This window comes from Saimiri boliviensis, chromosome 17 (genome assembly GCF_048565385.1).
Source record: "Saimiri boliviensis isolate mSaiBol1 chromosome 17, mSaiBol1.pri, whole genome shotgun sequence".
In the NCBI taxonomy this organism is placed as follows: domain Eukaryota; kingdom Metazoa; phylum Chordata; class Mammalia; order Primates; family Cebidae; genus Saimiri; species Saimiri boliviensis.
The window spans coordinates 23737404-23790530 of record NC_133465.1 but is presented as its reverse complement, the minus strand read 5'-3'; the positions used below and the strand labels follow the sequence as shown (position 1 = coordinate 23790530).

Here is a 53127-nt window from a genome sequence, read left to right as displayed (position 1 = left end):
TTAGTATATTCACAGAGTTATGCAACCATCACCACTGATTCCTGAATGTTTTCTTCCCCCCAAAAGGAAAGCTCCTACCCTTTAGCAATCGCCCGCCATTTCCCCTCCCCACAGCCTGCTGTGGCTGTTCTGGGTATTTCATGGGGGCAGGATCCTATGATACATGGTCTTTTGTGTCTGGCTGCTTTCCCTTACTGCAATGTTGTCAAGGTTTATCCATGTTGGTTGTAACTCATATCAGCACTTCATCCATTTTCAAGGCTACATAATATTTCACTGTGTGGCTCTATTTTGATTATCTAGTTGTCAGCTGATGGACAGAGGGGCTGTTTCCACTTCTTGGCTCTTATGAAAATGCCGCAGTGAATATGTGTGTACAAGGTTTTGTGTGGACATGGGTTGTGTTTTGTTTTGTTTTGAGACGGAGTTTTGCTCTTGTTGCCCAGGCTGGAGTGCAGTGGTGTGATCTCGGCTCACTGCAACCTCCACCTTTTGGGTTCAAGTGATTCTCCAGCCTCAGCCTCCCAAGTAGCTGAGATTACAGGCACGTGCCACCATGCCCAGCTAATTTTTTGTATTTTTAGTAGAGACAGGGTTTCCTCACATTAGCCAGGCTGGTCTCAAACTCCTGACCTCCAGTGATCTGCCCGCCTTGGCCTCCCAAAGAGCTGGGACTACAGGCATGTGCCACCTCGCCCAGCCTAGACATATGTTTTAATTTCTCTTAGGTACACACCTAGGCGTGGAATTGCTAGGTCAAATTTAATTTTCGAGGGAGCACAGGGCTGTTTTCGAAACGTTTCAGCTGAGCTCGAGGAACCTGTGAGATGTGTGGGTAAGGGGTAGGAAGCTGTGAGCCCCCCAGCAGTTGGAAATGTGGACATTTATACCGACGGTCCCCCACTCACATGGGTCCATTTAGAACGTATCAGGACGTAACCCCATTGTAAGCTGAGGAGCATCTGGACTTAACAATGGTTTGACTTGGGATTCTTTGACTTTATGGTGGGTTTCCTGGGGGTAGTAAGAGCACTTTTAACTCAGGATGGGTTCGTCCGGCCACAGCTCCATCGTGATTCCAGGGACATCTGCGTAAGTCTCTTGGGTGCAAGATTTGTGTTTATTTTGTTCATTTTTGTGTTTGCTTTGCTTGGCGCATAATAGGGCTGGATAAATACATGTTTGTTTTTGTTTTTTAGTAGAGACGGAGTGTCACTATGTTGCCCAAGCTGGTCTCAAACTCTGGGCCTCAGGTGATCCTCCCGCCTCAGCCTCCCAAAGCGCTGGGATTACAGGCGCGAGCCACCACGCCTGGCTCATGTTTGCTGAATGACTATGTGGAATTGAATCTCAGGGGAGAGTGCAGTCTGGAGATAGAATTCTGTGGACACAGCGTGTCTGAGGCAGCTCACTCAGGGAATGGGGGCAGATTGACATTGAAAGAGGAATCTGTGAAGGAGGCAAAGAGAACAGTGAAAATGGGAGGTCTGTGTTATATGTGTCTACTGAGTGCCAGGCACTGTGCTGATTCCCTTAAAAAGAACTCACAGAGGCTGGGCGCAGTGGCTCACGCTTATAATCCCAGCACTTTGGGAGGCCGAGGTGGGCAGATCACAAGGTCGGGAGGTCGAGACCAGCCTGGCCAACATGGTGAAATACAAAAAATACAAAAATAAGCTGGGCGTGGTGGTGTGTGCCTGTAATCCCAGCTACTAGGGAGGCTGAGGCAGGAGAATTGCTTGAATCCAGGAGGCGGAGGTTTCAGTGAACCAAGATTGCACCATTGCACTCCAGCCTGGGTGGCAGAGTAAGACTCTGTCTCAAAAAAAAAAAAAAAAAAAAAAACAAAAAAAAACTCATGGAAACTTTCCCCCAGACATTTACCTAGATGCCTTCGTCTCCTGAGCCCTGGCTGAGTACATAGTAGGACCTCACTAAATACTTCTTCTTCTTCTTTTTTTTAAAAATAGTAACGGGGTTTCATTATGTTGGTCAGGCTGATCTTGAACTCCTGACCTTGTGATCCGCCCACCTCAGCCTCCCAAAGAGCTGGGATTATAGGCGTGAGCCACCGCGCCCGGCTAAATAGTTCTTGAGTAAAAAGTGCCTTTGAGGTAGGTAGCATCACCTCTGTTTTATTGAGAAAACTCAGAGAGGTATAGTGTCTTGCCTGAAGCCACACAGCTGGGGAGCAGCAGGGCTGGCCCCTGACCTTCAGCCACTCCACCATGTGGCCTCTTCCACGAGGAGGCCTTCGGAGAGCCCCAGGACGAGGGATTGCCGATGACGAGGTAGAAAGCATGGCAGGGTTATTTCTGGAAGAGGAGAGGCTTCTGAAGACGCCGTGTCTGACGTCAGGCCCTCTAGGTTGCCTTCCAGGGTGGTGATAACAAGGCCGGATCCAGGCATGGCTTTGGAGGAGTGGGCTGGCACCATAGTCATTCTATTATTTTGTTTGTTTGTTTGAAATGGAGTCTCACTGTGTCACCCAGGCTGGAGTGCAGTGTGCAATCTCAGCTCACTGTAGCCTCTGCCTGCCGGGTTCAAGCAATTCTCTGCCTCAGCATCCCAAGTGGCTGGGATCACAGGCACACACCACCACACCCAGCTTAATTTTGTATTTTTAGTAGAGATGGGGTTTCACCATGTTGCCAGGCTGATCTCGAACTCCCGGCCTCAAGTGATCTGCCCGCCTCAGCCTCCAAAAGTGCTGGATGACAGGCGTGAGCCACCGCGCCCGGCCCATAGTCATTCTGTTATCATAAGAGCTGAGGTCACGAATGCCAGATTTGACCGACCGTCAAGACTCGAAGCCGCAAGAGCAGACACAGACGCACGCTGAGTGCGTCAGCCCCATCAGGCGTGTAGGCTCCACGTGGTTCTGTTTGCCCACCGTGTTGTGCCTCCTTGGAGCCGTGTGGAAGACAGTGTTGCTTGGTTGGAGGTGGGCTGAATCCTGGGCTGGGTGCCTCAAGCGTGGGGACACTTGGGAGTGCCACTCCTGCAGGCCTCAGTTTCCCTGGCTCTGTTATAAGTTGGTATCAGGTAAATATAGAAAGGTGGCTAAGCTGTTGGGGTTGGGACACCAAGAGGGAGGTCCGTGGCCTGTCTGCAGAGGGGCTCAGAACACGGAGCAGCTCCCTCCCCGCTGCATCAGCTCCTTCTGGCTTGGACACAGAACCAGAGGCCTTCCTGGAGGAAGGGACCCAAGGAGGGCAGGGGGATGGGCGACACCGTCACTGTCCCCGATGGGGCTGCAGGCAGCGTGACAGGCTCAGGACACTGAGAGCCAGGGGCCTTTGTCATGACTCACCTGTTTGCTCTCTGGGACCTGCAGGGGACAGCAGTGACCAAGCTGAGGCTTCCAGAGCGTGCGGCTTGGCCACAGTGCCAGGGTGAGGGGGGGCTTGGAGGAGAGGTGGGTGGACCATGAGGAGGAAGGAGAGGACATTGGTGGGTGGCCTCCTGGGGCCTGCAGCGGTGACAGAGGTGACTCTGGGACTAAGAGGCCTGGAGAGTTCTGTCACCAGCCTTAGCCCTGGGGAAAGGAGAAGGGGCCATTGCTTTGAGCTCCCCTTAGACAGGTGAGCTTGGGGTAGGGTAAGGAGTGGAGAGGAATGACACATCTGCCCACAGGTGCCCTCACAGATTTGCCCTGGAGGTATACAGCCACACACCCCCTATGCCAACACACACACACACACACACACACACACGTTATCCGGAATCTCCAAAAGGAGTCTTTCCCCAAGGAAGAAGCCCATCGCCTGGAGAGCAGTGTGATCCAGGACATTTTCATTTGTAAGCAGCAGATACCAAGCCCAAACTGGCTTCAGTAAAGGAAGAAGTGTATTGGTTTATGTAACTGAAAAGTCCAGGAGTCAATTTTTCAAGTGTGCTTCAGGCATGGCTGAATCCAGGTGCTCAAACAACGTTGTCAGGATTCCGCCCCTCTCCATCTCCTGGGCTGGCTTTCCTCTAGGTGAGCTTCACTGTCGGGATTGCCCTCTCCATCAGGTGGCGAAGGTGACCACCACAGCTTTCGTCTCACAGCTGCCTGCTTAGCTACTCAGTAGACAGGGTGTTTCTTTCCTGGCACCTCCCAGAAAAGTCCTGGTCTCACTGTTGAAACTCCCCAGGTCACGTGCCTCTCCTTAGACCCTTCACTGCTACCAGGGGGATGAAACACTGATTGACAAGCCTTGGTTATCTGTCTGCTCGGGGACTAAGAGGGAGGTTAGCCCCACGGAACCTTCCAGACTGAAAGTGGAGAACCCAGAGGAACAGGACTGCTCAATGCTGGGAAGGCAAGGCCAGAATTTCCTAAGAAAGCTGGAAGCCTTCCAGTCTGAGCCACTCCTACAGCACCTCAACTGAGGAGCGGGACGCTGCAAGCCTTTCAGAGGGCCACCTCCCGTCTCTGTGTTCCTTCCTGTCTCCCAGGGGACCCCGGCATGGCTGGATCATAACAACAGCTCATGTCTCTGCAGCATTGCTTCTGTGCCGCCCCCATTCTGAGTATTTCTACATGTATGAACTCACTCATTTGATCACTCCAGGAAGTAATGCTATAATACCTGTTTTATAGATGAGGAAACTGAGGCACACGGGGATTGAATAGCTTACCCCAAATCCCAGTGAGTAAGTGGTGGAGCTGGGATTTGGACCCAGGCTGTTAGGCACCAAAGACCATATTCTCAGCCTTTGTGCTCTGCTGGAGCCTCTGGAATGAGGAGCATCCTGGGAAGGGCTAGGGTCCGAATGGCTTGGCCTCCAGGCCCCAGCAAACTCTGTTCTTGGAAAGGGATTGGAGGGAGTATCTGAATTAGCATTAATTTCTCACTTCCCTTCCCTTCCCCCACCTTTCCCTCCTCTCCCCTCCCCCCTCCTTCCCCCTCCCCCTCACCCTCTCTTCCCCTCCTCTTCCCTTCTTCCTTTCTTCTTTCCTTCCCCCTCCCCCCTCCTCTCCTCCTCCCCCCTTCCCCCTTCCCCTCCCCTTCCTTCTTTCCTTCCTTCCTTCCTTCCCTCCCTCCCTTCCTCTCTTTCTCTTGCTTTTCTTTTTCTTTTTTTTTTTTTTTTTTTTTTGAGACAGAGTTTCGCTCTTGTTACCCAGGCTGGAGTGCAATGGCGCGATCTCGGCTCACCGCAACCTCCGCCTCCTGGGTTCAGGCAATTCTCCTGCCTCAGCCTCCTGAGTAGCTGGGATTACAGGCACGTGCCACCATGCCCAGCTAATTTTTTGTATTTTTAGTAGAGACGGGGTTTCACTATGTTGACCGGGATGGTCTCGATCTCTCGACCTCGTGATCCACCCGCCTCGGCCTCCCAAAGTGCTGGGATTACAGGCTTGAGCCACCGCGCCCAGCCGCTTTTCTTTTTCTTTTTCTTTTTTCTATATATTTTTTTTTTTTCAAAGATAGGGTTTCACCATGATGGCCAGGCTGGTCTTGAACTCCTGACCTCAGGTGATCCACCCGCCTCGGCCTCCCAAAGTGCTAGGATTACAGGCATGAGCCACCGCGTCCGGCTTTTCTTTTCTTTTCGAGACGGAGTTTCACTCTTATTGCCCAGGCTGGAGTGTGATAGTGCAATCTCAACTTACTGCAACCTCTGCCTCCCGGGTTCAAGCAATTCTTTCTCAGTCTCCCCAGTAGCTGAGATTACAGGAGCCCGCCACCACACCCAGCTAATTTTTGCATTTTTAGTAGAGATGGGGTTTCACCATGTTGGCCAAGCTGGTCTCAAACTCCTGGCCTCAAGTGATCTGCCCGCCTCGGCCCCCACAAAGTGCTGGGATTACAGGCATGAGCCTCAGCACCCGGCCTGAACTCCCATCTTCATAGTGAGAAGCGCAGTGGAACTTCAGGCGCGGGCCAGCAGGGGGAAGCAGGCGGAGGCAGGGGAGGCTGTCCTGCCTCTAGCCCAAGACGGGAGCTTCAGGGGCAGGCGGTGGCTCAGAGGCACATCTGGGGAGGGCGCAAGGAAGGAGGTGACGGGTCTGGGGGTCTGGCCTGTACCACAACTCCCCCTGTCCCTACCCTCACAGGTGGGTGTTTGTCTACGAGAAGGGCTACCAGACGTCCAGCGGCCTCATCAGCAGTGTGTCTGTGAAACTCAAGGGTCTGGCCGTGACCCAGCTCCCCGGCCTCGGCCCCCAGGTCTGGGATGTGGCTGACTACGTCTTCCCAGCACAGGTGAGGTGGCTTGGGGCTGCGCCTGCCCTCACAGGGCCTGTCTCGGAGCGGGTGGGGCTCTGTCCCACCTCCCCGTGGGAGCAGCCCAGCACCTCTTTCTCTCTGGACCTCGACGGTACCATGCAGAAGCAGCCTGGCGATGTCACCCCACGTTGGTGGCAGGCGGTGTGGTGGCTGCTGGGTGTCCTGTGGGCTCTAGCGGTCTGGGGGACAGTGCTGGGTCCTCGGGCTCTTCTCCCAGCTCCCAGCCCACCCCTCCCTCCCCTGGCCCTCACTTCTAGGGGGACAACTCCTTCGTGGTCATGACCAATTTCATCGTGACCCCAAAGCAGGCTCAAGGCTACTGTGCAGAGGTGAGGACTTCTGCCCACCGGCCCCTTCCCGGACTCACAGGGGAAAATACCTGCAGGGAAGGTCTCTGTGGGCACCGGAGAGGAAGCCAGAGAAGCTTCCGCAGGGGCCACGGGGGTGGAAATCCGGGCATGTACTCACACACAGTCACTGTCAGGCCCTGTGGAGCTGAGCCTTCCCAGCACTCGGTGGACCTGGCAGCGTTCGGAGACTGCCCACCCCCACCCCCAGCTGACACCGGCAGTGGGTGGCTGGGCAGGAGCCTGGGGTGGGAGAAACAGGGAAGGAGGCTGTGGGCGGGCATCACCCCAGAGAGGTCGGAGACTCTGCCCCACACCCCCCTAGGGCCCTGGGGGCGGGAGGGGCCTGAGGCCAGCAGCTCTCCCCTCCCCCAGCACCCAGAAGGCGGCATATGCAAGGAAGACAGTGGCTGCACCCCTGGAAAAGCCAAGAGGAAGGCCCAAGGTAACGTCAGCCTCCTCCTGTCCCTCCACAGCCCCCGGCTGTAGCCCTGGCATCCTGCAGGCTCATCGATGCTGACCAGCGTCTCCCCACACCCCTCCCGCCGAGGCGTCCTCCGAGAGGGGCTCCCTCCTGCCCTGTCCCCTCCTCCCCCCAGGCTCGGGCCACCCTGTCCGAAACCCAGACACATTTCTGCCCTCGGCTCCTTTGCTTGGGTGCCTGTCGCTGGGGGCCCTGGGGAAGGGGCCTGGGTGGCCTCCTCTGCACCCCAGTTTGGGGCGGGCACCCAGGGGCTCCTCTCTGGCCACAGGCATCCGCACGGGCAAGTGTGTGGCCTTCAACGCCACTGTGAAGACGTGTGAGATCTTTGGCTGGTGCCCCGTGGAGGTGGATGATGACATCCCTCGGTAACACTGACCTTCCGGGGAGCCAGCACAGGGTCCCAGGCCAGGCAGAGGGGGACCTGCGTCTAGAAAGGATCTTTACCCCCTTTCTGACCCCATCCCCACCCCATCCACACGACCTGGGCCTAAGATTCCCCCGGGCCTTGGCTGGTTACAGCACACCCACCCCTCCACCCGCCCAGGGCTGAGGAGGGTCCCCCATGCACGCCCCACCCCTGCTATGTCAAGCTCTGCCTGGGACACACAGGGGGCCCCTGGGGAGGAGCGGATGAGTGAGTGTGATGTCCTCCAGCCCTGCCCTGCTCCATGAGGCCGAGAACTTCACTCTCTTCATCAAGAACAGCATCAGCTTCCCACGCTTCAAGGTCAACAGGTGCGTGGGAAATTCGGCCAGAGGTTCAGGCGGCTGTCCGAGGCTGCCCCGGCTGCTCTCAGCTGGCCCTGTCTCCCTCCATTCCTGCTGGCATGGAAGGAATCAAAGAGGCATCGAGGAGCCCATGAGGGGTCCCCAGGCTTTTGGGGGTGGTGGGCACCCTCCTGGATGGCACATGGCTGCTGTCAACACCTTCCACCCGGACAGGCGCAACTTGGTGGAAGAGGTGAATGCCGCCTACATGAAGACCTGCCTCTACCACAAGACCCTGCACCCCCTGTGCCCCGTTTTCCAGCTTGGCTATGTGGTGCAAGAGTCAGGCCAGAACTTCAGCACGCTGGCTGAGAAGGTACGGGGCATGGTGCCAGGCGAGCAGGGAGGGCTGGGCCGAAGGATCCTGATCAAGGCTGCTTAGGCTCAGTGCCTCCTCCTGTCTCTTTGGTGAGGGCTGAGTGTATGTATGGGTCTGTCCCCTGATACTAGGGCCCCTGAGAGTCAGATCTGTGTCTTCAGCAGGTCCTGGCATGGACCTGGCACAAAGGAGGTACCCAGAATGAACAGACGTGGGTGGACCTTGTCACCTGGATGTTTGTTGATATCTTGCTTTAAAAACAAAAAATTAGATAAAAGCAGCTTGGTCAGGTGTGCTGGCTCCCGCCTGTAACCCCAGCACTTTAGGAGGCGGAGGTGAGAGGATCACTTGAGGCCAGGAGTTTGAGACCAGCCTGCCAACACAGTGAAACCTCCTTCTCTACTAAAAATACAAAAATTAGCTGAGTGTGGTGGCATGTGCCTGTAATCCCATCTATTCAGGAGGCTGAGGCAGGAGACTCACTTGAACCAGGGAGGCGGACGTTGCAGTGAGCCAAGATTGTGCCATTGTACTCCAGCCAGGGCAACACAGTGAGACTCCATCTCACACACACACACACACACACACACACACACACACAAAGCCTGGCCAGTGAAACCTCGTCTCTATTAACAATACAAAAATTGGCCCAGCACAGTGGCTCACGCCTGTAATCCCAGTACTTTGGGAGGCCAAGGTAGGCGAATCATCTGAGGTCAGGAGTTCAAGACTAGCCTGACCAATATGGTGAAACCCTGTTTCTACTAAAAATACAAAAAAAATTAGCTGGCTGTTGTGGTGTGTGCTTATAGTCCCAGCTACTTGTGAGGCTGAGACAGAGGAATTGCTTAAACCCAGGAGGTGGAGGTTGCAGTGAACTGAGATGGCACCACTGTACTCCAGCCTGGGTGACAGAGCAAGACTGTAAAAAAAAAAAAAAAAAAGTATATATATATATATATATATATATATATATATATATATACATACACACACACACACACACATTATCTGGGTGTGGTGATGGGTGCCTGTAATCCCAGCTACTTGGGAGGCTGAGGCAGGAGAGTTGCTTGAACCCGGGAGGTAGAGGCTGCAGTGAGCTGAGATCATGCAGTTGCACTCCAACCTGGGCGACAGAGCGACTCCGTCTTAAAAAAAAAAAAAAAAAAGATAAAAGCAGCTCGAATCCTATAGTCTGTGGCCCTGAGAAATCCTGTGCCCCTGAGACCCTTGCAATCACCTGCAACTCCAGAGAAGCAGTCCCTATGAGCACAGAACTAGCTGACCGGGTTCCCAGCCCAACTCTGCCGCAAACAAGCAGTGGGAACTCAGACAAGTCTCTAAACTTCAGTGGGGCTGAGCTTTTGTCCCGTCAAGGGGGACAATCATGGCGCTGGTCTCATGGGGCTGTACCTAGTAGGGTCCAGTGAGTTGACTTGCTGCGCCTGGTGTGCCCCGATGCCAAGCATGTGGCAGGCCTGTCCAGCTGCTACCACGTGCTCCTTATCGGTCCTGCTCCTAGAGTTGCCTATTTAGGGACGAAATCAGTCCCTTTTCTGTGATGTTACTAAAAAACCCCACTCACAGGCCGGGCGCGGTGGCTCACACCTGTAATCTGAGCACTTTGGAAGTCCGAGGCAGGTGGATCACAAGGTCAGAAGTTCGGGACCAGTCTGGCCAAGATGGTGAAACCCCATCTCTACTAAAAAAAAAAAAAAAAAAAAAAAATTAGCTGGGTGTGGTGCCACATGCCCGTAATCCCAGCTACTTGGGAGGCTGAGGCAGGAGAAATGCTTGAACCCAGGGTGGAGGTTGCAGTGAGCCGAGATTGCGCCCCTGCACTCCAGCCTGAGCAACAGGGTGAAAATAAATGAATAAATAAATTGAAAATAAATAAATAAAAATGAAATGGTCAGAAAGCTGCAGTGTGGAGGGTAATAAGAAGGCTGGTGAGGGTGATAAGACATTTACCCCAAAACAGCTTTTCAGCGTTTTTTTTTTTTTTTTTTTTTTTTTGGAGAAGGAGTTTCTCGCTTGTTACCCAGGCTGGAGTGCAATGGCGTGATCTTGGCTCACCACAACCTCTTCCTCCTGGGTTCAAGCAATTCTCCTGCCTCAGCCTCCCAAGTAGCTGGGACTACAGGCGTGCGCCACCATGCCCAACTAATTTTTGTATTTTTAGTAGAAACGGGGTTTCATCTTGTTGACCAGGATGGTCTTGATCAATTGACCTCGTGATCCACCTGACTCAGCCTCCCAAAGTGCTAGGATTACAGGCATGAGCCACCGCGCCCAGCCTCAGTGTCTTTTTTCAAATAAAAAAATGTTCTTTTTTTTTTTGACATGGAGTCTCACTCTGTCACCCAGGCTGGAGTGCAATGGTGTGATCTCACCTCACTGCAACCTCCGCCTTCCAGGTTCCAGTGATTCTCCTGCCTCAACCTCCCGAGTAGCTGGGATTACAGGCACCTGCCACCATGCCCAGCTAATTTTTGTATTTTTAGTAGAGACGGGATTTCACCATGTTGGCCAGGCTGGTCTCAAACTCCTCACCTCAGATGATCCTCCTGCTGAAGCCTCCCAACGTGCTGGGATTACAGGCTTGAACCACTGTGCCCGGCCTCAAAATGTTTTCGAGAGAATACTGGTACCAGCTGTGAGATGGGGTTTTTGTTTGTTACCATATTTGAGATGGAGTCTTGCTCTGTCACCCAGGCTGAAGTGCAGTGGTGCGATCTCGGCTCACTGCAACCTCTGCTCCTGGGTTCAAGTGATTCTCCTACCTCAGCCTCCTGATAACTGGAATTACAGGTGCGCACCACCATGGCGGCTAATTTTTGTATTTTTAGTAGAGATGGGGTTTCACCGTGTTGGCCAGGCTGGTCTTGAACTCCTGACCTCAGGTGATCCACCCGCCTCGGCCTCCCAAAGTGCTAGGATTGCAGGCATGAGCCCCTGTGCCCAGCCAAGATGGGGGTTTTTGATCTTGAAACCCCAGCTCTTAACCACTTGTGTCCCTGGCAGGGCGGCGTGGTTGGCATCACCATCGACTGGCACTGTGACCTCGACTGGCACGTGCGACACTGCAAACCCATCTACGAGTTCCATGGGCTATACGAGGAGAAAAACCTCTCCCCAGGCTTCAACTTCAGGTGTTTGTCAGCCCCCACACCCCAGCCATTCTTCCCGGTGGTCCTGCAGGGTCTCCTACTCCCCCAACCCTTTGTGGCTGAAAAAGCGTCCCCAGAGAGGAGCAGAGGGTCTGTATGGCTCCTACTGTGCCTTCCTCCCATGTAGGAAGCCAGCAGGGAGTGAGATGTTGAAGTCTCCAATCCTCTGTCCCTGGGTCTCAGTCCCTTTGAGGTCCACCCGGCCAGGACTGGCTGGAGAAATTGCTGACATCAGGAGCTGGGGCAATGGTCGGGAGCAGTGGCTCATACCTGTCATTGTTGAACCTCAGGAGGCTGAGGTGGGAGGACAGCTTTGAGGCCAGGAGTCTGAGGCTGCTGTGAGTTGTGATTACACTACTGCACTGCAGGCTGGGTGACAGAATGAGACCCCATCTCTTTAAAACAAACAGCTGGGTGCAGTGGCTCACGCCTGTAATCCCAGCACTTCAGGAGGCTGGGGCAGGTGGACCACAAGGTCAGGAGTTCGAGACCATTCTGGCCAACATGATGAAACCTGTCTCTACTAAAAATACAAAAATTAGCAGGGTATGGTGGCACATGCCTGTAGTCCCAGCTACTCGGGAGGCTGAGGCAGGAGAATCACTTGAACCCGGGAGGCAGGAGGTTGCAGTGAGCCGAGATAGCGCCATTGTACTTCACCCTGGGTGACAGAGTGAGACTCAGTCTCAAAAAACAAACTAAAGCAAGGAGTTGAGGCAAGAACTGAGTACAACTTTCCCAGAATGAGGCCCGGGAGCCTGCCCGGGCTGGGGATGGGGCTGTATTTAGTGACCGCTAAGGCTCCTGCATCCCTGATCCACTGAGAAATCCAGACCCAAGATAGTCCCCTCCCTCCCCCTCCCACCACCTCAAGGTTTGCCAGGCACTTTGTGGAGAACGGGACCAACCACCGTCACCTCTTCAAGGTGTTTGGGATTCGCTTTGACATCCTGGTAGACGGCAAGGTGAGCATCCGGCGTGAGTGTGCTGGCAGCTGAGACACGTTCTTGGTTCCTCTGAGTACCTCTGGGCGTCTACAGTTACAGACATCCGGAAGTTGGATGGGTTCATCTGGCAGTTTTACTTCTAATAGATGGGGCGTGGGGGCTGTCCAGGGCAGAACTTGGCAACCTGTGGCCAGGCCTCCCCCACAGTCCCCTTTGGCCCCGGGAGGCACAGCCAAGGTCAAAACCCGTCTACTGCCCAGCAGCTGTCGGTGAATGTAGAGTCCGAGGCAGGGGCAGTCCACAGCTGAGGGTGGGGAAGTACCCTTTTCCCTTTTCCAGCTGGGCCCCTTCCGACTGGTAGCCCTTCTCTCCCTGGGTCCTGCCACCAGGCTGGGAAGTTTGACATTATCCCCACGATGACCACCATCGGCTCTGGGATTGGCATCTTCGGGGTGGTAAGTGCTGGGGTCACCGGGTCACCGTGCTGGGTCGGCTCTTCCTCTTCCACAAGTCAGTAGTAGCAAGACACCCCTCACCCTAAAACTTGACCCTAACTGCCTATCATTTCTGGGCCAGCAGCTGCCCACCCCACCACACACAGCAGATCTTAGAAAACCAAGGCCCAGAGCTGGGGCACAGTGGCTCGTACCTATAATTGTGGCACCCTGGGAGGCTGAGGCGGGAGGCTGGCTTTGAGGCCAGGAGTCTGAGGCCGCAGTGAGCTATGATTACACTGCTGCGCTCCAGCCTGGCGGCTGAATGAGACCCCCCCTCTCATTCTGTCGGGGTGAAACCATCTTGGTCCCCTGAGAGTCCTGCAGGGCCTTGTCCACCCTCCAGGAAACAGGCCTCCAGTGAGGAGGGATCCGGCCAGGCCACAGCATCAGGGACTGAGCGGGGATGTGTCAGGCTCTGTGCCCGCCCCCGGATTCCCACGCTGTCTCCCTGCCCTTCCCTGACCCCAGGCCACCGTCCTCTGTGACCTGCTGCTGCTTCACATCCTGCCCAAGAGACACTACTACAAGCAGAAGAAATTCAAGTACGCAGAGGACATGCGGCCAGCAGAGGTGAGGGAGCTCCCTGAGCCTGGGCCTCGGAGCCTCCGCACGGGCGTCTGTGTTGTGGGGGGGGAGTGGGCAGCTGCTTCCCCAGCACCAACTCTTGTCCGCCAACCTTGTACCACACACACAGGGTGAGTGTGACCCCGCCGCCACCAGCTCCACCCTGGGCCTGCAGGAGAACATGAGGGTATCCTGATACCAGCCCCGACTCCCAACTGCATGCAGCGTGAGGCTTCAGGCTGCGGGCCTGCTGGGTCCCAGCCGGGGCAGAGGGTCTCGCAGGAAGTGTCTCCTACCCTCTCAGCCAGGCACATACCAGTTTGCCAGAAGCTCAGGGTGCAAACTAGGAGAGACGTGTGCCAATCTGAGATCTGGCTCCAACTCCACACCCCCCCAGGGAGCCTGCCTGGGTCTCAGCCGCTCCTGGGGGGGAAGGGCTGGGGCTGAGCAGGCCCCTCCCACACACCTGTACGCTAACCTCGCACTTCTCTCTCTGGCCCTCACGATCCATCCCCCTGCCTCCATTCCTCCAGCTCTGGGCTCTCCAATGTGGCAGTGGATAACCATAGGCGACTAAATTAAACTAAAATAAAATCAATGAAACACAGCATTCACTTCCTCAGTTGAACTAGCCAGATTTCAGCTGCTCAGTAGACACGTGTGGCTAGTGGCTGCCATATTGGACAGCTCGGGGCATTTTCACCATCGAAGAAAGTTCTATGAGACAGCTCTGCTTGAGCCCTGTTTCCTCCTGGCCTTGGGTTTCCCTGGGAAACGAATTAACCATGCAGGCTCCTGGGTCTAGCCCAGACCTTTGAAACCACAGGCCCCAGGGCTGGCCATATGACCTGCACTGACGGCAAACTCCCCAGGCCGTTCTGGGACCTAAGCAGAAGAACTACTGTCCTTGAACTTTCTTTTTTCTTTTTCTTTTTTTTTTTTGAGACGGAGTCTCACTCTGTTGCCCAGGCTGGAGTGCAGTGGCACAATCTCAGCTCACCACAACCTCCGCCTCCCAGGTTCAAGCGATTCTCCTGGCTCAACCTCCTGAGTAGCTGGGATTACAGGCACCTGCCACCAAGCCCGGCTAACTTTTGTATTTTTAGTAGAAATGGGGTTTCATCATGTTGGCCAGGCTGGTCTTGAACTCGCGACCTTGTGATTTGCCCACCTTGGCCTCCCAAAGTGCTGGAATTACAGACATGAGCCACCGTGCCCCGTCATGAACTTTCTGACCCTAAGCTCCTGAGCAGGAGTCAGACCTGGTCCTGAGCTTGCACCGCCTGGCAGGTGCAGACACGGAGCACAGTCCTGGACACCTCCAGTGTGTGTGTGTCGTATGCTCACGTGCCACACGGTGTGTCATGCACACAACCCGGCATACACACTGCCCACATGCACGCAGCCTCCTTCCACTGTCTGTGAACAGCTGGGGTCCGTCAAACACAACCATCTAAACACACCTCCACCCCCACGCACAGACTCAGGGTCCATGCCACGTCACCTCCACAGGGAAAAGCTTCTCTCCGAGACTGCCAGGCCAGGCCAGCCCTTCTAGCCACAAATCCTTACACAGCTACCTCGGGTTGGGGTGGGAGCTCCAGCCACATCCTGGGCTCCCTGCCTGTGGCTCAGCCCCCGTTCCCAAGGCCTGCCGGGCTCTGTCTGAACAGAAGGTCTGGGGAAGTTGAAGGATGGAGTACAATAAAGGGAGTGAGGACAGACCTCTGCCTTCCATGCTTTCTTTCCAGACGTCTCTGCGACTCAGTGTGCTCGTCTGTGAAACGCGGGGCTGAGCTGGGCAGTCTCTGAGATTCCTCTGGATCTGTTGGGGGGCACCAATAAGGCCCAGTAGGGCCAGTGCTGGGTGGGGACGTCGGCTCACCCCTGTCCACAGGCTGCTATCTTGGCATAGCCCTGACATCAGCACTCTCCCTAACTCTCCCAGCTGTGAGAGGCCTGGCACCGGTACAAGTAGACAACCCCAGGAGTGGCCTCGTGAAACACTGGGGAGGAAGGGGCTGGCTATCCAGGAGGGAGATCTGGGGGATCCCAAAGAGGGGAGGAGGTGTTGACTGAGACAGTGTGGAGGGAGCTGCTCTGGGCATGGCTTCCAGGTCTGGACTTACAGCCAGAGAGGCTCTCTGGGCCGCGTCCCTCAGCTCCAGTCACCATGCTCTATCTAAACCAGTGCTGTCTAGTAACACTTTCTGAAATGTGCCAGGCACAGTGTCTCACACCTGTAACCCCAGCACTTTGGGAGGCCAAGGTGGTCAGATCACAAGGTCAAGAGATGGAGACCATCTTGGCCAACATGGTGAAACCCTGTCTCTACTGAAATTACAAAAATTAGCTGGGTGTGGTGGCGGGCACCTGCAATCCCAGCTATTCAGGAGGCTGAGGCAGGAGAATCGCTTGAACCCGGGAGGCGGAGGTTGCAGTGAGCCGAGATCATGCCACTGCACTCCAGCCTAGGAGACAGAGCGAGACTCTGTCTCAAAAAAGAAAAAAAAGAAAAACTTTCTACAATGATGGAAACATTCTCCATATTTGCTGTCCAACTGGGTACCCAATAGCCACAGGTGGCCTTGGTGGACATGTGTTGCCAAGGAAATGAAATTTGTATTTTATTTACTTTTAATAATATTAATAATGATAATTATCTTTGCGACGGAGTCTTGCTCTGTCACCCAGGCTGGAGTGCAGTGGTGCGATCTTGGCTCACTGCATCCTCCACCCCCTGGGTTCAAGCAGTTCTCCTGCCTCAGCCTCCCAAGTAGCTGGGATTACAGGTGCCCGACACCATGCCTGGCTAGTTTTATTGTATTTTTAGTAGAGATGGGGTTTCGCCATGTTGGCCAGGCTGGTCTCCAACTCCGGACCTCAGGTGATCCACCTGCCTCAGCCTCCCAAAGTGCTGGGATTACAGGCGTGAGCCACCGTGACTGGCCAGTTTACTTGTAATTAATTTAAATAGTTACAGGTGATTAGTGGCTGCCAGACTGGATGACACAGGCCAGCCCCTACCGTCTCCCTCAGGCCCTTGGCCTTCTGCCCTCTTCCCCAACCAAGAACCGTCACTTACAAGACTGGAACTCCCTCTTCCGCCCTCCCTTCCTTCTCCAGACCCACCTGCTTTTGCACCCCCTGCCCCCTTCCCTTCCGAGTGAGCAGAAAAGAGCCCCTCCTCTGTATTCGGCCTCGCTACCCAGCCACAGGCTGCACAGCAGAAGCCAGTCCTGTTCTCCCAGCCCTACACCTGCTCCCCTCTTCTGCCTCCTCTGGCCCAGGTTCCCCAGCAGCTCGGCCCACTCTCCCCTCGCTGCAACCCTTCCAGAAAGACCAGTCCACACTTCCCTCTGCAGCTGGCCTCCACCCACCACTTTTCCTCTTGCCAAGGTCACCAGCGGTGTCCTGGTTGCCATATCTAGGCAGACGCTTCGGCCCCATATCCTGCTGGGCCTGACAGCACCTGGCATCGGTGTCCAAGCCCTCCTTGTGAAAACGTTTCCTTCCAGCAGCTCCTAGGACACACTCTTTCCTGATTTTCCAGCCTGTCTGGTGTGCAAGGAAAAGGCAGGTTTCAACTGTCGCTCTGTCACAGTTCACTGTGTGTCCTTGGGGAAGTGGCTTAACTCTCCAAGCCTCCTCTGTGAGTCAAGGATAATAACAGCTTTTTTTTTTTTTTTTTTTTTAATAGAGACAGTTTCACTATGTGGAACAGGCTGGTCTCGAACTCCTGGCCTCAATATACCCACCTCAGCCTCCCAAAGTGCTGGGATTACAGGCAGGAGCTACCGCACCCGGCCAATAGTAGCTTTTAGTAGAGATGAGAAAAGACATGTAAACGGAGCCTGGCATACAGTCGTGCTCTGCCCCTCCATCTATCCACCCTCTCAAAGGTGGAGTCCGCTAGTTGTTCCGGATGTTTATTCTCCCTATAGCAATTCAGTCCTTGGTTCTTGGTTGGGCATGTGGTTACCCAGAATGGAAGCTGCATTTTCCAGCTTCCTCTTGCAGCTGGGTCTGGTCACGTGACTAAGCTCAAGTGGTGTATGTGAAAGTGTCACATGGCAACTTCTGGGAACTTTCCTGAAAAGAGAGCTGGTGCACATCCTCTGCCCTCTTCATCCTTTTCTCCACTCTACTGCCTGGAACGCATATGTGATCGCTGGAGCTGGAGCGGCTATCTTGAACCATGAGGTCAAAAGCTACACCCAGAAGTTGCTGGAATTGTTCATTCAACAATCATCCATTGAGCACCTGTGCCATGTGCCAGGCTGTGTGCTGGATGAATCAGGCACAGTGCTTGCCATCAAGGAGCTCTCAGTCCCGATGACAAACACAGATGCCGGGTACAAGAAGTACCTTGAAGAGGTTGCTAATGCATGCCAGGAAGTGGGGAGGTATGGAGAAGGTTTCTTGGCAGAAGGGGCATTGAAGTGAGCCCTGAAAGATCAAGTAGGAGTTAAACAGGCAGGTGGTTGCCAGCAAGGTTAAACAGGCCTTGACCGGACCTATCTCAGGGTAGCCGTGAGGCACAGAAGATGCCTAAGCAGGAGCTAATTCTGTGGACTTTGTTCCTGAAAACTTGCCAGGTAGAGAAAGGCTAGGAGGACGTGCTCTGAAAGGGGCTGGAGGCCAGTGAGGAGGCTGCTGTGGCCATCAGGGGCAAGGTGGTGATAGCCTGAGCTAAGGGAGGGGGCCTGGGGTGGGGAGGAGTGGGCAGATTCCGGGGATACTTAGTAGGCAGCATGGCAGGGCCTGGAGATGGCTGGATGGAGCCGGAACCAGGCTGCAGGTGACTCCCAGGCTCCTGGCTCCACTTCCAGACCCGGACACAGGAGGTCAGGCTTGGGGAAGGACAAGGGGCAAGGGGTCATGCTGGAGTTTTTACACCCGGAGGCGTTAGGGGACCAGGTGGAGGCAGAGTACCCAGGAACAGCTATGGGGAAGGTTACCATGTTACCATGCCCTGTTGAGTTCCCTCCATTCCCTGGGGCCCCGCTAGGCCATCCTGTCGCCTGCCCGCCCCCCCCACCACCCAAGCCGGCACTTTGCTCTGTGCTGAACCACCTCTCAGCCTCCCTGCCCCCGCCCCGCAGCAGCTACACTCTGGGCCTGCCATTCAAGGCCTTCCTCCCGGCCTCGCCCCTCCCTCGCACGCACCGCGCCTAGCGCGGGAGGGAGGGACGCCCTGGCTCCCGCGGGCCGGGATCGGGGCGCAAAGGGTCTGGCGAGGAAGCCCGGTGCCCTGCAGGCCCAGGTGAAGGGCTCGCGTCGCGGCCTGGAGGGACTTCAGGGGCCCCGGACGCGGGGGGCGTGGCGAGGTCGGCCCAGAGCAGGGGAAGGAGCGCCCCTCCCGCGCCGCCCGCCGCGATCCCCCAGTTCAGGAGGGGGCGGGAGTCCCGGGCTCTCATTGGGCGGCGCTGGCGGGGCCGTTCGGCCCGACCAATGAGCGCAGGCCGGGCGCGGCAGTGGGCGGGGCGGCGAGTGCCGCCTGGAGCCGCGGCGCACGCGGGCTGAGCTCGGCGATCCCGGCCCCGGCTAGGCTGCGGGGCGGGGCGGGCGCGCAGCGGGAGCGAGCCGGGCAGCCCGCCGGGCCGCGGAGACTGTCGCCAGGTGCCCAGGTAGGGATCGGCGGGGAGGGGACGCGGGCCGGGAGCTGGAGGACGAACGCGGTGACACCTGCCCCCAGCCTGCAGGGAGAGGGGCGTCTGCCGGGCGGCGTCTGCTGGGAAGCGAGCGCGCATCCGGCGCGGGCGAGGACCTTCCCCTTCTGTCTGCGGGGCCGGTTGGTGCCCCGCGGAGTCTGCTCGCATCTGCGCCGGCCGCCGGGATCGCATTGCTACGGGCGCCCCGCCGCCTGCGTTCTTCCCTCGCGCCTGTCCGCGGACGCATCCATCCCGGGCGCACCGTCCTCCGCGCCCGGCCCCGGGTGGGTGGAGGCCGCGTCTGTGCGGAGTGGGCCCGGCCCGGGGCACCCACGTGCGGCTCTCCGCGGAGCGCTCCTCCCACGGCCCTCCCGAGCGTCTTCCTGCGGGAGTCGGGGGCGGGGTGGGAGATAAATGGGGCGACGGCGGCGTGCGGCGTGGGCTGCGCGGGGTGCTGCCCCGGCCGGGGCGCGAGGGGGCGGCAGAGGCGGGCGCTGCGGCTCCGGGGCCCGGGAGGCGCAGGGCTGGCGGCTGGGGGGGCGCCCACGTGCGCGGGGATATGCGTGTGCTGTTTGGAGGCGGGCGTGCGTGTGTCACGTGGAAGGGGGAGTGTGCCTGTGTCTGCGTGGGGGTGCAGGACAGGATGGAGTGGTGTGTGAGGGCGGGTCACGCGGACACGGACGTGTGCCTGTCCTGGGAGGGGGTGTGCGCGCGTCTGGAGGGCGGTACAGGGCCGTGCAGAGAAGGCAGTGTCACAGGCCACAGCACCGTGCCTTGGTGGAGTCCACGGGGCGGGCACAGGAGCGTGGGAGGGGCACACAGCTGGTGCCCTGGAGGATCCCAGGGACGCGGCACCAGCCTCCCGAAGCCCTGCGCTCCTTCCTCCAGTACTTAAAAATTGACCCCCAACTTCATCACGGGCACACACGCTCTGGGGACGTTTCGCCTCCTCCTTGATCTCCCACCGTCAGTCCCCATAGCAGCCTCGGCAGTCGTTTTAAACCTCACCTAGCTGAGGCACTCCCCTGCCAACAATCTCCCCCTGCCTTGAGGGGGTTCCTGAGCTCTGTCCACCACGCTGCCCCCACTCCCAAATCAAGCTCCAAGTCCCAGCCAGGAAATGACTCTGCTGTGCACCATGTCAGCTTCCACCCTCTCCTCTTCCTGAAACCCTACTCAGTGCTCAGAAAACAGCTCAGGTGCCACCTCCTCCAGGAAGCCATCCCTGAGGCCAGCACAGTGAATGAGGGGCTTTCTCTCCAGATGTCACTCCTCATGCGATCAGGTGCCTCTGATGTGGGGAAGACTCCACTGCAGCCACATCGGCCTCCCTGCTGTTCCTCAAATGGACCAAGCACTGTCCCCTCACGGCCTTTGCACCCGCTGGGCCCTGCGCCTGAAATGCTCTTCCCCAGATAGCCACGCTGCCTGCTCCCCCTTGCTTCCTTTGGGCGTCTGCTCAAATCCTGCACCGCAAAGGCCTTCCTGAAGCACACTGTGCCAACAGCATCTCCCAGCCCCCTTCTCCTGATCCTTCTGACTCTGCTGTGTTTTTCTCCACTGCCTGTACCACCTCACATATCATATCCAAACCACTGGCTTCCTTGTTTCTTGCTTCTTGCCCCCAGGATCAATTAAACTGTATGAGAGCAGAGACTGTGTTTCTGGTTCGCTGCTGTGTCTCCCCACACCTCGCACAGAGCCTGGCAGGCATCCAGCAGGTGCTCGGAGACTACTTGGATTTGCATCCCAGGCGTCCGTAGCCCTGACGCCTAGCCTGTGACCCCCTGCCCCTGGTCTGAGGCCAGTTCTGCTCCTCTGTCCCTGACATTCCAAGTTCCTGGAAGGCCAGGTCTGGGAGAACTGTCCCCACATTTGCATGTTAGAAATCCTCCCTCCAGCCGTACGCGGTGGCTCAAGCCTGTAATCCCAGCACTTTGGGAGGCCGAGGTGGGTGGATCATGAGGTCAAGAGATCGAGACCATCCTGGTCAACATGGTGAAACCCTGCCTCTACTAAAAATACAAAAATTAGCTGGGCATGGTGGCGCGTGCCTGTAATCTCAGCTACTCAGGAGGCTGAGGCAGGAGAATTGCCTGAACCCAGGAGGCGGAGGTTGCGGTGAGCCGAGATCGCGCCATTGCACTCCAGCCTGGGTAACAACAGCAAAACTCCGTCTCAAAAAAAAAAAAAAAAAAAAGAAAGAAATCCTCCCTCTAGCAACTGGTGTGGAGGAGGGGGTAGGGTGGGGTGGAGGTGTGAGTTTGGGGTCGCGGAAGACACACGTGGCAGGAAAGGAAGTGGGGTTGGAATCTGGACTTTCTAAGGGGTTCGACTTGGTGAGCTCACCCAGCCAGTGGCAGGGAGATGAGGGAAGGCTCTCAGAAGAGGCGAGGTCCGCGCTGTCCTCCAGGCAGCAGAGGAGAGGGAGGTGTGTTCTTGGCAGAAGGCACAGCTTATGCAGGGGCCTGGCAGCAGGACAGAACTGCAGTTGGGGCAGCTGTGGTGTGGCTGGGATGGAGAGTGAGTGTGGGGTGGGAGCGAGGCTGGGCCGCGGGAGAGGCCAAGTGGCGAGCAGGGCTCCTGGGCTGCTGGCCTGGGTCCGGAAAGAATGGGGCGGCTGCGGAACCCATCTCGGCAAGGGAGACAGGAGGATGAGCAGCTTCAGGGAAGATGCTGAGTTGAACGGGCCCGGTTGGATCTGAGCTGCTCGTGGAGCGGGAGGAGGCAGCTAGCTGGAAAGAGTGGGGCTGGAGCACAGACCTGGTGTGGAGGATGAGGAGGGGCAGAGGCGGAGGATGGGGCCTGGAGACTGTCAGCCTCCTCGGGTGGGCCAGGACGATGCGCCGGGGTAGCTGTGCTGAGTCAGGCACAGAGCCCATGTCGGTGCTTGGGGGCTCTCCGGGGATGGTGGGAGCGGGCGTCCTCACAGCAGGAGTCTTCAAGCATGACTTGGCAGAGACGCCTGGGCCTCCCTCAAGGGGACTGAGTCATCCCACGTGGGGGCGGGAGCTGTGGAGGGCACCCGTTGCCAGGGCCATCCAGACACTCATCGGGATCATAAACACGGCTCCAGCGAGGCAGCCCGGGGATGTCGGGGCCACCTTCTGTGTCTGGCCTGGGTGGCTGTCCCTTCTGGTGGGTCCTCGGCTGGTCAGGGCTGTCTGTCCTCTCACCTGGACATAGCTGGTCCCCTGCCTCAGCCTTTCAGAGCTCGGAATGAGGCCTGACCAGGGCCTGAAGCCCTCCCAGGAGGAGCTGCTTGAACTCGCGAGGATGGCTGCAGGGTCTGCCTGCTCTGGGACTCTTTTGAGGGATGCAACTGCATGGGGCATGTCCTGAGAGGCCAGGCCCAGCAGGCATCTGGAGCCAGGGGCCCACATTCCTTGGGAGTGGCCAGATACTTGTGGGGTGGGGCACAGCCTGGGAGAGAAACCCGGTGGGAGGGCGGGGTACGTGCCAGGCCGTCTTGGATCCGGGGGCAGAGGTGGGGTTGTACTTGTATATCAAGGCTCTCTTGGAGGCTTCCAGACACGGACACATCCCAGCCCCACAGTGCCCTGGCACAAGCTACTTTCGTGTCCACAGCTCATTCTGTTCTTTCTGTAGACCCGGGAGCTGGCAGGACGACGGCCATCTGTTTTGTTCACATGTTAGGAAACTGAGGCTCCAGGAGGCACAGTGTTGTCCAAGGCAGCGGACCCCCTAGTCTGGGAGGACAGGACTGGAGTATTTTTCCCAAAGAGGGAGGGCCTGAATCTGGCCATTCATGGCCGCAGGACTGTGCCAATGCCTGGGGAGCCCGCATGGCCGTGGGAATCCTTTCTGTGCCATGGGCCTGGGCCCCAGCCTGGCTGTTCGTCTCTCTGTTTGCCCACATGGCCCTAGTTATTCACTGAATTCGTTTCTACAAAGCATCTACTGAGGCCTGAGCTTGGGAAGGGCCTGAGACACCCCCTGTGTGAGCCCCCCGATGGGCCTGGGTTTCTGCCTGGGGCACAGAACCCCACCCAGCAGGCGATGCCAGGCTGGTAGCACCCGTGACTGTGAGGAAAGTCCAGATGTGAGCTCTGGGATCAGGGCCCCTGGGGCAGGCCGCCCCCACCCTGAGCACTGGTCCGTGGAGACCCACGGGCACACGGGCGCATGCCCACACCTGCATACACACATCACACTCCTGCGTGTGGACCCACAACACACGCAGACACATGCCGCCACCCCAGGCCCACAGCCTGCGCACACGTATTCTCTCCTGCGTGGACGCACGCTCTCACGTGCACCGCTGTGGCGCCAGGCCCTGTCTCCCCGACACGCGGCAGGGACCTCCGGCCTCCCAGGCCGCCGCCTCCCTCGCAGACGTGCTTAGTCACCTGAACTTGATCCAGGCAGGAGGGAGGGAGGGAGCGAGAGCCTGACGTCAGCCCTCGAAGCTGCCTTCCACCGCCCGCGCATCCATCTGGGCCACTGCGTGTCCCAGGCAATCACCACAGCCGCAGCACAACAACAACAACTTTTACGGGCCCCTTAGTGGCAGGTCCTGGTCTGAGCGCCTTCCGGGCATTCCCTCCTCAGCATCTCACAATACGTGGTGAGGGGAAGCCCCATTGTGGGTGAGAAAAACCCGGGGCATAGGGGCGAAGCCACCTGATCAGGACCCCCAGCCAGGAAAGGCGCAGCCTGGCTGCCTGGCCTCAGAGCCGGGGCATCAAACCGGGTAGCAGGGCTCAGGCTGGGACAGGAGCCTCTGCCCCGACCTGCTGGACAGCCCCAGCCCCAGCCCCAGCCCCAGCCCCATCCCCTGCGCCTCCTGCTGCTGGGCCTCACTCTACCTGTCTAAGAAAAGCGGGGAACCGTGTTAAAGGATGAAACAGGATGGCCTCTTGCCGGAATGGCAACCTTAGGAAAATCAGAGGCAAATTGTACGGGCGTAGGCAGCCTGTGGCTTCTGCCTGTGGTGGCTCTGAGTCCCGTAGTCCCGGGGCCAGAGGCTGGCTGGGATTCCGTCTCTGAGGCTGCCTTCTCATCTGTCTAATGGGGACAGGGCTGTCACGGTCACTATGGCAACCATTCATTTCTTCAACAAATATTTATCGAGTTCCTATTACACGCCAGGCACTGGTGATCTTTTGGAGACAAGGCAGACAAGAGCCCTAATCTCAAAGCTTACATTCAGGAGGGAAGACAAGGCTTGTGGGGTGAGGGGACTGGGCGGAGGGGCAGGCTGCATGCTGGGAGGGGCCTGGTGGGAGGGCACTGCCCTGCTTTGGCTTCCTCCTCCAAGGTCTCCCCAAGCGCCAGCCCCACTCCCTGTCCCTCTCACCTCCTCCGGGGAGTCCTCCCCGTGCCACAGCCCCCCTCACTGTCCCTCTCACCTCCTCCGGGGAGTCCTCCCGTGCCGCAGTCCCACTCCCTGTTCCCCTCACCTCCTCTGGGGAGGCCTGATTGATGTTCCAGCCCCGGTGCTTCCCTCTCACTCCTCTGGGTCCAGCTTTCATGCCTTTTCCTGTTCCCGGTGTGGACTCCTCCCTCTTCCTTTCTCCGTGTCGGCATCAGCCCCACTACCTCTAGACTTCCATTCTGTCAATATGCTGCGCGCCAGGCACGGGGGTCCGGACCACACCCTCACCCACAGTCTACCTCCAAACTCTGCTGTGAGGTTGGGGAATCTGGAAGGTATGGAATCCCCATGACAAGTCAGGAGACCGGGGCTCAGAATCGGGAAGGAGCTTGTCTGGGGCCCCAGGTAGGTCGGCAGGCAGGACTGGAACCCGGCCCTGGCTCCTCAGTGGCCAGCCCCGCCTCGCTGACATCTGCAAGGGCGTGGGGAACGCGGGGTGACACAGGCGCCACGCTCCCTGAGACCCACATTCTCAGTCGCCGTGTGGGTCCAGAGGAAGTTACCAGCAGACAGGAAGGATGGAGGGTCAGGAGTCCCTTCCTTCTCCTGAGAAGATGCGAAGTCCAGTGCAAGCAGGGGTGGGGCATCAGCTTGGGTGTGGCCAGCGCTCTGCCGGCTGGGACAGGGACGGGGGTCTCAGGCTGAGTGTCAGGGTGCAGTCCGGGCTCAGGGCGTAGCCCAGGGTCATGGCTGACGATGAGGGCTGGGCGTCACCTCCCTGATGTTTCAGCCACCACACAGCGACTTTGAGAACATGGATGTCGGGGTGTCATGCCTCTGTATCGCCCCTCAGCCCCCTTGTTGCTATCCCCTTTTTTTTTTTTTTTTTTTTGAAATGGAGTCTTGCTCTGTTGCCCAGCGCAGTGGCGCGATCTCAGCTCACTGCAACCTCCGCCTCCCGGGTTCAAGTGATCCTCCTGCCTCAGCCTCCCTCAGCTGGGATTACAGGTGTGTGCCACCACCTGTAATTTTTGTATTTTTTTTTTGAGGCGGAGTTTCGCTCTTGTTACCCAGGCTGGAGTGCAATGGCGCGATCTCGGCTCACCGCAACCTCCGCCTCCTGGGTTCAGGCAATTCTCCTGTCTCAGCCTCCTGAGTAGCTGGGATTACAGGCACGCGCCACCACGCCCAGCTAATTTTTTGTATTTTTTGGTAGAGACGAGGTTTCACCTTGCTGACCAGGATGGTCTTAATCTCTTGACCTCGTGATCCACCCGCCTCGGCCTCCCGAAGTGCTGGGATTACAGGCTTGAGCCACCGCGCCCGGCCAATTTTTGTATTTTTAGTAGAGACAGGGTTTTGCCATGTTGGCCAGCTTGGTCTCGAACTACTGACCTCAGGTGATCTGCCTGCTTCCACCTCCCAAAGTGCCGGGATTCTAGGCGTGAGCTGCCCCTTGAGGCCCATCCTCTTGCTTTGACAGATACCAGTGAGGCAGGGCCGGCTGGAGTCAGGAGCCCCAGGGAAGTCTTCCTGGAAGCAGTGAGAGGGATGGGGGTAGGAGGCTGCAACATCAGAACAGCCTCCCTGGAGGAGGCGGGTGGGTCTGCAGTACCAGCACAGCTTCTGAGTTGCCAGTGCCTCGCTCTGTGGTCCAGGGTCGGGACTCCGGACTGACAGGGCTGCATGCCCTGCTGGGGCTGAGCTGACCCTGGGCTCTGCTCCTCCAGAGCTGCTGGGCCTCCAGGCTTCTGCCCCTGTCTGTATGACCCCAGAGTATCAGGTTCTCTCTGCTTCCCTGTGAAGCCAGCAGGCAGAGGAGACTGAGGCCTGGAGGGCTGGCATATGGCAGAAGCGGATGTGAATTCCCTCTGTTCATAGGGACAGACTTCAGTTGGGGTGTTGGCACTCCCGGTAGAGGGAACAGCCAGAGCAGAGGCAAGGAGGTGGGAGTGGGGGGGCTGTGACCACGGTGGGGGGGCTCCTTACTTGGCAGCCAGCCTGACATCAGGAGTGAAGGCTTCTCTGTCCTCTTTTCTCAGGTTTCCAGCAAGGCTACTCAGAAGACCCCCCGTTGACTAAAGCAATGGAGGGCGGCCCAGCTGTCTGCTGCCAGGATCCTCGGGCAGAGCTGGTAGAACGGGTAGCAGCCATTGATGTGACCCACTTGGAAGAAGCAGATGGTGGCCCAGAGCCCACTAGAAACGGTGTAGACCCTCCGCCACGGGCCAGAGCCGCCTCTGTCATCCCTGGCAGTGCTTCAAGACTGCTCCCCGCCCGGCCTAGCCTCTCCGCTCGGAAGCTTTCCCTGCAGGAGCGGCCGGCAGGAAGCTATCTGGGGGCACAGGCTGGGCCTTATGCCACGGGGCCTGCCAGCCACATCTCCCCACGGGCCTGGCGGAGGCCCACCGTCGAGTCCCACCACGTGGCCATCTCAGATGCAGAGGTTGGTGGCAGAGCCCCTCAGTAGACTGCAGTGAAAACTCTTTTCTGTCCCTATCTGTGTCACACAGCTGTCTAGCTTTGGTTTGCATACCCTCAGAGCTGGGGAGATCACTACCTAACAATGCAGCCTCTCCCCACCCAGGCGAGCTCCAGCTGAGCCAAAGGCTGCCATTCCCACCCCCAGCCCAGGCCTAGGACATAGGTCTCTCCCTTGTCCCCTGTGTCATCCTCTTAGAGGTTTGAAGACAGATGCTGTGTCCACCCTGCTTCCTTACTCTTCCCCAGCTTGCCCTCCTCGCCTCTAATTCTGCCTCTTAGAATCCGCTCTGGCTCAGAAGTGGCCTGCCTGCCTCCTGCCTCTGGCTTCCGCTGGAGTTCTTGCTACTTAGGTCTGAAAGTGAACTCAGGTTCTAAGCAGTCTGCAGAGCTGGCCTCCGTCAGGGGCTGAGCTTTCTGTGCCTGAACCCAGCCTCTCAGCCTCTGCCCGGGGCTCTTCATCTTGTTTTTGGAGCTGCTTCTGGAAATAGTAGCTCATGGGTTTCTCATGGAATGGGGTCTCCCAGACTCCAGAATCCAGACAGGAATTGCTATGTTTTCCTGTCATGTGTTCACACATGAGCCACGTCTTCTCATCACATACAGGGGCAATGGCACCACTGACGTCCCCATCCAGACTCAGAAGCTTGGTGTGACCTGGGGGTCTGGGAATGAGGGGCCTATGGCCAGGAATGGGCACTGGATGGGCTCTGAGGTAGGAGCAGGGCTGCTTCTGGATCCAGCTTGACCTGATGCTTACTCTTCCCGCCACAGGACTGCGTTCAGCTGAACCAGTACAAGCTGCAGAGTGAGATTGGCAAGGTAGGACGGGGCAGGCTAGAAGCAGTGCGGGCTCCTGGATCCTCTGCTTGGCACTGGCCCTTCTCCTGTGTGGGAGGGAATGGGAGGCAGAGCCAGGCAGGTCCTAGCCTGGGGGTGAGGACATTGTCGTGCCCTGTGGGAGGTACACAGGTACCCAGGGGGAGGGTGGAAGATGACTCCTGAGTCCCGACTCCTCAGAGCTCTTGAGAGTTGACAAGGAGGGACTGAGGGAGGCATGGAGCCATGTGGAGCCAAGCAGGGGCAGTTGGTGGGGCACAGGAGTCCCCTCCTGCTACAATATATGCCCATGAGCCAGCTGGTGGTGAGAGGTGCACATGGCGGGCAGGAGAGACCAGAGCTGCTCAGGCTTCCCACTTCCTGAGCTGGTCCTGGGAGGGATTGCCTGTCCAGGTGGGGCTGACCGATGCCTGTCTGCAGGGTGCCTATGGTGTGGTGAGGCTGGCCTACAACGAAAGTGAAGACAGACACTACGTGAGTCTGGGGATGGGGGGACGCGTTGCCCAGGCCGGGCCCTAGAAGCCTGAGGGGTGGGGCAGCAGTGTGTGCAGGAGAGAGCGGACTGGGCTGCCCAGGAGTGAGCTCTAGGGGCATGCAAAGGAATGAGCTTCCTAACCCTGGGGATATCCAAGCAAAGGCTGGATTCCTCCTAGCGGAAAGCTCCAGAAAGGCTTGCTGGGGGAGAAAGGGGAAGGCCCAAACAGCTATGGCCACCCGCAAAACCCGTGTGACACATGCCTGGGTCACACCCTCAGGGTCGCAGCAGATACCCCGTCAGTGTGTATCTCTGGACCTCAGTCCACATGTCCTGGCCTGTTCTGGTGGCTGCACACTAGTGACGGTTCTTTTTTTCTTTTTTAGACAGAGTCTCACTCTGTCACCAGGCTGGAGTGCAATGGCACTATCTCAGCTCACCAAAACCTCCACCTTCTGGGTTCAAGTGATTCTCCTACCGCAGCCTCCCAAGTAGCTGGGATTACAGGCATGTGCCACCACGCCCGGCTAATTTTTTGTATTTTTAGTAGAGACGGGGTTTCTCCATGTTGGTCAGGCTGGTCTCGAACTCCTGACCTTAGGTGATCCGCCCACCTTGGCCTCCCACAGTGCTGGGATTACAGGCGTGAGCCCCCCGGACCTGGCCCACTAGTGACATTTCTGTCCCTCCTTCCTTAGGCAATGAAAGTCCTTTCCAAAAAGAAGTTACTGAAGCAATATGGCTTTCCACGTATGTATCTTCTGGTCTGCCCCCCGAGCGCTCCTAGCCTTAGTGGCAGAGGAGGAGGAGACCTCAGTCCTGAGCTAGTTTTGGCTGGGGATGGGGTAGAGAGGGAGACAGCCCGGGCAAAGGCTGGGGGCGGGAATGTGCTCGGGGGTTGCGACAAGACCACAGTCCATACAGACTCTTGCTGGAGGCTGGCTTTGGGCCACGGTGAGGCCGAGCCGTCTGGAGCAGGTGCTTGAGTTCCCTCCCTGGTCACAGGTCGCCCTCCCCCAAGAGGGTCCCAGGCTGCCCAGGGAGGACCTGCCAAGCAGCTGCTGCCCCTGGAGCGGGTGTACCAGGAGATTGCCATCCTGAAGAAGCTGGACCACGTGAATGTAGTCAAACTGATCGAGGTAGGGGGTAGTGGCGAGCCAGTAGGGGGCGGTGGTGAGCCAGTGGGAGCCGGCACCTGAGTCTCACTTCTGGGGCTGGGGAGCCCCTACCACAGACCCAGGGGTCTTGCCAAAGGAGCAGATGTGGCTGAGGCTTCTGAGGACAGGGCCAGACTTGGGGTGGGGCCGCAGGAAGGCTTTGGGGGGTCCAGCCTGGTCAGGGGTGTTCTCCTGTTCCCATGGAGGGTGAGGGGCTGCCCCAGAGGCAAGAAGTGAGCCCCTCGATGCAGCAGGAGGGGAGAAGGGCTGGATGCCAGGCTGGGGGCCAGTGATTTCTGAGGCTCCATCCGTCTGGCACCTGTACACTCCTGCTCCATTGTCTGGGGTGGTTGCAGTGGATACTCAGGGTTCTGGGGCTGGCCTGGGACCCCAACCCCAGGCCTCCTCAAGCCCCCGCCGCCATGTCTGCTCCTTCTGACCAGGTCCTGGATGACCCAGCTGAGGACAATCTCTATTTGGGTGAGTAACCCAGCTCGTTTCCACAGCAGCTCACCCCGGGCTGGTCCAAGGGCTCCCTTGGGACACACATGAGCTTCAGGTGGGCGGCGTGAAGGCACTGACCTCCTGGGAACAGAAGAGAAACACGCGTTCTGAAGCCCCAGCGTCCCTTGCCTAGCCCTGCAGAACCAGGCCCAGAATACCGGGTTAGACGCAGCACATATTCCCAAGCCCCACTCCCTGCATCCCTCCGAGCATCAAGACGGGGGATGCATTTGGGCTCTGCACTCAGGGAGAGGCAGGAAGCAGGCTGCGCAGGTTCCCAGATGCTGTAGCTCTGTGCCTCAGTTTCCTCACCTGTAAAACGGGTACGAATGGTATCTACTTCATAGGGTTGATGTGAGGATATGTGAGTAATGGTATGAAAAGCAGATTCGTTATTTGCCTTGTTAAGAGTGATGTTATTATATTATTTCCTTGCAACTGCTTCGGGGCTGGGCTTAGAGGAGGCCTCAGAAAATGAGGCAGAAGAAGAACTGGCTTAGAAATTAGAGGCCGAGGCTTTATTCTCCTTTCTCTACCCTGCCTGCCTGTCTCCTATGACCTTTAGGAAAACTTCTACCCCTTCTCTGTGCCTCAGTTTCCCCTTCTGTAAAAGGGCCCATGCTTCTGCTGCCGGCTCCCTTCTGGCAGCTGGCGATCAGATGAGGCAGGTCCATAGCAGGCCCCGCTCTCGTCCGTGTGTATTTGCTGTGATATCCCAGGACCCCCGGTCCGGTCCCTGCCTCAAGCACGCCTGCATGCCTGCCCCTCCTACCCTCCAGAACAGGCAGGGACCTTGGCGTCGGCTGCTTTGCCAGCCAGCTACACCTTACCTTCTTGTCTTTTCTTTCAGTGTTTGACCTCCTGAGAAAGGGGTGAGTTCCCCGTCCTGATCAGGCAGGTCAATTCTCATCCAGGCCTTCCTTCCTTTCCCTCCCTGTGTCCCTAGCCCAAGGGTCAGCTACCCCAGGAGAAATCAGAGACGGAGGCCCTGCCCTCGGGGGTAAATAGAGCAAGAAGGGAGTCAGTAAGGCTGAAATAGTCAAGGAGGCCTCTGGAAGAGGGGATGAGTTTTTAACCCAGGCTTTGAAGAACTGGGAAGATGAGAGAGGAGAGGGGAAGAAAGGCGTGGTTTTTGAGTAAAAGTAGAGAGGTGGGACTCAACTCTTACCTGTATTCAGATCACAGAGGGTTTTTCAGCTTTGCACAAGCCTGTGAATGGAGTGGGTGGGATTCCATTTGCTCCCGTTTATGAGAGGGAAAGCCGAGGACCAGAGAAGGTATGTGGCTTGCTCACGGTCACACAGCAAGTCACGGATGGAGCCTAGGGTTCCACAGGTCTGCGCTGTGCGGCTTTGCAGGGTATTTACAGAGCGGATGACATGGAATAGTGAGCTCAGGGCAGAGTGGACCGGGATCCTCACTGCCAAGGCCCGGATGCAGGCTGCGGCTTGGCGCTCTGCCACAGGGCAGCTTCCCACAGGCCAATTTGGGGAGAGGGGCAGGGAGTGATGTCCCTTTAAGACTTGGAGGCTTTCCAATGTTTTGACCTCTATCTAAAACAAGAAATGTATATTTATACTGCTATCCATATCTGTAACTGAAACCAAAGTTTTACAAAACAGCATATATCTTTACTACATGTGATATATTCTGATATATTCTATTTCTTTAGGGGGAAAAAAAGCCATTGCCACCCATTAAATTGATTTCACGATCCTCTGTTGGGTCGGGATCCATAGTTTGAAACACACTGCTCTAAATGGCGTCTTTGCAATTGTTCGATTACAGACAGTTAAGTACTTAGAAGAAGGAATATCAAGCCAGTCAGAAATTAAGATAAAGCTGATTTGAAATTATGATCTAAACGGAATATGTATGAGTGCATGCTTTAAATGTTTTATTATGTAGGAGAAAAAACTCCTATCTTGGGTTGGAGGGACCCACGTGAGCACAGGTTTCCCAGGATGTCCTGACCGCCTGAATGGTAGGGTCCCCTGATTGCGGCTGAATGCCCCTCCCCACATCCTTCTCCACAGGCCCGTCATGGAAGTGCCCTGCGACAAGCCCTTCTCGGAGGAGCAAGCTCGCCTCTACCTGCGGGACGTCATCCTGGGCCTCGAGTACTGTGAGTGCTGGGCTGCCTGCCCCCGGGGCTCAGGATGGGGGATCCAGGAGGCAGCAGAGCCCAGGCTGAGCAGGTGCTGAGCCGCTCCTGTCAGTCAGAGCTGGCCTGCCAATCAGCTTCAGTGGGGGTGGGGCATGCATGTGTGGGCGGGGCCAAAGGCTTCCATGGGGGGGGGAGGCTGGAGGCGGAGGGGGGGGAAGGGGGAGGGTGGGGCGATGGACTTCGCTGGACATGCGCCAGATCCATCGCAGGGTCTGGTCCTGTCCGTCTCAGTCCTGGGTGTTCTGTCTGTATCTTTCTTCTGCTGAGTTCTTAGCCTAGCTTAGCGTCGCCACGGGGCCTCAAGCGATATGGGAAGGGAGGGATTTATGTCCAGCTTCTGGGGGAGAGTCTGTCCTGGCCAGGGGCCAGGGCATGGTGGCAGAGCGGGTTTAACCATCAGGGGCCCTAGGCTGATGAGAGCTCAGGAGGATGATGTGAGCTTAGCCTCTGTCTCATTTCACTCATTTGCTGCATTCACTTGGCTGGGAGCATAGAGCCGACCTCACAGCCTAGTGGGAGGGACAGGAATCTAGGCAGGCAGATAATACAGGGGAGCCTGCAGGCTGTTGGAGTGCCCGGGGGTTGGGGAAGGCTCCCTGGAAGAGGCTACTTAGGACAAGGGTCCTGAAGGACGAGTAGAGTTCCCTGGTATTGAGGGGTGGGGGTAGGAGAGAGTGCACCAGGCATAGGCTCGCACTCTTGGAGTCTGGAGAGAAGTTCAGTCTGACTGAAGCCTCCAGCGGGCAGAGGACGGCCGTGGTTAGTGAAAGATGGTGCTGGAAACCCATTCCAGGCTGCAGCCTGAGGGCTGGGGAGCCTCCCCTGAGGTCTCTCAGGACTTCATCCTACCAGCGCTGTGAGGCCTGGAGAGCTTTGAGCAGGGGAGGAGCGTGATGGGATTTGCGCCTGAGAAAGCCCTGTCTGGCAGCTGTGTGGTGGCTGGATTGGAGGGTGTCATCAGAGGGTGAGAGGCAGCCAGCTGGCCAGGGAGGAGGCTGTGTCTGCAGCCCAAGTGACAGATGGTGAGGCCTGGATTAGGGCAGTGGCAGCGGGGTGAGGCCAGGAAGGAGGTAGGGTGGTCAGCATGGGGTGACTGGCGGGTCTGGGGAGGGGGATCCCCCGGACATCTAGGGTCCTGGCCTGGGTTGGGGAGCAGGGGAGATGCCCATCGCTAAAATCTTAGCTTGGGCCAGACGCGGTGGCTCGCGCCTGTAATCCCAGCACTTTGGGAGGCCAAGACAGGTGGATCACCTGAGGTCAAGGGTTTGAGACCAGCCTGGCCAACATGGTGAAAACCCAAACTCCATCTCTACTAAAAATACAAAAATTACCCAGGCGTGGTGGCAGGGGCCTGTAATCCCAGGTACTCGGGAGGCTGAGGCAGGAGAATCGCTTGGATTTGGGAGGTGGAGTTTGCCGTGAGCTGAGATTGCACCACTGCACTCCAACCTGGGTGAAAAGAGTGAAACTCCATTTCCAAATTAATTAATTAATTAATTAATTTAAAAATATAAAATAAAATTTTAGCTTGGTTTCTGAGGAGCATATTTTTTCCCTGGGGGAACAGGGTGGGGATCTGGCTGAGGTTTCACCTGCAGTGACGGAAACAGGCCTGTCTTTATCCTGCTCAGGCCTCTCCTGTGCCCTCAGATTTAGATTCTCTTTGCACATATGGGGAAACTGAGGCACACAGAAGTGAGGGCTTTGCAAAAAGTCCCTACCAAGGGCCTAGAGGCAGGGGATAGGAAGGGGACATTTTACTCCTGTTACGGTCGGCGACAGGCACAGTCCTGTATCAGCCTGGCTCCACCACTTCCTGTTCTAGGCCCTTCTTTCCAGCTGAAGTCCTGTGGTCTGCTGTCCCCTAGCCGCCACAGAGAAATGAGTTTATCTTCCCTGGTTCTTGGGTAAAGCCTCATCAGGACCCAGCTCATCACAGCGCAGGGCTTTCCTGGAGCAGAGCGGTTAGTGCCAGGGGCTGGCAGGTGGATGAACAGAGGCACAGGGCGCTGGAGACCTGCCTTGTGCTTCTGGCCCCAAGAAGGGAGAGTGGAGGCCGCCCTGACAGGGCCCGGGAGTCAGGGAGGCCCAGACCTGGCTCTCAGTTGATGCGAGTAGGGGCGGCGATGCAGGTGATGAGAAGCAGTTGGATCTGGGATAGATGAGAGAAGCTGGACTCACAGACCTCGCCCATGAATGGGGGGTGGAGTCTCAGAGGAGGAGCTGAGGATGATCCTGAGGGTTTTGGCCTTTCACAGAGTGAGAAGGACTGGGGAGCAGCAGGGCTTTTGTTTTGTTGTTTGTTTTTGTGGGTGGTAGGAGTTGCAGGCAGAGTCATCAAGGTCTGAATGAGACGCGTTACTGACTATAGTCAGATGCATAGGGACATATGTTGATGCCTAGCTGCCTAGCTGTCTAACGAGATGTCTCCTGGAAATCCATGTGGTTAAAGAACTTGGAGTTCAAGGGAGAGGCTGGCTTTTGAGATGAGGGCATGAGATCCATGGCCAAACATCTAGCCCCTGAACTGCTGTGGCCTGCTGGCTGTGCGTCAGATACCTTGTGTGTGACTGGCACATAGTAGGCCATCAAGAAAGTGCCACTGGCGCCCTCTCTGCCCCCAGAGGGGGCTGAGATCGTACCTCTGTAGGATAGCACAGTCTTACTATCCCTATAATCTTACTCTCCGTCCCAGCGGCCAGGGACATCGTTGACTCGACTGGGTGGGGATGGAACTGGGGAAAGGTTTCGGTGGGCTTTGGGCCTCCAGATAGCACTCACAGGGAAGGGGCCGGCTTGGCATGGTGGCTCATGCCTGGAATCCCAGCACTCTGGGAGGCTGAGGTGGGTGGATCACCTGAGGTCAGGAGTTCTAGACCAGCTTGGCCAACATGGTGAAACCCCGTCTCTACTAAAAATACAAAAATTATCCGGGCATGCTGGCTTATGCCTGGAATCCCAGCTACTTGGGAGGCTGAGACAGGAGAATTGCTTGATCCTGGGAGGCGGAGGTTGCAGTGAGCTGGAATGACACCATTGTACTCCAGCCTGGGCAATAGAGTGAGACTCTGTCTCAAAAAAAAAAAAAAAAAAAAAAAGAGTTCTTCTGCCCTAGTTTCCTGTGACCTGCCCACTCAGCAACAGGCACCTCATTTTTCATGGAAAGGGCAGGGAGGAGTCCAGACTCCTAAGGTTCCAGTCCTGGCTCTGCCGCTCACAGCCTGGGTTCAGTGTCCTCACCTGCATGGGGCGGATGGCCCTGACGTCCTCTTCCCGGTTCGTCACCAAGACGAAAGCATGCATAGGCTGGGGTGTCCCTGGCTGGGCGAGGACAGGCGTGGGCTCCCGGACAGCAGTGCCCAGGCCAGCACACAGATCAGGCCCCCTTTCTCTCCAGTGCACTGCCAGAAGATCGTCCACAGGGACATCAAGCCGTCCAACCTGCTCCTGGGGGACGATGGGCACGTGAAGATCGCCGACTTCGGCGTCAGCAACCAGTTTGAGGGGAACGATGCTCAGCTGTCCAGCACGGCGGGGACGCCGGCCTTCATGGCCCCCGAGGCCATTTCTGACTCCGGCCAGAGCTTCAGTGGGAAGGTGACTCTCAGGCCCCGGGCCAAGCTGGGGTTCAGGTGGAGGGGCCTGGTAGCTTGCTGCAGGGACCCCATTTCCCACCGGAGGGTGCCAGGGTCCTTGTGTCTAGGGAGTGACACAGTTGCCTCTTCTTGGAGCCTGATAAACTCCTCGCTTTTGGTCTCCTCCTGTTTTCCAGCAAAGCGGCCCCCAATCTCCCTTGCAGATATTTCCTGTCGGTTACTCTGTGCTGGGTTCTGGACCGGGCTGCAGAACAGGCAGAGCCAAAGAGAAGCCTGTTTCCTGCCCTCCAGTTGGTTTGGGGGGAAGTTGGAGGTCCCCCCGCCGATCTTGGACATGGCAGGGTTTGAACTGGCCCTTGAAGAATGGGGAGGATCTGAGCAGGACCTGGAGCCCAGAGAATAAACCAGAGAACAGAGGGGCACGGGGTGAGGGCAGAGGGTAGAGGGCCTGGCAGTCTGGGCTTTCTCCTAAGCCACAGAAACACAGGCAGAGTTGTCTGAACAAGAGGTTACACAGTCTGGCATAGTTTCTTGGGTACATGACTGTTTTCACTTGTTGGGTGCCAACCACCCCACCGCCAGGGAGGCTGTGGCCGAGTGGTGTTTGGACGCCTGTTGAGTGTCCAGGAAAGAGCTCAGGAGGCCGGGCACAGTGGCTCATGCCTGTAATCGGAGTGCTTTCGGAGGTAAAGGTGGGGCTCTTAAGGCTGGGAAGTTGAGATAAGCCTGGACAGCATAGCAAGACCCCACTTCCACAAAAAAAATTAGCCAGGCGTGGTGGTGCATGCCTGTAGTCCCAGTTACTCGGGAGGCGGAGGTGGGAGGACCACTCGTGTCCAGGAGCTGGGGGCTGCAGTGAGCTGTGATCGCGCCACTGCACTCCAGCCTGAGTGACTGACTGAGACCTTGTCTCGAAAAATGAAAGGAAAAAAGAGGTTGGGGATGTTGATAAAGACTTTTTGAAATGTTTTATTTTGATCTAATTCTACATTTATGGAAAAGCTGGAAGAACAGTACAAAGGAACCCCATACATCTTTTTACCCAGATTCACCAGTTGTTGACCTTTTGCCCCGTTTGCTCTCTTGTCATCTTTTTCTATTTATCTGTACTCATACTGCATCTTTCTGAGCCATTTGAAAGTTACGTGGAGGATGTTATGCCCTTTGATCACTAAACACTTCAGTGGCTGTTTCCTAAGAACAGGGACATTCTCTTACATAACCTCAGAACAGTGATCAAAATTAGGAAAGTCGTCATTGATAAGATTTAAATATAGGCCGGGCATGGTGGTTCACACCTGTAATCCCAGCCCTTTGGGAGGCCGAGGCCGGTGGATCACCTGAAGTCAGGAGTTCAAGATCAGCCTGGCCAACACGGCAAAACCCTGTCTCTACTAAAAAATACAAAAATTGGCCAGGCACGGTGGCTCATGAATGTAATCCCAGCACTTTGGGAGGCCTAGGCTGGCGGATCACAAGGTCAGGAATTCCAGACCAGCCGGGCCAATATGGTGAAACCCATCTCTACTAAAAATACAAAAAAAAAAAAAATAGCCGAGCATGGTGGTGCGTGCCTGTGGTCCCAGCTACTAGGGAGGCCGAGGCAGAAGAATCGCTTGAACCCAGGAGGCGGAGGTTGCAGTGAGCCAAGATCCGTCACTGCACTCCAGCCTGGTGACAAAGCGAGACTCCATCTCAAAAAAAATAAAAAATTAGCTGAGTGTGGTGGCGGACACCTGTAATTCCAGCTACTTAGGAGGCTGAGGCAGGAGAATTGCTTGAACCCAGGAGGCAGAGATTGCAGTGAGCCGAGATCGCGCCATTGCTCTCCAGCCTGGGTGACAGAGTGAGACTCCATCTGGAAAAAAAAATACATATATAATCCACAGACCTTATTTAAACGCTCTCTGTTGTCCTGATACTGTCCTTCGGAACTTTTTCTTTCTCGGGTCCAGGGACCCATCCTCCGTTCTCTTTGTTGTCCTTGGTGCCCTTTGATCTGGAGGAGCGCCTTGGCCTTCCTGTGCCTTTCCTGACCTTGCCATTTTGAAGAGAACAAGCCTGTTAGTTTGTAGAATGTTGTCAGTTTGCATTTGTCTGGTGTTCCCTGATTGGATTCAGATGATGCATCTGGGGCAGGAATATGTCAGTAGAGATTTGTGAATCACTCACGTAAGCGAGAGAGTGGATACCAGAAGAGGTGACGTCCCAGAGCAGGAGAAGGTAGAGAGAGCGCGTGTTGGAATCCAGGCCGTGGGGAAGCCCAGGGGTGCTTAGGAGCCGGGAGGAGTTGTTGCAGTGGCCGTGGGCAAGGGAGTGAGTGGGCAGGGCCTCTGTGTGGGCAGGGGCTGCTCGCAATACCAGGAAGAAGGTGGGTTGTTAGGAGAAGGGGTGACTCCTATAAGCCCGAGCTGGTTTATTGAGTAGAAGTTCCATATATACCGTCATTCCTGGGATGGGGTGTCACGTGGGAGCAGCTCATGTGACCCTGTGGCTGAAGGAGGTTTTGTACCTGTTGAGTTGGAAATGTACCTGGTTGAACCTGTCCCAAGGAGACCCAGAACCCCTGGAGGGTGGAGGCCCTGTTCTGGCTGGCTCTGTGTCCTCAGCAGTCAGCACATCACTCAGTGTGGAAGAGGCACCGGGGCGTGTTTGTTGAGTGAATACATGACAGGGGAAAGAGGTTCCCTGCAGGCCTCTCCTGCAGCCCACTGGAGCTGGGTGGGCAGAGGCAGCGGTGCCTGTTGGGCACTGATGTGGGCGTGTTTCTCTCCAGGCCTTGGACGTGTGGGCCTCCGGCGTCACGTTGTACTGCTTTGTCTATGGGAAGGTGAGTGCCGGGGATGCCAGCAGAGCTGGGGCAGGTCCAGTGAGGCGGGCATGGGTGACGGATGCAGGCCCTTCCTTTCTGTCCTTAAGCAAAGTGGCTTTTGAAAGGGCCCACCTGGCTCGGAGAAGCCTGAGAGAGAAGAGGCTTTTTCTGTCTTTCTCCCATCCCCTGTGGAGGGATTCGAGGGAAGGGGTCCCAGGACGGCAGGCACCCAAGGGGAGGTGCTGATGGTGTTGCCACCTCCCCAGCCAGAGTGCTCCCGTCCCTCTGTCCCTTGATGCCATTCATTCATTGAGCCACACATTCACTCTGTTGCTCATTCGTTCAACCAATTGTCCTTCACTCCTACCCTGGCTGAGTTGGAATGCTGGGGACACCCAGTGCTAGTGTGACCGAAATCCCGGCCTGCAGGTGCTCCTGCTCCAGTGACCGCACCAAGGGGCAGGCGGGAATTTCAGTGGCCCTGGGAGCGGAGGCCTGGCTGCAGGTGGCTGTCATGGCGGTGCATGCACCAGCCTCATCATTCCCCGTGACTCATTCATTCAGTCAACACTTGTGGCACGTTTGCAGTGTGCCAGGCCCCGAGCAAATGAATTGAGGTCCTTCTCATGTCATCGGGAACCCAGAGCTGCCCCTGCCCCAGCCCCACCAAGGGGTGGGGGCTGGTCCCCTGGCACGCGTCAAGGCCCCGGGCCCACCTCCTTCGTCTCCCTCTCCACCCTGCAGTGCCCATTCATCGACGATTACATCCTGGCGCTCCACAGGAAGATCAAGAATGAGCCCGTGGTGTTTCCGGAGGAGTGAGTTGTCCACCCAGGGGACCAAGGGGGCTACCACCCACCCCTGGTGTCTGGGTTTTAGCAGAGCTTTTGCCCTTTGAGGACCCCAGCCTCAGATAGGAAGGTGGCGATGTGGTTCCCTGGGAGGGACCCCTGAAACGATGGAGGGGTGGGACTCTGGAGCCAAGGGTCTCCAAGACACCACTGTATGGATGGGAGCCCTGAGTTCCAGCGTTGGCCCGGGATGACCACAACATCGCTCCCTCCACTCCTTCATCGCAGGCCTGCCCGGGGTCAGTGGCACCACCCACCCAGCCCCTGGACTCCAGGGGAACTTCTCCTTCCCCTACTCAGGGTCAGGGAGCTTCGGGATGCTAGCGCACCCCCCATTTCACAGATGGAAAAGGGGATGCTCTGGAGGAGAGCTGTCAGGGGCTGGGGCTCAAACCACCTTCCTCCCAGCTCTTCCATTGTGACGGAGGTCTGGCCCGGCAGGCAGCCTGGAAGGCCTCCTGCTCCTGCGTGGTTCACCTCCTGATGGAGGAGCCTGAGCGCCCTGTCTCCTCTTCAGGAGTGCATTTCAGGAGGGAAATGGAGGCCGGACGCGGTGGCTCACACCTGTAATCCCAGCACTTTGGGAGGCTGAGGCAGGTGGATCACCTGAGGTCAGGAGTTCGAGACCAGCCTGGCCAACATGGCAAAACCCTGTCTCTACTAAGAATACAAAAATTAGCCAGGCGTGGTGGCACGTTTCTGTAGTCCGTTATTCAGGAGGCTGAGGCACGAGAATTACTTGAACCTGGGAGGCAGAGGTTGCAGTGAGCTGAGATTGCACCACTGCACTCCAGCCTGGGAGACAGAGTGAAACTCTGTTTCCCAAAAAATACGGAAACTGAATGGACTTTGTCCTCAGTGACACCTGCTCCTTTCCTGTGTGGTCCCCAGGCCTCCTTGAGTCCTCCTCTTCCCTGTCTCTGGGCGCTGTTGCCACCTGCACCCTGTGCCTCATTCGGGGCTCAGGCTTCTCTCAGACTTGTCTCACCACTCTCCACCCTGGTCTCCCTGCAACTGGCCTCCCTCCAGTCCAGCCAACACAGGCAGGGGCAGCCCTGGTACACAAGGCACAACGCTCCTGCCCGCACACCTGCCCGCATCTCCTGCCCGCACACCTGCCCGCGTCTCCTGCCCTCACACCTGCCTGCGTCTCCTACCCGCATCTCCTGCCCTCACACCTGCCCGCGTCTCCTGCCCACACACCTGCCCGCGTCTCCTGTCCGCATCTCCTGCCCACACACCTGCCCGCACACCTGCCCTCACACCTGCCCACATCTCCTGCCTGCACACCTGCCCTCACACCTGCCCACGCCTCCTGCCCACACACTTGCCTCCACACCTGCCCACATCTCCTGCCTCCACACCTGCCTGCATCTCCTGCCTCCACATCTGCCCACACACCTGCCCGCACACCTGCCTCCACACCTGCCTGAATCTCCTGCCTCCACACCTGCCTGAATCTCCTGCCTCCACACCTGCCTGAACACCTGCCCACACACCTGCCCGCATCTCCTGCTTGAAGTTTGTCTGGGGCTTCTCCGAGTCTGCAGGATGGAGGCCATGCCCTGGCCCTAGTGTTCAAGCATTTCGGATTCTGCCACCCGCTTATCTAGGGTATCACTCCCTTTCCCAAGCACCAGCCAGCTGGCTTCCGTCCCTTTCCTCCTCATCCTTTGATTGGCTTCCCTCCTGACCTCCACAGTGGTACCTGGGTACCTCTCTTCCTTCTCTGCCCCCTGCCAGGGATGTTTTTCTCCCTGGCACAGGAATTTTAAAAGAGATGAAGCATCTAAGATAATAGGAGGAACCGAAGCCAACAGTCCTGAGAGTGGCTTCTGCTCCCTAGACCTGGAAGGATGGTCTCCCCAAGACCATTGGTGGCAAAGAAGCCTGGGGTCTGGGCAGAGAGAGTTCAGGCTGAGGGGGCACTGAGGGGGCTGCTCCCCCACCCCTGAGTCTCCCGTCTCTGCCTACCCTCTTCTGTGGCACTGTGCCAGCCTCCTAACCTCTGTGGGCCTCTGCTTCCTCCTCTGAAATGAGAGAGGATCTTCCCTGGGTGTAGAAAAGGATGAGGTGGTGAGTGGAACCAAAGGCCCTGAGGTCCCATGAAGTGACTCCTCACCATTTTGCCACCCAGTGGGGTGTCCAGTGTGCATGGAAGTCTGTTTGTGCCCCTGTCCTGGAAGGAGACGTTTCCTCCTGCTCAGGAAAGGCTTTCCGAGCACTTGTCATATGAACTCAGTCTTCCTGTCCAAGGGACGAGGGTTTGGGGAGGAGAGATGGACAGGAAGGGTCCCCATCAGCACGCCCACCCTCTCCTTCCAACGCCCTCTCCAGGCCCAAGATCAGCGAGGAGCTCAAGGACCTAATCCTGAAGATGCTGGACAAGAATCCCGAGACGAGGATTGGGGTGCCGGACATCAAGGTCGGGGACTGGAGTTCCTGGGCTGGGCTGGGACACAGGAAGGGGGCGTCAGTTTCCCCTTCTGGAGAGCTCTATACCGGGATGCATGTGGGTGCGGTTTGGGTCTGTGGACTTCCCATCCTTCCAGGTGATTCTGGTAAAAGGCCTGGAGTCCTTTGCTGATTGAGTGTCTGCCTGTGGCCTGACCTCTCCTCTCTCCCTGCCCTCTCGGCCCCTACAGTTGCACCCTTGGGTGACCAAGAATGGGGAGGAGCCCCTGCCCTCGGAGGAGGAGCACTGCAGCGTGGTGGAGGTGACGGAGGAGGAGGTGAAGAACTCCGTCAGGCTCATCCCCAGCTGGACCACTGTGGTAAGAGGGCTAGGTGGATGCTGCCTTGTCCTGGAAGCCCTCGGGGGCCTGAGCCTTGCTATATGCCTAGTCCTCAGGGGGCATAGAGGCCTCCCTGGCCAGCCAGCTGTGATCCGGGCCACTGGAAATGCCATTCTGCTGGAGGCCCATGGAGGAGGAGGTCTTGTGGCGGGGAGACCGGGGGGCTTGGTGGGGAGAGTGACGGATTTAAAGAAATACCGGGCACAGTGGCTCACACCTGTAATCCTAGCACTTTGGAATCACCTGAGGTCAGGAGTTCGAGGCCAGCCTGGCTAACATGGTGAAACCCCGTCTCTACTAAAAATACAAAAAAATTAACCGGGTGTGGTGGCAGGCACCTGTAATCCCAGCTGCTCAGGAGGCTGAGGCAGGAGAATCGCTTGAACCCGGGAGGCGGAGGTTGCAATGAGCTGAGATCACACCATTGCACTCCAGCCTGGGCAACAGAAGGAGACCCCACCTCAAAAAAGAAAAAGAAAAAGAAAAAGAAATAGCCTTTGCTGAATGGCGGTAGTCACCATGACTGGATAAAGCGTTTCCTTCCTTCCAGGCAGTTACTGAACCCCATTCTCCATGCACTGCTCGAGGTGCTGAGGACACCACAGGGGTACAGCCTGGGCGGCCTTCGGATTGGAGCCCAAGTGTCAGTTAGACAGAGCCCGCATCCCCCCCAGCGCCTGAGTGTCAGTTAGACGGTGCCTGCATCTCCTGCAGAACCCGCATGTCAGTTAGACGGTGCCTGCATCTCCTGCAGAACCCGCATGTCAGTTAGACGGTGCCTGCATCTCCTGCAGAACCCGCATGTCAGTTAGACGGTGCCTGCATCTCCTGCAGAACCCGCATGTCAGTTAGACCGTGCCTGCATCTCCTGCAGAACCCGCATGTCAGTTAGATGGTGCCTGCATCTCCTGCAGAGCCTGAGTGTCACAGTCTGCATCCCTGTAGAGCCCGTGTGTCAGTTAGGCAGCACCTGCATCTGCCGCAGAGCCTGTCAGTTAGACAGAGCCTGCATTCCCCCCAGAGCCTGAGTGTCAGTTAGATGGCGCCTGTATCCTGCAGAGCTTGTGTGTCAGACAGTGACTGTATCTCCCTCAGAGCCTACGTGTCAGTTAGAGAGAGATTGCGTCCCCCCCCAGAGCCTGAGTGTCAGTTAGACAGCGCCTGTATCTCCCTCAGAGCTTACGTGTCAGGTAGAGAGAGCCTGCATCCCCCCTAGAGCTGAGTGTCAGTTAGACGGCGCCTGTATCCTGCAGAGCTTGTGTGTCAGTTAGACAGTGCCGGTATCTCCCTGAGAGCCTTCGTGTCAGTTAGACAGAGCCTGTATCTCCCTCAGAGCCTGAGTGTCAGTTAGACAGAGACTGCATCCTTCCCAGAGCCTGAGTGTCAGTTGGACAGAGACTGCATCCTTCCCAGAGCCTGAGTGTCAGTTAGACAGCGCCTGTATCTCCCTCAGAGCCTGAGTGTCAGTTAGACAGAGCCTGCATCCTTCCCAGAGCCTGAGTGTCAGTTAGACAGAGCCTGCATCCTTCCCAGAGCCTGAGTGTCAGTTAGACAGAGCCTGCATCCTTCCCAGAGCCTGAGTGTCAGTTAGACAGAGCCTGCATCCTTCCCAGAGCCTGAGTGTCAGTTAGACAGAGCCTGCATCCCCCCCAGAGCCTGGGTGTCAGTTAGACAGAGCCTGCATCCTCCCCACAGCCTGAGTGTCAGTCAGACGGAGCCTGCATCTCCTGCAGAGCCTGCATCTCCCCCAGCGCCCTTGAGTCAGAGCAGCCTTCGGGCCTGCTCCTGTTTCAGCTTTGCTCCTCTTCCTCTGCTCGGCTTCCATATTAGCACTTGGAAGTGATTCATGTTGTCCCTGGTGGCCATCAGGGCCACTGAGAGTCCTGCCCTGCCCCTGCCTGAGAGTGAGTCAGGGCAAGCACAAGGCCAGGAACGAGGGCCAGGGAAGCTGTTGCTGTGGGTGGGGCCTTTATCCCCACCCCCATCACCCCCCCTGCAGGGTCCTGGCCCAGCTAGGACCAGCTGGCTGAATCCCTGCCCCGTGTGCTTACTTGGCTCTCTGGGGTCCCTGGAGCCAGGCAGCTCCCACAGAGTCCCCATGGCCACATCCCTGGTCTTAGCCAGCATCGCTTCTCCCCGAGACACTGGAAGAGCCTCTCATATTGTCCTCTGCTTCTACTCTCGCTCCTGTACCCCCGTTAATGCTCAACTCAGCAGCCAGCACGGTCCTGGTGGTGCGAGTGTCACCTCTCGGCTCAGAGCCTGCTTCTCACTCCGACTCCCTCAGAGTCGGACCCCCAGCCTGCCCTCCCTAACCCTGTTTTTCTGCGGGGCTCCTCCAGTGTCCCCCGTCATGCACTCAGCTCTGGCCATGTGCCACGGAAGGGGCTGCCGAGAGCCTTTAGCGTTCACTTCCCTCTGCCTGGGGAGTGCCGCTCCAGTCGGCCCCAGGATGCGCTGCCCCTCTTCCTTCAGCTTTGAGGGAAAAGCGAGCCTTCCTGCCCCTGTAGCTTCCCTCCTGTGTCATTCATCACCATTCCCTGGTTTTGTTTTTTCCTTTCCACTTGCTAACATAGATATTTTATTGATTTGTCGTCTTTACTTCTTGCCTGTCCTCCCAACTAGAATACAAGCTATATGATGGCCAGGCGCCCTGGCTCACGCCTGTAATCCCAGCACTTTGGGAGGCCAAGGCAGGCAGATCACCTGAGGTCAGGAGTTCGAGACCAGCCTGGCCAACATGGTAAAACCCTGTCTCTACCAAAAATACAAAAAATTAGCCTGATGTGGTGATGGGCTCCTGTAATCTCAGCTACTCAGGAGGCTGAGGCAGAAGGATCCTTTGAACCTTAGAGGCGGAGGTTGCAGTGACCTGAGAGCACATCACTGCACTCCAGCCTGGGTGACAGTGAAACTCCTTCACACACACAGAAAAAGAAAGCTATGGCCAGGTGCAGTGGCTCACGCCTGTAATCCCAGCACTTTGGGAGGCCAAGGTGGGCAGATCACAAAGTCAGGAGATTGAGACCATCCTGGCCAACAAAGTGAAACCCTGTCTCTACTGGGGGGAAAAAAAAAAAAAAAAAAAAAGCCAGGTGTTGTGACACGCACCTGTAGTCCCAGCTACCCAGGAGGCTGGGGCAAGAGAATCACCTGAACCCAGGAGGTGGAGGTTGCAGTGAGCCAAGATCGAGCCACTGCATTGCAGCCTGGAGAGAGAGTGAGACTCTGTTTAAAAAAAAAAAAGAAAGAAAGCTACATGAGGGCTAGACGTTTGGCCTCCATGCGGCCCCGGTGCCTAGCGCAGCGTCCAGCATCGGTAGGCAGCCAGTGGTGAGCAGTGTTGCCGGGATGGGTGCAGACACGTGAGTGAGGGTAGGACTGGCCAGAGTGCCGCTGGCTCTGCTTGTGCGTGAGTCGGCGTGTCTGCGGGCAGGGCGTGGCACTGTCCTTGTCACGGAGCAGGGACACAGGCAGAGAGCCAGGCTGTGGCGGTGCTCCCCTCGCGGCATCCCCATGAGCTCGGCCATCGTGCGGCTCAGCTGCTTCTCGGTCCGCGGTGGGAAGGTGGGACGGATGGCATGGCCTCTCCACCGTGCACCTTACCACCATAGGGAGAAGGTGTTTTCCAATGGACTCCCACTTCCAGCCCTGGCCGCCCCACCCTCAGCCTGGCCTGCCGACCCTTCGTGGGCCAGCCCCGGCCCCTCCTCACTCAGCAGCGGCCCCTGCCATCCCGGGAACTGGTCGCCAGCCGCCGGCCCTCTGTGCCCTCGCCCCTGCCGTTCTGTGCTCTGCTGATTGAAATGGGGGCAGGAATCAGAGCGGAGCTGCGTGTCGGGGAGCCGGGGCCCTCCCTCTCACGCCGCCGTGTCCTCCCCAGATCCTGGTGAAGTCCATGCTGAGGAAGCGTTCCTTTGGGAACCCGTTTGAACCCCAAGCGCGGAGGGAAGAGCGCTCCATGTCTGCTCCAGGGAACCTACTGCTGTAAGTACTGGTGGGCCGAGGCCTCGGGTGCTCCCTGGAGGGCAGTGGGGAGGACGGAGTCCCGTCCTCCCGCTCTCACAGGTGCTGGGCTGAGGCCAGAGCCTGGGGACGTGGCAAGGTCTCGGAGTTGGCCCCGTTTGCATCTCTGTCCCCAAGGTTAGTCGGGGCTAAAGGGACCTTCGGGGCCCAGCCCCTGCTGCACCCCTGGGGCCAGCATCCCGCCCTCACACAGTCCCCCTCCATGGACAGGAAGACCCTTCTTCCATCAACCTCGATGTCACACATTCCCATGGAGTCCAGCCCCTCTGGGGCTTCAAATCTGCAGCCCCCTCAGCCCTTGGCAGCCTGGCAGAGGTTTGCAGACAGGCTGATGTGAGCTCCCTGTAGGAGGCTGGCGGGCTGTTGAAGAGGCGCCGGCCCCTCTGCCTGACCTTGGGGAGCGCTGGCTGCTGTCCTGAGTGGCCCAGGCTGCCTGCACCATCGCTGGGGCTACATGCCTTGTAAGTGCTTGTCCAGTGAGTAAGCGGGGACAGGCTGGCCAGCGGACCGCAAGAGAGGAACCCCCATTTGCTGAGGGCTCCCCACAGTGGACCACGCCTGTGGGTTCACCACCTCCTAGGACGGGTCAGAAAAGCAGCTCCCCAAACCTGTGCGCCTCGGCCTCAGCCATTCCACCTCCGTCCACTGTAATCAAAGCCGGTCTGGGATGCTAGTAAGGCACGGTGGAGTTTGTACAGAGACCCGCAGAGAGAAACCCGCCAGGGGGTCCTGAACCACAGCGTGGTCCTGGGACCACCACTGCCTTCCTCTGGCGCGGGAGAGAAGCTCCGGGGAAGGGGCTGGCGGGAGGCGTTTGCCCCATGCCAGCCCGCTCTGTGTGGAAGGCACACTCCCCAGAGGGGTGAGTCCCTGCGCTGCCCAGGAACCCTGGCTTCCAGAGTGGAGCGCTGTCTCCAGGCCTGTCCGGGACTACCACATTTGTTTCCCGTGAGGTCTCCCTCTCGTAGGTGGGCTCTTCAGAAGCGTCGGGCCCCCTCATAGAGGCCAGGCTGGCATCTGCTCCTGCTGGACTTTGCTCGCACTCAGAGAGAGGCCCGCCGTGAGGTGTGGAGCCTAGGAGGGGCCCGGAGGTCCCACCTGCAGTTTCCCGACATCTCCTGAGCGAGGTGGTTGGGTTGGGGGCGGATTCTCTGAGCTTATGTAGGAAGGTGGGCCCCTAATGCTGGGACTGTGCTTAGTGGCAGGGGGCGGGGGGGCATATATAATTTGACATCCAAATGGGGACATTTTTGATAGTCAAAGAGGAAGCCATTAATAATTAGGCTAGCACGGTGGCTTATGCCTATAATCCCAGCACTTTGGGAGGCCAAGGCAGGATTGCTTGAGGCCCGGAGTTCATGACCAGCCTGGGCAACAAAGCAAGACCCCATATCTAAAAATAAAAAGTGAAAAATTAGCTGCATGTGATCGTGCACACTGTTAGTCTTACCTACCTGGGAGGCTGAGTGGGGAGGATTGCTCGAGTCTGGGAGGTGGAGGTTGCAGTGAGCTGAGATTGCACCACTGTACTCCAGCCTGGGTGACAGAGCCAGGCCCTGTCTCAAAAAAAAAAAAAAAAAAAAAGTAATTATGACAGGACAGGTGGAATCAGGCCTGTGTTAGCAAACCTGGAGACCTGGTCCCTCTGACTCAGACCCTGTGATCCAGCACCCCCTAGTGGCAGGTGAAGCCAGACACAGGATAAAGATACAGGGCCGGGCGCGGTGGCTCAAGCCTGTAATCCCAGCACTTTGGGAGGCCGAGGCGGGTGGATCACGAGGTCAAGAGATCCAGACCATCCTGGTCAACATGGTGAAACCCCGTCTCTACTAAAAATACAAAAAATTAGCTGGGCATGGTGGTGCGTGCCTGCAATCCCGGCTACTTAGGAGGCTGAGGCAGGAGAATTGCCTGAACCCAGGAGGCGGAGGTTGCGGTGAGCCGAGATTGCGCCATTGCACTCCAGCCTGGGTAACAAGAGCGAAACTCCGTCTCAAAAAAAAAAAAAAAAAAAAAAAAGATACATTTAGTGTCTAGGTCAGGTGTCCCCAAACTACGGCCCGAGGCATGCAGCCCCCTGAGGCCATTTATCCGGCCCCCCACCGCACTTCAGGAAGGGGCACCTCTTTCATTGGTGGTCAGTGAGAGGAGCACAGTATGTGGCAGCCCTCCAACGATCTGAGGGACAGTGAACTGGCCCCCTGTGTAAAAAGTTTGGGGATGCCTGGTCTAGGTTGTATCTAGCAAACACTGACAAGATACTTTCCAGCTATAAAATTTTACACCCTGTGACCCAAGTTTAATTAAGAGTAGAGCTTTTTTGCCGGGCGCGGTGGCTCAAGCCTGTAATCCCAGCACTTTGGGAGGCCGAGGCGGGCGGATCACAAGGTCAAGAGATCGAGACCGTCCTGGTCAACATTGTGAAACCCCGTCTCTACTAAAAAATACAAAACATTAGCTGGGCATGATGGCGCGTGCCTGTAATCCCAGCTACTCAGGAGGCTGAGGCAGGAGAATTGCCTGAACCCAGGAGGTGGAGGTTGTGGTGAGCTGAGATTGTGCCATTGCACTCCAGCCTGGGTAACAAAAGCGAAACTTCATCTGAAAAAAAGAGTAGAGCTTTTTTTTTTTTTTTTTTTAAATAGAAATGGAGTCTTGCCATGTTACCCAGGCTGCACTTGAACTCCTGGCCTCAAGGAATTTGCCCACCTCGGCCTCCCAAAGTGCTGGGATTACAGGCATGAGCCACCACACCTGGCCTCCAGGTTTAACTTTGAAAGCAGGTTTTACCTCATCATCAAGTCCCAATATTTATCCTTGATAGATGTGTTTTGTTTTTGAGATGGTGTTTCGCTCTTGCTGCCCAAGCTGGAGTGTAAAGGCGTGACCTTGGCTCACTGCAACCTCTGCCTTCTGCGTTCAAGTGATTCTCCTCCCTCAGCCTCCCTAGTAGCTGGGATTACAGGCACCCACCATCATGCCAGCTAATTTTTGTATTTTTAGAAGAGACAGGTTTCACCATGTTGTCCAGGCTGGTCTTGAACTCCTGACCTCAGGCGATCCATCCGTCTCAACCTCCCAAAGTGCTGGGATTGCAGGCATGAGCCACTATACCGGCCATAGACTGTTTTTTATACTTTGGGATAATTGTAGAAACTCTATGGTAGAGTTAAATGGGGTTGGTCCTTTTTAGAGGTCTCAAAACCCATTTATTGGTTCTTTTAAAAAGATACATTTTAGGAGGAAAATTAGCAATCTGTTGAAATGTAACAGAATCCCACGACTGATAGATGGACTCTGTCCTGTGAACACGGCAAAGAAAAATGCAAAGTGAAGGTCCCTCTACCCAGATCTGCTGGGGGTTGACTGAGGTGGACACAGAAGGCCCTCAGGCCGGCATGGTCACGCCTATAATCCCAGCACATTAGGAGGCCCAGGTGGGTGGATCACTTGAGCCCAGGAGTTTGAGACCAGCCTGAGCAACCTAGTGAAACCCTGTCTCTATTAAAATATACAAAACTCAGCTGGGTGTGGTGATGCATGCCTGTAGTTTTAGCTACTCAGGAGGCTGAGGTGGGAGGATCGCTTGAGCCTGGGAGGTGGAGGTTGCAACGAGCCGAGATCGTGCCACTGCACTCCAGCCTGCGAGAGAGAGCGAGACTCCATCCCAAAACAACAAAGTCACACACACACACACACACACGCACACACACACACAGCCCTTGGCTGGGCTGATAGGAGGAGGATGTAGGGAAGTTGGCTGGCTCAGACCGTGAGAGGCTCCAGAGGCTGTGCTGGGAGGTTTAGACTTACTTCATCTCTGGGCAATGGGGAGCCACCAAGGGGTTGTGGGCTGAGGCTGGGGGCAGGGAGACCGGCAGGGAGCAGCTGCTGTGATAGAGGGAGGCTGAGCATGGGGGAGCCACTGAAGGGGGATTTGAGAGCCTTTGGGATTCAGAGGCCATCTTCTGACCCGGAGGTCCCTCCATCCCTGGTGTCCCCTGAACAGGAAAGAAGGGTGTGGCGAAGGGGGCAAGAGCCCAGAGCTCCCCGGCGTCCAGGAAGACGAGGCTGCCTCCTGAGCCCCTGCATGCGCCCAGGGCCACCCGGCAGCACCTCATCCCGCGCCTCCAGAGGCCCATCGCCCTCATGCCACAGCCGCCCCCTCGGGCAGGGGGCCAGGGACTGCGCCCCTCCCCCGCCCCTCCCCCCATCGTGCTGCATGACCTCCACGCACGCACGTCCAGGGACAGGACTGGAATGTATGTCATTTGGGGTCTTGGGGCAGCGCTCCCATGAGGCCTTCCTCCTCCTCTGGCTGTCCTTGGGCTGACCCATTCTGTGGGGAAACCAGGCACCCACGGAGCTTTAGAAAGCCCACCAGGCTGGTTAGCATGGCCCAGGGCATGAGGCAGAGACAGGAGACCAATGGTACCCAGTGTTGCCAGGATGGATGGAGACACTCGATGAGGGAAGGCAGGTGGAGGCCTGGCTTACTGCAACCGAAGAGACCTCCCGCTGGGCCGGGCCGGCCTGGCTCAGCTGCCACAGGCATACGGTGGGGGGGGACGCTGCCCACCTTGGGGTGGTGGTGCCAGGGCCGTGGTCTACTCAGACACTGGTGTGGGGGCTCGGAGCCCGCACCGGGGAGAGGGCCAGCGCTGGAGAATTCAGGTTCCTTTTGAGTTGTCGTTTACTTTTGTTTTTAACCTGGGGGTTCGGGGAGGAGGCCTGCTAGGGAGCATCTCACGAGCGTTCCTCCAGCTCTGCTAGCTCCCAGCGCACCCACCGTGTTGTGGCAGCCAAGCGGACGGAACTAACTTTCCTGGACTGTGTTTCACATTCGGCATTATCTGGAAAGTGGGCTGAAGGGAATCAGGCTCTGAGCAGAGGACCGGAGCAGAAGCGCCGTGTTGTCCCGGCCCACCTCCCTCCCTTGATGGCTCCCAGACCGGAGACTGCAGAAGACACCGGGGCCGGCTTTGACCAAGGGCCGGGACTCGACAGGCCTGTGGGCTTGCACATGCTGAAATAACTGGAACCCAGTCTCTGTCCTACGCTGGCTCACCCATCTATCTGGCCCCAAGAGCTGCGTTCACAGCCCTGCCGTGAAGGACAAGCTGTTGGAGGGATCGCTGGACACACATCCTGGAGGGGTGTGCGCGCCAGCCAGTGGCCTCTGCGGCAAGGACGTCACCCTGAGGACATCAGCAGTCAGGCTGCTCAGAGCGGGGGTGCTGGAGCGCGCCAGCAGGCACAGGTCTTCCAGAGCAGGCTTCACCTTCTCTCTGGGATCAGCGTCCGGCTGGCCGGCTTGGTATTTGCTGACCAAATGCCCATAGAGGTTGACCCCCACAGGGAGATCACCCAGGACTCGGACATTGCCCTGGTAACGTGGGCTGGACAAGGGCTTGTGGGCGCAGGTGTGGGTTTCCTACGGGAGGAGGGCTTGTTTGGAGAAGGGAGGCTGGCTGGGGGAGAAGCCGGCTCCCGCTGTGTCACCGCGCCTGTGGGTGTATGTCGCCTCACGCCCACGCATGTGCGTGCCCCTCTGCCGCACGCAACGCACCCGCATGCCTCGCGCCGTCCCATGCATCCGTAATGCCGTTTACGCGTCTGTTTCAGGCTGGGAGCAGAATGCAGCCCGTTGTCAGTGGGTCCGCGTTTCCTGGCTCGTCTGTGCTGAGGCAGTGTGGCCCAGGGCTTAGAACGTCATTGGTACTGTTTAGAAGAACACTTTTATAGAGTTCACGGAGTGAGTGAAGAGCCAGCCACTGAGTCACAGGGGTTTCTGGAGCATCTCTGTGAGCATCTGGTTTCCGGGGACCTCACCAATCGGACCCACCCTTGGAAAGCTCGGGGGTGGGCCCAGTTGGGATGGTCACCCCGCCACGGAGGGTTTTGGTTGGCATCATTTTTGAGGGTAGCACAAGCAATGAGCAAACTCCGTAAGAGTGTTTTAAAAATTAACTTCCCAGGAAGTGAGTTAAAAACAATAAAAGCCCTTTCTTGAGTTAAAAAACAAAAGGCTTGAGTGTACATTTTCTGTATCTGGATATGTGCTCTTTCTCAGCAGCTGGAGCAGCACTTTATTCTGGAAGCGTCTGAGGCACCCTAAGTCCCTAGCAGGACAGTGGTGAGAGAAGAGGGTAGGGAAGGGCTGGCTCAGCGGGTGACGGGGCTGCAGTCCAGAAAACAGCTGAGGCTCCTGGGTGGTCCGTGGCCGCTCCTTGGGAAGAACTCCCTATTTCTCAGAGGCTCAGGAGGCCAAGTTCTGGGCCAGGTGGGAGCCAGAGCCGTTTCCCTTGGGGCCGAGGTGCCTGTGGTGTTACGGGAGTTCCTGTGACACCAGTCCTCTGTCCTCCCATCCCCATTTAGCCTTGGACACTGGTACAGACTTGAGGACCCTGCACCTCTTTTCCCATGGTATGGCTCTCCAGGGCAGTGATGAAAAGAGTCATCATCGAGCTCAGACAGCCCGGAGCTCGAATCCAAGCTTTGCTACTTAAAAATTGTGTGACCGGCCAGGCACAGTGGTTCACACCTTAATCTCAGCACTTTGGAAGGCCGAGGTGGGCAAATCACCTGAGGTCAGGGGTTCAAGACCAGCCCGGCCAACATGGTAAAACCCCGTCTCTAATAAAAATACAAAAATTAGCCAGGCGTGGTGGCGCATGCCTGTAATCCCAGCTGCTTGGGAGGCTGAGGCAGGAGAATCATTTGAGCCTGGGAGGCAGAAGTTGCAGTGAGCTGAGACTTTTCCATTGCACTTCAGCCTAGGCAACAGAGTGAGACTCCTTTAAAAAAAAAGAAAGAAAGAAAGAAAAATTGTGTGACCTTTGGCAAGTCATTGGAGGAGCCCTGGTTCCCTTGTTGGTATAATGGGAATACTCCTGTGGGTTGTTTTGTTTTGTTTTGTTTTTTCGGAGACTCGCTCTGTTGCCCAGGCTGGAGTGCAATGGCGAGATCTTGGCTCACTGCAACGTCCGCCTCTTGGGTTCAAGCGATTCTCCTGCCTCAGCCTCTTGAATAGCTGGGACTACAGGCACGCGCCACCACACCTGTCTTTTTTTTGTATTTTTAGTTGAGATGGAGTTTCACCATGTTAGCCAGG

General features: G+C 57.0%; 2 protein-coding genes across 4 annotated transcripts in view; both read left to right on the top strand.

Moving 5' to 3' along the window:
• Window positions 1-15034, top strand: part of P2RX1 (purinergic receptor P2X 1) — a 20053-nt gene extending 5019 nt beyond the window's left edge. The window contains exons 2-12 of the mRNA XM_003933057.4: window positions 6047-6194; window positions 6476-6547; window positions 6941-7010; window positions 7318-7414; window positions 7704-7784; window positions 7992-8133; window positions 11164-11291; window positions 12184-12274; window positions 12646-12711; window positions 13222-13323; window positions 13448-15034. Of these exons, the coding sequence (XP_003933106.1) occupies window positions 6047-6194; window positions 6476-6547; window positions 6941-7010; window positions 7318-7414; window positions 7704-7784; window positions 7992-8133; window positions 11164-11291; window positions 12184-12274; window positions 12646-12711; window positions 13222-13323; window positions 13448-13513 (1063 nt within the window). The 3' untranslated portion in view covers window positions 13514-15034. The remainder of the gene's footprint in view (window positions 1-6046; window positions 6195-6475; window positions 6548-6940; window positions 7011-7317; window positions 7415-7703; window positions 7785-7991; window positions 8134-11163; window positions 11292-12183; window positions 12275-12645; window positions 12712-13221; window positions 13324-13447) is intronic.
• Window positions 15035-18790: 3756 nt separating this feature from the next.
• CAMKK1 (calcium/calmodulin dependent protein kinase kinase 1) lies at window positions 18791-52040 on the top strand. 3 transcript variants are annotated; one of them, XM_039476730.2, is made up of 16 exons: window positions 18791-18947; window positions 26352-26755; window positions 27565-27612; window positions 28051-28104; window positions 28804-28855; window positions 29111-29244; window positions 29706-29742; window positions 30617-30638; window positions 31803-31891; window positions 35331-35530; window positions 38306-38359; window positions 39086-39159; window positions 41530-41617; window positions 41838-41966; window positions 45871-45974; window positions 50023-52040. In XM_039476730.2, the coding sequence occupies exons 2-16, from the start codon at window positions 26396-26398 to the stop codon at window positions 50093-50095; spliced, it is 1518 nt and encodes a 505-aa protein (XP_039332664.1). In that variant the 5' UTR covers window positions 18791-18947; window positions 26352-26395; the 3' UTR covers window positions 50096-52040. The 3 variants fall into 3 exon arrangements, with proteins under 3 accessions (XP_039332664.1, XP_074244471.1, XP_074244472.1); XM_074388370.1 differs by lacking the exons at window positions 18791-18947; window positions 50023-52040 and adding an exon at window positions 49243-50011; XM_074388371.1 differs by lacking the exons at window positions 18791-18947; window positions 50023-52040 and adding an exon at window positions 29900-30019 and having other exon boundaries at window positions 45871-45978.
• The last annotated feature ends 1087 nt before the right edge of the window (window positions 52041-53127 follow it).

What these genes read in the sequence shown, in the direction of transcription:
- CAMKK1 (XM_074388371.1), top strand. Translation starts at nt 26,396, where the DNA reads ATGGAGGGCGGCCCAGCTGTCTGCTGCCAGGATCCTCGGGCAGAGCTG. An exon ending in CCCGTGGTGTTTCCGGAGGA is followed by an intron (nt 39,160 to 41,529) that starts GTGAGTTGTCCA and finishes CGCCCTCTCCAG; the next exon opens with GCCCAAGATCAGCGAGGAGC. An exon ending in TCCCCAGCTGGACCACTGTG is followed by an intron (nt 41,967 to 45,870) that starts GTAAGAGGGCTA and finishes TGTCCTCCCCAG; the next exon opens with ATCCTGGTGAAGTCCATGCT.